Consider the following 54,507-nt stretch of genomic DNA (forward strand, 5'->3'; position numbering starts at 1 on the left):
CGACCTATGGTCGATTGAAATTGGTCCCAAAATGGGAACCAGCTCAATACGTCTCCTTTGAAAATTTGTAAATTGAGTTCGGGCAATTTGCTTCGCTTTGCTGGAATATTTATTTCACCGCCTTTATTCTCTTTATTAAATTGTGCAATGCGTGCATTGATTTCTGCTAAGATCTCCTCTCCCTCTAACTGGGACGTGGTCAAATTGGATATTTCATCGGCATTAGGATCTTGTGATATGTTAAAATACTGATATAAGTCAGAGCTAAATCTATTAATAATGGATTGTAACTTTGAAGCAACAACATTACTTTCTTCTAATTCGACACTGGTCCATGGACGTTGCTCACACAGAGCTTGGGCATTTTTTGTCAACCTTTCAACATTGTTGGCAAATTTGGTTAATCTTATAAGTAAAATTTCTTCCATTTTAGAGACTATTCTGAAAATTTTACTAATACATGTTGTTATTACTTAACAAGAATTGTGAGTATTTAAATAAGGGTACTCATAAAACAGTTTCATGGTTAACGTTAACAACATTCATAAATGAACCATTATATTTTAATTTTGATCATAATTGTAAGTAATTTTGATGAGGTATTATCATGAGTTCATTGTTCATAGTAAGTCATGACAAAATTTACTCTAGGTATAGGAATTAGTAAGCGTTTGTTATCAATAGCATAAAGTTTAAAATTTAACTAGCCTTTCAATGTTATTTCATGATACTCATACCTGCAACATAACTGTGCTATGTAAGTATAGCAGTATTTAAACGTTAAAGAAAGAAAATGAACTTTACAACATCACTCTTCTATCAAATGTATGTAAGTATTGTAAGTACTTATTTAAGTATTATTTACTTCTCTCTTTTTTTTATAAATGCATACTCATCACTATTAAGTCATTTACATTAGTCGTCACATACCTGGAATTATGTAAAGATGAAATTCCTCGTTTTTAAAGTTAGCTTTCTTGTTGCTAAGAAATACAACGACCAATCTTGCTGATTCCTAAGAAACAACAAAGAAATTCCCTAATGTACAATTGAATATATTTCACAATCTCTTACCAGAACCGCTATTCACTTATTTCTGGATACTCTTGCCTTCCACCATAATTTTCCTTAAGAATTAATTAAATCCGTTTACTAATAAAGAAGCTTGCTTATATTTTAATTTTCCGTTCCTTGAACTTGACGACATGACGACTTACGACAATAGATATATAATTACGATGGATGGATGGATGGAGCTAAAGCTCGCTGTGAGCGTCGTCTCACTCTTTCCTTGAACGTCTTACTCTCACCGAAATGCTAGTATGAGATGTCAGATTTCTTATAGCCGTAACAAATAATCGACCGCCATCGAACCAATCGATCAAATGAACGAGTCCATTCTCTATGTAAAGGTTGTACGCACGACACAATTTCAACAAAATCGTATGCGATTTATTGTGAATGTCGTAAGTCCTCTCCAGACTACGCTCCCGAGTGTGGAGGAGACTTTAGACCATTACGTTTGTTCCGTGTCTTTTGCAATTGTTTTGAACATGATCATTAGCTTTTAAACGATTACCATGTAGTATAAAATATTAAGTTATATATTTATTCATCACATGAACACATTCGAGAACATTTTATAACAGATAGGAGTGACCAAGACTTCATTTGATCACCAACACTTCCTTACCTATTTCCGTTCACCATTTCGCTTCCTTTTAATTTAATTAACTTTATTTAGTCATAAGTAACACTTAAAATCATAACAGAGAAATTTTATTTTAGTTATATTGTTTTTTATGAAGTTGATTTTCAAATACAAGTACTATATCTCATTAAAAGATCACAACTGTATCGATCTGACACCTGTGATTCCACTTACCGCCAACAGATGGTGCCACCATCCTATTAAATCATGAAAAATTTCTATAATATTTATTTTTATTATTTGCACAGACAAGAGTTAATAATAGTTAACAGCTTATATAAAAACAGCCGTATGAATCACGTCTCCCTGACTCCGAACCTGACACCTTTGTTCAAACACAGTTTTAAGTAAATTATGGTATTTAGTATGATCAAACTATATTTTTGAGTTTAATTTTACAACCAGCAATCCTGACAACACCTTCCCCAAAGTGCTGCCAAGATCCCAGCATCCTCACACCAATTTGTGCCCATCGCTGGGGAAAGTACGATAGCCACAAAATGTATATCTTGCCTAGATTCATCTGATGTAACTCAACTATCTTAACATCACTAATAAGGAATCTATTTACTTCTATTATTATGCCGATATGTGTCAGTTCAGTAGCAAAAGGACATGACTCATACCTGATAATTTTACTTCCACGGCTGCAATCTCCATGTGCGCTCCTCTTTGTACTTTGTGATGACCATATTAGTAGAACAGCTGGGCCTGTATTGTAAAAGGTACACATTGACTCCTCAATAGTCACTAAGTACATCACGATTTTATATTTATAGATGTCTCAGAATTTATTATTATACCAAAGCACATGTATTAACAGTTTATGTATGTACATGACTCAATCAGGCACCTTAGTAGTGCGTGACCCATTCATGTATTTGATTATTGTAATATACACAGTAACTTGTTTGTTACAATGTCCCATTTATTGTGCTGGACTCCACACATCGTCTGTTCATAGCTCGTCAGCCATGAGGAGTAGCGCTAGCTCCTAACAGAAACTATTATCATTAACCTCTCCTCAGAGCAGGTTACCACCATTGAATTAACTTTCTTATAGTCGGCGGACTTCTATGCCCCTTACCCGACAAAACCTCGCAAGGCATCTCTGATCTAACGCTGTCAAGACCGACCGAATCTTTATGTCTTCGACCCCGACAGCGCTAGCAACAGCATCTCTGGTCGAGCGTTCTTATGGCCGGCATGCTTTTCCTCCGACCGCAACAGCGCCCGACCCAGAGGAAATCAGTAAAATATTGACTTGAGTCTGTCCACAACCAGACTCCTTTATTTGATATAAGCAAGATTATCATGACAGCCTTCCCGCAGACAAGGCGTCTTATGCTAGTACATGGCTTTATCATTCGATTTTATTGAAACTATAATGTACTTGTATATCAACGTCAAATCTTTCATAGGGAATCATATTTGTTTTATTTCCCTTGTGACTTATATTATTATCTTTTTTACTAATTATACTTAGCTCTCAATTTGCAGTGTAGCGTCTTGTACTTTACTATATATTTATTGACACACTCAAAGAAATACTTTTTCATAACAGCAAGTAGTTGTACACCAGTCGCAACAGGAAAAAGCGTCCTTTATCATAGATAATATAACAGAAGGAAGTCTTACCATAGACAGTGTGAAACGGAAGGAAGGTTTTTTATAGTAGGTGATTCGCGATATGTCGCGACAGGCCCATGGACTAAAATAAAACAATGGCAAACAAATAAAATACATTTAATTAAATATTAATGTGAAATTTGAACAATTAGAAGATTACGTACTTTTGTAGCTAAATATTGAGCATCGGGAGCGGTGTTTAAGAATGTTTCCACATGGTTTGCCGTGAGAACCTTTGATTTTTTGGTTTTGTGCCCATTAGAAAGTCTTTTCAAAAAACATGTAAGTTTTACATAGGGTTTTATATTCACGTCGTCTTTCACCTGCAACATACTCTTAAGCATATAGTACACACTCCATAATGTAGGCGGCTTCAATTTCTTGGACAATTCGTCGAAATATTTTAAGAAAACACCTTCCGAGAAAGTATCGACTAGTTTTTCGGCGCTCTAACTCATGAAATTTTTGTATACAGTAAGATATTTTTGTTTGGATTTCTGCGGCAATAACTGCTCAATAACATTTTTCGCTTTCCTTTCCATTAGATGTGGAGGGGCTTTAAGTCTTTATTCATTCTGCCAAATTATAACTACATTTTGTAGTTTATTTCTATAATAACTAATTGTAAGATTGTAATGATTTAGTAATATATAAAACACGGATTATTAAAAAAATGGGCCAAATTAAGTGGAATAACAATATTATCCGATTATGTTTTATTGTGTACTATGGCAGTGATTTGATTGTCTTAGTCTTAAAAAAAATAATTTGTGCACTAGAGCATAAAAGTAGCATTTTGTGCAGCCTACATCTAGCACAAAGGAGAACTTTACGAGCATGAGAAGTGAAAATACAATTTTTGGTTGAGCCAGAATTTGGATAGGTAGGTAGTGAAACTCTCCGGCAGTAAAGTAAAATACATCGCGCTTGGGCTCATATGATTTGTATTGGATTGTTTGGTTCGGTAAAGTACAGACGTCAATTTCTGGCAGAAATATTGTTTTCCTTGCTAACCAAGTATCAAATTTTCACCTCAGTAGTGAGAACATATTCAAGGTTAAAATGTATTTCGAATTTGTATTAGACGCACTTCGCTTACTCCAGGGAGTGACGAAAGTAGGCTTGTACGAGCTGCTGAGGTGAAAAATAATGTTAACATTTAATTATTATAAAAGCTGTAACGCTGATTGTTTCTCTTAACTATCTATCGACTATAAGTGTTAGAAAGAGAGGCAAACTGCGCTTACAGATTACAAGCTTATTGGCCCTCGTGCACCCCGCTCTTGGTATTTTTGGATAGAAAAAAACCTATGAAAAATACTACTGATCATGTACTCATCCAATGTTACTCTGAATAGCAAAATGCTTATAAAAACCTTGGATATACAGAAGATACGGCAGTGTTGCCTTGGGTCTTAGCATAGGTTATATCTATCTTTGGTCTTAGTCTGTCCAGAAAAAAAAACTTGACGTCGACGTACTTTGTTTGACAGCTTTTGACAGTGTTGCCAACTTGGCATAATTGGTGCCAGATATGGCATAATTTCACACTCTCTGGCATCGAAAATTTCCATTTAGCATCTGGCATCTTTTTTAGCATAATTTAGTGAATCAAGTGATTATGTCCCTAAGCCAAGTTTGAAACCTACTTGGCAGTGATAGACAATCCATGGCACAACCGTCAAAGGAAATTTTATACATACGAGGAATTATAATAAGTAACAGACTACCGCACAAAGAATATAATACCTCACCGCGACCTTTTTTTCATACGCGTTACCAATTCAATTGTCAATCAGATTATGCGAAAAATTGTCTTGTCTACACCCACTAATCTTTTTGTTTTATCTATGGTATAGTCAATGTCAATGTTATGTCATATGTCATAATGGCCGGTTTTTTGTTACCTATAATATTTTTGCATCTTTTTTAGCACATTTCAAAATTATTTAGCATAATTTAGACATAAGTCTGGCATTTTTTCAAATTCCCAGTTGGCAACACTGGTTTTGATTTGATTTGAATTTTTTATGAATGCGACTGAAGGACTTGTATCCATGGTCATGAAATAAATTAAAAAAAAAAAATTTGATTTGAATTGAACTTGTGTTGGTTGTGCTTGTGCCACAAAATTGTGTTCATGTTTTGCTGTTGCGTTTTATCCTAATATTTAAGATGTTAAGTATACAAATCCTGATATTTTGTGTTACTGCAACATTATCCTACAATGACGAGACATGTACTAAATACAATTCTTGTTCAGAAGACCACAATAAATATTCTAAAGGTAAGAAGTTACTTTTATAGCCGGTTGTTGGACTCGTTTCTCGACATAAATTAATAACTTCACCAGTATAATTTATTTTCAGACACTAATCAATGTACTTCAAATATTTTGAAAGAAATTCGAGCTGCTAATGCAGACTATGCGCCCTGCGAACGGCAAAACTGTAGCTGCCACAAGTCTGTGGTTGACCAAGACTTAGCACCATTTAAAGATGGAATTACGAAGGAAATGTTTTCGCTCGCTCAGTCGAAGGCCACCAAATATCAGGTATTACTTGAAGAATCCTTCAATCATAACTAAAATAGTTATCATCAATTTAAATTATCGTCGTCTGTTTGTCCATTGCTACAGATTAGTTGATATTAACTTTTAATTGCACAAAGGTTATATATACCTACAATACAATACAAATACGAGGGTTGCTACTTATGTATCCGGAATGGGCCACTTACTGGAACAATATTAAAAATATATATACAACATAATAGTACATTACGATACAAGTGCAAAAAATAGAAAATTCGCAACGAGTGGCGATAAATTAAAACATGACCGAAGGGAGTGTTTTACGTAGTGATGTACCGACTATGGGTTTGGCCGACTAGCCAACTAATAATAGCTCGGATGGCCGATTAGTCGGCTGACTAGTCGGATAGTGAGCCACAAGCAATCTTTAAATCCTTGCGTTGAGCTATTTGTCAAATGAACTGAAAGATGTACCCAGCTAGTTCAAAGACCTAATAATTGGTTGTGTGGAGTCCGAATTCAACTTTTTCAGTGATCTTTACTCAATTAGCAGTACACCATGTTGTTTTCCGTACGTAGTTAGTAGCTAATCAAGAGCGGACATAGGCTCGACTTCAATACAACTTCTTTCTCTATAGCCCTTTGAGCATAGACTTTTCTTTATTACGATTGTAATTGTAACCAACTACAAAATATTATACGGACTGCGAAGTCATACCTATCTACATGAATTTAATATGATAATATGAACAATAATAGTTGTAGTATGATATACCCTAAACAGGTAGGTATTAATTTGAGTAAAATAGGTATAAAGTAAAACATGTGCTATCGCTGTTGCTGCTGCAGCTGTTTATTACGTGCATATCCTGTTTTTCTGTAACAAGTAATAGGCCAACTAGTCTGCCTTTTTTGCTGACTAATCGCCGACTACAAATATGGCCGGATAATTGGCTTTCCCGACTAGTCGGTACATCCCTAGTTTTATGTCGACACGAGTTGCGAATTACCTATTTGCACATATTCGTTTTACAGTACATATGGCCCTTTAAATTTTCGACACAGCTACGTAATGTGCTAATTATCGCACTAGTGCGGTATTGTAGCACCATATGTACTGTAAAAAAATTAACTCTTTGGAAGTATAGTTTGTTTCATATATCTATCAATTGGTTTTACATTGTAGCGCCATTCTAAAAATTGCTTCTTTCATCTTCAACGGTGGTTTTTTACTTGTGAAAATTTTTCTGCGATGATTTTTTACGATTTTCGGCATTGATTAACTCAAAAACCGTTTAGTGAGTTTAATTGTGGTTGTAGTATGCTTACGGACGATTTAAAAATTAAAACCGGCCAAGTGCGAGTCGGACACGCGCACGAAGGGTTCCGTACCATTACGGAAAAAACAGCAAAAAAAACACGTTTGTTGGGAGCGTGTATGGGAGCCCCATTTAAATTTTATATTATTCTGTTTTTAGTATTTGTTGTTATAGCGGCAACAGAAATACATCATCTGTGAAAATTTCAACTGTCTAGCTATCACGGTTCATGAGATACAGCCTGGTGACAGACGGACAGCGGAGTCTTAGTAATAGGGTCCCGTTTTTACCCTTTGGGTACGGAACCCTAAAAAACGCTCCAAATCGGTTGTTATCTATTCCACAAAATATAGATGCTGTGCGCGAACTCATAATGCAAGACTCATAGTACATATCGCGAGATAGAGGCGTCTCTGGGGTCTCTGGGCAAAGGTATGACAAGCATTTGTAATTTTGTATATAAGCTATTACATGAACATTTATTTGGCTGAGCGTATTTTGCAAAATGCCTCCTTTTCCATTAAACATTACGACGTAACTATTAGTATTTATTCAAAAACTGTTAACGTTCTTAAATAATCATTTCCTAAACTAGCGGCTGAAATAGTTAAAGTTTTCATTTTCTCTTTTTAAATCTAAAATAAATGAGTTTTCTTGGGAGTATTTTTCAAAATTTGCAGTGAGAAGTGTCGTTTCGGTTGCCAATTTTGCAGTAAACAAGAATCATTTGGTACGTGAATGATTACAATTCAATTCACCATATCTTGTACGAGGGGCTGAAATGATTGAAAAACAAAGATTCATTTAAAAAGATTGATAAAATACCTTCCGAGTTTTCTTCATTTTTTCGGTGAAAACAGGGTCGCATAATATTTTTTTATCGCAAATTGTACTTATATTTTGCCCTCAAAATAATATTATAGCAAACTTTAACTTTATGTCAACCCATAAAAAAAACATAACTATAGGACTTATTTTGCCGTAAATTTAAATATTTTTAAAAGACGTATAAATCACGCTGCACCGACGCTGCGCGCTCAGTCTCCGCCGGGCGCGCTTAGGGGACGGACCTGTGCTCGATCGTCAGGCGTTTATTGCGTTCGTAACCAGCGAGCTAGTTCCGAGAAGTGGTGTATACTGCGATTAGAAAATCTTGATCCTTAGGTGATCAATGTAATCATAGGTACATTTTTTCGCCTAGGTGATCGGGTCTGTTCAGGGTGCCTAGCCAAGATGCCAACCGTTTAGGTACCTATAGTTTACATTAAAACCAAATCTGTAGCTGGCCTCTGAATGGGTAGTAAAAACGGGTTCCGTATGTCTTTCCCTTTCCAGATGACCAAGATGCCAACCGTTTAGGTATCTATTATATAATTTACATTAAAACCAAATCTGTAGCTGGCCTCTAAAATGGGTCGTAGAAACGCGTTCCTTGTGTCTTTCGCTTTCTAGATGACCAGGGTGCCTAGCCAAGATGCCAACCGATTAGGTACCTATAGTTTACATTAAAACCAAATCTGTAGCTGGCCTCTGAATGGGTAGTAGAAACGGGTTCCGTATGTCTTTCCCTTTCCAGATGACCAAGGTGCCTAGCCAAGATGCCATCCGTTTAGGTACCTAGAATATAATTTACATTAAAACCAAATCTGTAGCTGGCCTCTAAAATGGGTCGTAGAAACGCGTTTCTTGTGTCTTTCGCTTTCTAGATGACCAGGGTGCCTAGCCAAGATGCCAACCGTTTAGGTACCTATAGTTTACATTAAAACCAAATCTGTAGCTGGCCTCTAAATGGGTAGTAGAAACGGGTTTCGTATGTCTTTCCCTTTCCAGATGACCAAGATGCCAACCGTTTTGGTATCTATAATATAATTTACATTAAAACCAAATCTGTAGCTGGCCTCTAAAATGGGTAGTAGAAACGCGTTCCTTATGTCATTCGCTTTCCAGATGACCAGGGTGCCTAGCCAAAATGCCAACCGTTTAGGTAACTATAGTTTACATTAAAACCAAATCTGTAGCTGGCCTCTGAATGGGTAGTAGAAACGGGTTCCGTATGTCTTTCCCTTTCCAGGTGGCCAGGGTGTCCACAGCCAAGATGCCAACCGTTTACGCTCCGTAGCGAACGAAACGCAACCGTCTCTGTCGCACTAATATGGAAGAGTGATAGAGAGAGATTACCCTATCGTTCGCTGCGGAACGAACGACTGGCATCTTGGCTAGGCACCCAGGTTTAGGTACCTATAGTTTACATTAAAACCAAATCTATAGCTGGCCACTGTAATGGGTAATAGAAACGCGTTCCGTATGTGTTTCGCTTTGCAGATGACCAGGGTGCCTAGCAAAGATGCCAACCGATTACGCTCCGTAGCGAACAAAACGCAACCGTCTCTGTACTAATATGGAAGAGTGATAGAGAGAGATTAAGCTATTGTTCGCTACGGAAGGAATGACTGGCATCTTGGCTAGGTACTCTGGTCATCTGGAAAGCAAAACACATACGGAACGCATTTCTATTACCCATTTCAGTGGCCAGCTACGGATTTGGTTTTAATTGGTTTTAACGTAAACTGTAGGTACTAAACCCGAGTGCCTAGCCAAAATTCCAGTCGTTCGTTCCGAAGCGAACAATAGCTTAATCTCTCTCTATCACTCTTCCATATTAGTGCGACAGAGACAATTACGTTTCGTTTGCTACTGAGCGTAAACGGTTGGCATCTTGGCTAGGCACCCTGGTCATTTGGAAAGCGAAAGACATACGGAACGCGTTTCTATTACCCATTTCAGAGGCCAGCTGCAGATTTGGTTTTAATGTAAACTATAAGTACCTAAACGGTTGGCATCTTGGCTAGGCACCCTGGTCATCTCTGGGTACAAGTATGTATATTTTCTTAACATAATAAACTGACATTGCTACTACCATGCATATAAAATAAAATAAAAGAGTGGCTATAACAATAAAATTAATGTTACTTGCTATTGAAATCGACAACGATCAAGATTATTCTTCTCTGCGGTCAAAACGCGTTATAGTTGCCGGCGCTCGCGTACCGCGCGTCAACGCCATCTATTGAGTGTTACTTCGTGAAATCGATGAACGCTCCAGGGAATAAGGCCTCTTAAGAAAAGAAAACATCGATAACAAGCCATTTTTGCGTACATACGTTTTGTATAGCAAAATCAGAATTGAAAAAGTGCTATGTAAAGTGGTTTCAACGTTTAAAAAAGCACATCGTTTATCTTGGCGAACAAATATAAGAACAACAAAAACGTATATAACTAGTTTTTTTTTTTTTTTTGCTTTTCCGAATACATAAGTAGCATCCCTCGTACTATTTATTGCACATCTCTATAAAAGAAAACAGAAACACAAGCAGAGGTAAACAACAGGCGCTCTTCTCGCTAAAAAGTTATCTCTTCCATACAACCTTTATATACTACTAAATGAATTAAGTTTATATGTAATTTATTTCATTGTAATTAAGTTGATTTTTGGCATAGTAAAATGTTGGAAAGTTTGAACTAGTCTGTGTCTTATACACTGAAATAGATGTCATATAGACATATATGTATTAAAGAAAAAGTGACAAAGCCCTCCAGTGTTGAAGGCCGGATTCGAACCGGCGTCTAGCAATCCGGGCTAATGCCTTGGCCTCCCTGCCAGGGCGGAACCCGTCCCAATTTCTGGACTATATGCCATCTTACTAAGACTAGGCGTCCTGGGCGAGCAGTAAGCGCTTGCACCTCCTATACGAATTCCGTACGGAATTACGATATAGCGATATCTTTTGGGAACAAATCAAATTATTTTATGAAATGTTTTGATTTGTGTTTTTAAGTAAGTAGTCACACTACTATATATAAACTATAAACTGTAATAGATGTCATATATTAAAGAAAAAGTGACGAAGCCCTCCAGTGGTGAAGGCCGGATTCGAACCGGCGTCTTTAGCGTGCGTCGGCGTCTTTAATAAAATAAAGTAAATTTCTGAAAATTTGTACGGACCACGTCCGTACAAACCTACCTTTTCTCTGCAGCTGACTGTACCCTGTAAGTTTGTTTTTTGTAGTTTTTATTTCACCGTTCTGTCGCAATGCATGATTTATGTTATGTATCCATGCCAAATTGCAGCTTTCTAGCACTAACGGTCACGGAGCAAAGCCTCGGACAGACAGACAGACAGACATGGCGAAACTATAAGGGTTACTAGGTGACTACGAAACCCTAAAAAAGACGGAAAACTGTCAAAGGGTGTGTTGCTGTTGCACGACAATGCAATGCGCCGGTTCACAAAAGCCATGTTGTGACTGCATGCTGCTCTTAACAGGTGCGGCTTGGAATCGCTGGTTCACCCACCCTAGCACCCTACATTCCGGATCGGGCCCCCAGCTATTATAATTTGTTCCCAAATTAAAAAAAAAACTAGGAGGAAAAAAATTGTGACTATGAAGAAGTGAAGGAGGCAATTTTTTTCTTTGATGGTCTACACAAATTAATTAGTCGATCTGAGAAATGCATTAAACTCGAGAGTAAATATATAGATAATTTTTAAGAAAAAAAAACCGACTTCAATGGGGGATGCCGCTGAAAGTTTACTTATTGTTGATGGTGCACTCTTAGATTCCAGACAATGAAATGAAAAAGAGCATATTTTGCCTAATTATCCTAATCCATCGTTTGCCTAATTGCCTAAATTATTATAATAATGTAGAAAAGGCGGTAAAACCACCCACTTTTCTAGTAGCATTTCGTTTTTGTAAAGGTCGCAGTTCTAACCTAACCTAACCTACTTTTCTGATAGCATTTCGTTTCTGTAAGGGTCACAGTTCTAACCTAACCTAACCCACTTTTCTAGTAGCATTTCCGGGTCCGGATCCGAGTCCGGGTCCGTGTCCGGGTCCAAGTTTGGGTCAGAGTTCGGTCCGGGTCCGGATCCGAGTTGGGATCCATGTCCAGACCCGGGTCCGGGTCCAAGTCCGGGTCCAAGTTTGGGTCTGAGTCCATAAGGAAGAGAACAAATCGCCAAACGTGAACTATGTGTCATTGAAGAGTTCCATTCTGGTCATCATCATCATCATCAAATGTCACTTTTTTAATTGTAAATGCTGGATTTGTTGATGAAGATACAAAAATCACAATATGTATGCCTTTCACATTTGAGGAGTTCCCTCGATTCCTCATGGATCCCATCATCAGAACTCGAGCTTGACAAAAATGTTTCTTGAAAACCTATCTTGCTTAACATACATAACGAAGAGGACAAATCGCCAAACGTGAACTATGCGTCATTGAAGAGTTCCGTTCTGATCATCATGAGCAGTTCCACTTCATCAAATGTCACTTTTTTAAATGTAAGTGCTTGATTTGTTGATGAAAATACTAAAATCACTATATGTATGCCTTTAACATTTGAGGAGTTCCCTCGCTTCCTCATGGATCCCATCATCAGAACTGCGTTTTGGCAGAAACGGGACCAATCTGTATGTATATACTTACAATCAAAAAAAGAATTTTCAAAATCGGTCCAGAAATGAGTTATGGAGTAACAAACATTTAAAAAAAAACAACCGAATTGATAACCTCCTCCTTTTGAAATCTTGAAGTCGGTTAAAAAAGAAAAATACTTCTAGTTTTATTTAATTTGCAAATACTTCATTCCGCGAATATTTGTACCTCTCCTCGTATACACGGTGTTTCCTATAACAGGAGCAATAAATTAAACTGGTTCGCCTCAAACTGACCAACATTTGTTCAGCAACTTTTTAAAATTATGAAATTTTTAGATTATACCTCTGTGTGTTTGACGTTGCTTGTCACCCTTTAAACATAACAAATTTTGCAATACAGTCAGTCTTAGTGTAATGAAAATCAAAACACAAGTTATTTTTAAAAGTTGCTGAACAAATGTTGGTCAGTTTGAGGAGTACAGCTTAATTTAATGCTCCTGTCCTGTTACAGAATTTCTCTTAGTAGTAGGCGTATTTTGCTGGACCTAATGTTCTTGCACAAACTTCTAAACGACAAGATTGATTGCATGCATATGGTTAGTCAGATAGGGCTGAAAGTGCCGTCTCGTTTGCCACGTTACCCTTGTGCCTTACTCAATGTGCGTCGTAGTCGAACTAACCTATTAGCTCATTCCCCTTTGCCTCGCCTGGCTCGCCTATACAACAAGCATGCTAATAATGTTCCTTCTTTGGATGTGTTTCACGATAGTGAAGTCTTATTTAAAAACAAATTATTGTCTGTTGACAACCTCAGCTAGCTCGGCTAACTTACCTTAGTTATTGTTAATATCAACTATTAGGTGTCTTGTTAATTGGTATTATAAATTTATTCTAGATTTTTGTAATGTATACTAAGTCTTTTTCTAGGTGTTACTGTTGACTTAATGTTTAAATTAATATAATAATGCATGCTGTGATTGCCTGTAAGTGGGGGATCAATAAAAAATGTGCCCTTTTTGTAAGTTAATACTAGTATGTAAATTGTATCTTCTGTTGGTGATCCTAATAAACAAATAAACAAATAAATAAACAGAAAGCACCCGATATATATAATTTCTGATTTGTTTCAGATAATTGAAGGTAAACTATATCGGCAAAAAGATTGCCATTTCCCAGCCAGATGTTCAGGTGTAGAACATTACTTGAACGCTTTGGCACCAAAGTTGCCAAATATGGAGCTAGCCATAAATACTCGAGATTGGCCTCAAGTTAACCATGTTTGGGGTCATGTGAAGGCACCTGTATTTTCATTTAGCAAGGTATAAGAAACGGTCTTGTAATAGTAGATTGTTAACCAAGGGATGAAAAGCACTCATTTCTGCTGAGGTGTTTTGGCGCTCGAACGCAGTGAGAGCGCCAATAGTCCGAGGCAGAAATGATGCCTTTCACCCGAGTTAAACACTCTACTTTTCATTTCGAATACGAGAAAAGTAAAATGCATGTATTTTGTTAAAAACATGGCTAAGTATACATTTTTATAGTATTTCTTGAGGGTACTTTCAATTAACAATTCAGGCAAAAGTATCGTTATTTATGGAATGGAGAGTCAAACATCAAAATGGAAATTTTATAACAAATCCATTTAAACTCAAATTTCAATTGCGTATCGTAACAAAATTAAAAAAATCGTACTTCGAACGTGAAATGCTCTAGTGCAGACACGTATCATTTTCTGCGCACCTTTTAGAACAACAATGACTCTCTTTCAGAGCATGAGAAATGAAAAAATTGTTTACTTGTTTGTAATATGTAGGTAATGATGGCAATGCATAGCCAAGTTTGCCCTATTGCTTCTTTTTCCTTAATAGGCATGATGACAGATTTTGAAAAACTGTCCTATAATGTTAGGAATCATAAATTATTTACTATGAATAACACATTTCTGCATTTAATAAAGGTTTAGTAGGTAAAAACTACATTTTAGTTTTTAGATTTTAAATTCGCTCCAAAACGCTTGTAAGTGTCATGGCGTCCCTAGTGACGTCAAGTTCATATAAACTAAACGCACGTTGTAGGCGTTCCTTAGAAGCTTATTAAATAATTTGTTTATTTCGTATTATCAAATATGAATACCAAAGTGTATAAATGTTGTGCGGTTCATCAATAACATCTCCTAATGAGTTATTTGTGCATGTTCCACACAATAAAACAACACGTAACAAGTAGCTTAAACTTGCAAGGCGAGACAACGGCCGTATTGCCTAATCTCTCTATACCTTACAGTATCTATCTTGTTTGAGGCGTAACTATAATATAAAAGTTGCATAAGAGTAGGTTTTTGAGGTTAGGTTTCAATAGATAATGACAAATTCTAATATTAACCTGCTACACATAAAAAGCGGTTTTACAGGATTTGGTTTCAGTTTATTACTTAAATTAGTATGATTTTTATATAATTATAAATATTGTTTATTGTACTTGAATCATACGATCTTACCCGATGTCCGAAACTTTGCCGAACTCACCTTACAAGGAACTTTGGACATTTCTAAATTCTATACAAAAGTCTTCGTTTGATTGTAAAAACTCCAAGCATCATCACATCGATTCTAGGCAAATTAGCACTGTTTGCCCTAATAAATCCTTGTTCCATGATTCAAGTTATTATTATTAGTTAATATTCGGTTTAATCTACTTAAATTAAATCCGTGAATCATAAATAAAATACCGGGAGAACCATAGGAGAACCAGTACTTTCAGTACTTTGGATATTTGTTGACATGAACGTGACGTCATTCGCTCTGATTGTTGATCACCGAATCATGGCGAACTTGCGTATTTTGTAATTTTATTTTAACAAAACATTTACCAATCTCGCCAAACATAAAAAAAATAATGCGTTTTTCGTATTCTACGACTAAAGTTTCGTTAAATAAATATAATATAATATTTTAGTGACTTTTCATTACTGTCATCATGCCTATTGCCCAAATGAGTTTACCCTTCTCTGGCTTTTCTTGGCAATGTTTCTTAGAAGATACAGAATTTTACACCCTCTTTTTGTATTTTTTTGCTCTATCAGGCGTAAGCGAGGCTTGAACTCAACTTGATTTATTTAATTTACCAAGAAAAGGGTTAACTTCCTGCAAAGGTCGGATATAGTGCTTGTTTTAATACTAGAAAACACTAAAGACACTACAACAAACACTAAAGAAAAATTGTAACACTAAAAATGATTGCTTTATTTGACACAGATTGTATTTATACACGGTGGCTAAATTATAAGTAGGAGGTTTTGGGATTATACTGAGCAACTTTTACTACGGTACCAACCCCGAAATTGCGAAAAAACATTTGGCTCTTTCATACATTTTGGCTGGTCTATTTTCTAGGGGAGGGTAAATATTTTTTCCCCTCACTAGCTCGGAAAGTTGTCTTTTATCCTTCAATACAAGCGGGGAAAAACGCGTTTTATCCACTAGTGGGGAAAGTAATTTGACCTTGGATGGAGCGTGTTTAAGTAGCTTGACAGATAACAAAACGTAAATCGTTTATGATAATGATTCGTTCGATATTAATTATCATTATATAAATAGTTTGAGAATCTAATAAAAAATACCAAATTTAGCTTTATTTAATGATTTTAAGTCATAATCCTTAAAATCCATAAGAAACGTTTGTTTTTTTATAATGATGTTAAATATAATTCTGAACGCACAAGTTGAGTCGATGCAATTTCAAAACGCATCGTTGACATTTCATACGTCAGAAATGTCAACATTGTCAACAATTTTTTTACCAAAAAACTTTTCTCACCGACTCGCGTAAAAATACACAACTTCAAGAGTTTTCTGTTATAATATCGTAAAGAAATGAGTGATTCCAGTGATGAAGATGATCATTTTCCTCGCTATAGTGAGGTGAAAAGTTTTGTGTTATACACGGGCGCAAATGTATTTTACTTCTCGTGTGTTGAAACACTCGCTACGCTCAGGATTCTATTTTAGAACCACTCGCTTCGCTCGTGGTTCACCTATAGAATCCTTTCGCTTGCTTGTGTTTCAATTCTACACTCGCGGGTAAAATACAACTTTGCACCCTTGTATAACAAATAACTATTCTCGGGATTTCGTGGTTGGTTCCATACTTAGTCAGTATAATCCCAAAACCTTCCTGGCAACGGGAATGCACTTATTTTTTAGCCACCCTGTAAATAGACCAATAGGTCCCTATGGCTCATTACTGGGTGTTTAAGATTAGATTAAAAATCAAAGGTTTTGATTTTAAAGATAGGCAGCTGTCCCACTGCCAACAAGAAAGCGATCAGCTATCATCTAGTTTCTTGCTTAAGAGTCTTACAAACCCGTCGCCATAAAGCCGCTCCCATTCCATCAAAACTAATATACTCTCATTTTTAGGGTTCCGTATCCAAAGGGTAAAAACGGGACCCTATTACTAAGACTCCGCTGTCTGTCTGTCTGTCCGTCTGTCACCAGGCTGTATCTCATGAACCGGGATAGCTACAGTTGAAATTTTCACAGATGTATTTCTGTTGCCGTTATAACAACTAATACTAAAAACAGAATAATATATATATTTAAGTGGGGCTCCCATACAACAAACGTGATTTTTTTGCCGTTTTTTGCGAAATGGTACGGAACCCTTCGTGCGCGAGTCCGACTCGCGCTTGACCGGTTTAAAAAAAAATACCGGAATTTCAACCTGTCAAAATAAACAACGTAGCCATTCAAAAAGTGGAAAAGAAAAAATATCTAGGGTTAATACTGGATAAAAACTTAAATTGGAAGCCACATACTGATAAAGTTAAATCCAAATTGACGTCATTAACCGGGGCCTTGCGCAGCTTTGTAAAAAATATTCCAACTCAAGTACGGTACACCATATATAACTCGCTCATAAAACCGCACATAGACTATTTAATCGAAGTGTGGGGGACTGCTGCTAAAACTCATCTCGAAGGACTCCAAATTGCCCAGAATAAACTCTTAAAAGTGCTATTTCAATATCATTATCTAACTCCAACAAAAACCTTATATAGCGAAAAGAAACTCCTGAATATAAATCAAACCTATGTGTACAACAACTGCCTATTAGTTAGGAAAATACTTAAAAACGATATACGTACTCAATTAAACTTCACTAGGAAACACCATGTGCAAAAAATGAAATTACGTAATGCCAATGACTTAAGACGATAGTCGCTAATGTGTCCTTGAGCGTCTCAGCGTCTCTGTACCCGCACCCCGTTCACTGCGATCGTACTTGAATTTACCACAACGAGGTTCAAAGAATAAGCTACAGCCCAGAGGCGCGCGGTTGGCGCTATGCTCGTATTTGTGTATCTTTTGCAGATATTTTGTCGTTTGAGTATGAGTAGATCATGCGTTTAGTGGAGGTCGTAAATGATAATAAAAATATATTCCCTTATGCACTATACTTTACAAGCCTCAATTAGTTAATTTGTGTTTTATCTGTTTCTTACAAATAAATACGTAAGTCAATTCGACAGATTAACATTTATAGCTAGAGCTTGGTATGTACGAAATTGAGGCATACAGTGTGTTTATTATATAGTCATTTTTTTATCCGTAATAAATAAATATAAATAATGCCATTTAATAGTTAACTTATAAAATTAAGTACCTACTACCTACATAATATAACATTTTGGGAATTGTTACCTACCTATTAGTGTTAAACTAGTATTATTTTTCGAATTTCGAAGTTTTCTCAAACATTACGTGGGAATATCATCATTACCTAGTCGGCTCATAAGTTCTGTCATATACATAGTATCAAATAAAATCAAAAGTTTAAGTTTATTCCGTATAATTTGTACAGCGTTTGAAAGCTTATAAACTAGAGAATCTAAATGTATAACATGTATTCAAAATGACCGCCATAATTATCTACACAGGCTTGAAGTCTTCGTGGCCAGTCGTCAATGGATTCACGCACCACTTTCATGTCGATATTGGCCACTGCCGTAGCAAGAGATTTTTTCAGCGAGTCTAGATTTGCATGAGGTTTTGAGCACACCTTTTCCTCTAAATACTGCCATATTTTATAGTCTAAAGGATTAAGATCTGGGCTAGAGGAGGGCCAATCTTCATGCCGTATAAAGTCGATTTTATTGGAGGCGAGCCAGGCTTGTGTAGACTTTGCCTTATGGGCTGGAGCAGAGTCCTGCTGGAAAACCCAATGCTGGTTTAGAAACATCGTATGGGATAGTGGTTTCACAATATTAGTCAACACCGTGTCTTGGTACACTTTGGCACTAGTTTTTACTCCTTTCTCACAAAAATGCATACTAGTGACGCCCGCATAAGAAACTCCCAGCCAAACCATCACAGATGAAGGGTGATGACCTCTTTGAGTACGGGGAATGCTATTAGACGCTTCTTTACTATTGCGAGCGTACACTATCATTTTGTTTATTACAGTTTTCTTCTATGTCAAAAATTTTCTCGTCCGTTTAGATCTTTAGATCTTTTAAGCCTTAAAGCTTTAAGCCGACCATTGAGAAGATGGCCAGTTTTTCGTTTATAAGCACGAAGTCTCAGGTCTTGATTAAGCACTCTTTTCACCGTGTTTTTGCTCAAACGCATCTGGAGGGCCATAACTTTTTGTTTCCTAGCGGGATTTCTGGCAATGCGTGCCCTAATTGCTTGTACAACCGCTGGAGTCCTAGCTGTACGCGGACGACCGCTTCTTTTCTTGTCATTTAAACTAGAGACCTCACTGTATCTTTCTATGGTACGATACACAAATCTTAGAGAGAATTTTAAATTTTCAAGTAGCTTAAAAATTTTAGTCGGCGAGTGACCACAACGATATAGTGCAATTATTGCGGTACGGCTATCTTTAAGCGTCCACTCCATGTTGAAGAAAACAGAAAATTGCAAAATTATACTACTCAAATATTTAATAAAGATTCGAAATTCAAATGCAGAACGGTTTTTGTTTTAGGAGTTCCAAATTTAAATTTTAAAGGCCAGTGACAGAACTTATGAGCCGACTAGGTATATTACAAGCGCGCCACAACCAAATCAGCGCGCTGCAGTTTTTTATTTTTTGGCCACAATAACCGATTTTGGTTAACGGCTATGTATGATGAACCCCTGTGGACGTCAGCTGCGGCTCCGTTGGTGGGTTGAGGAATGGCAGCCAGCGAAACACGCAAAAAAAAAATTGTCATCGCCTCCCGCTTGATACTTTGTCAGATGATAGTTTAGATGCTAATGTGAATAAAAAAAAATCTTTTCAGTCATCGCATCCCATTTCATTATACTTTGTCAGATGGAAGTTTAGAATTTAGATGACATTGTTAATTAAAAAAATCGTCGCCCGGTTGTATCGCGGTGGAAAACCGTCAGCTGTTAAAACATTATTGTTAGTTTAAAAATAATATTAATTGATTTAGCCGTTAAAAAGAAGAAATAACCAAAGTTAGCCGCAAAATGGCCCATTGTATTATTTTTATTACGGTGTCATTTCAAGAAAAAAATTAAATTTTATAATTGTTGAACAATAAATAAAGATTCCTATATATTTTTTTCATATTTTTTTTTGTTTACCCATTTAGAAGAAATACGCTCTAGACCGTAACAATAAGTAAGTATATAGTTTCTGAATTAAAGAGGTATTATTTACCATTATAATAATTTACCATCACCACGAAATGCAAGGTCTATTCGTATCTGAACAAGAAAACATTTGTAAAATATGAACTATCTATTGCGTTATAGCATAGGTACTCGTATTATCGTTGCGGTGGTAAGTAGTACGTTTGATTTTTTCCTTTCACCTTAATTTATAGTTTCGCCAAAAAAACTACGACAGGCCGTTTTGGTCTTTTTACTAAACGGCTTAATCAATTGTAAGGGTCATTATTTATAAATAGTTTATTTTTGGATTATGCCTACTTTCATTTATGATTCGCTTATAAAAGAATATCAATTGACTCTTACTTGTCACTGTTCGGTCTCATCATCAACCACCACCAATCAATGGGAGATTACCCAATCTCCCAACACAATTGAAAAAAAATTAACTTAAAAATAAATAAATATATATCTATATACAACGTAAATTGATAGCCTATAATAATCAATTAATTATTGTTTTGTTAGGAATCGAACTTTATTAAAAATGTAAAAATGGCAATATGTTAGAAAACTTTTATTTTTATATTTCAAATGAAGCTTTCTCAAACATAAGTGGAAATATTGTGATTATTTTCGTAATAATAGGCTGCGAAACACCGTGTTAAGCGCGCTAAAGCGCGTCGGAATCAAAACAACTTTCTGCAGTTATTTAATCTTTGGCCACAATAACTCCAATTTTATTGCACTTGGGCTCAGCACAAGCATACAGAGTACAAGGAAGGCGCGTGCCGGCCACGCTTTTTTCGAGCTACATACGCACGAAATGTTGATTAATATTCGATTTCTTTAAAAAAATATTATTTTCTAACATTATGAAACGTTGCATTTGTAGTGCCTGTTAAAACATTTATTTTAGTTTAAAAATAACTTTAATCAAATAAACCGTTTAGGAGATATAAGCAAAGTTAGTCGCACAACGGCCTGTCGTAATGTTCCTTTTATGGAGAAACTATAAGTCACAGGGAAAAGTCAAACGTTAGGAATGTTGTACATAAAATGTAGATTAATATATATTTTTTTCATAACTTTTTGTTGAACCGTTAAGCAGATATATACTCTAGAAAGTAAGAGTTTACGGCTAACAATAGCGACTAGCGCCTTAATATTACGTCCATCGCGAACCAACTACGGGCGTAAAAGTATCTTATACGAAGGTGCTCAATTGTTTAATAAACTTCCTAGAGTTATTAAAGAAACAAAATCAATGTCCCACTTTAAATCCCTGCTTAAAATTCACGCTTGAAAAAAAATCTAGTTAATACTCTTAAAAAGTTAAAACATAGTTATATGTAAAAGTACCTAATACTTACTTTATATACTTTCATAAATTGAACTTATCTCTGCAAATAGCAACCATAAAATATACCATTCTATAAACACAATTAAGATAGCTACATTAACGTAATAATAAGTATATATTTAAAATATACCCATAGACCTAAGTAACGCAACTTACCTATGTTATACTGTAACTACGCTCAGCGTATGCATGCCGCATCTAGTTTAAACCGTTCCGTACGCTGCCCGCTTCGCGGGCGGTCAGTTATAATAAATATTATTGTAAAACTGCCTGTATTATTTGTTAAATTAAGTATTTAAGTTTTTTGTGCGCTCTAAACAAAATCTAATAATCTGTTCTGTATTTATCTCGTCAAGTGAATTGTACAATTCTTATGAGAATAAATGATCTTAAATCTAAATACATACTTAAATCACATGAAACTTGGCATGAACATTTACGTTTATTATTTACTAGCTGTTGCCTGCGACTTCGTACGCGTGGATTTATATGTTGGTGGTTATATATTTTACATGAGCATAGAACATTATGCAGCAAAAGATATCAGTAGGGACGGTTAATCATTTGTTAATAATTATACAACGCATGAAATTTGTCTTTCACAAAATACGAAGTTTTAAGCCCCTAACTGAAAATAATTGTTCTCGATATAATCCCTCTCAACACTTTTCAAGTCCACTATTTAAAAAAAATGTTCGCTCTCGATGCAAACTTTATCAATCAGTTTTCGTCTATTTTAATATAATGCCCTTTTACCAAGTTTTATGTTCCTAGCTTAAACGAAAACTTGAATCACATATAAACTTACATCCCCTTCTTAAACCTCTTTGAATTTGGGTTGAATTATTAAGAACGTTGAAATAACTTTTTTAATACAGTTGCTCAAAAGTGCTACTTTTCGTGGCTGTTTAGCGTGCGGAAAGTTGGTTTTCGCGAACTAGTGCTTTTTACTTTTCCCTTTTTTTTTTAACTTGTTCCAATTCATGACTACTTATTGATGAGTGTTAATATTAGCTTCCTTTAAACGTCGTAATCAACATAAAAACCTACTGTTAATGTAAGAATACGAAAAATATGCATATTTCATATTTTATTACTTACCTCTTCATCATTATAAGTATTATAACACGTTTATTTTTTAATGTTGAAAAACCGTTCTTAATAAGTTGTCTAAATGGAACGGAACGCCTGTCAAAGAAGAGGCGTATTTTCTTACTGCAAGAAAGGCAAAGGCAACATTCGATATTGTTTTTATAAATATACGATACACAAATAATCGTAAATAACGCTATTTAGGTAATAATAGTACAATGTTATAATATTTACAATTGTTTCTGTCTTATAGAACATGCATTTGAAAAAAAAATTCATTGAAGTGGGTTCAATAATAATAACAAAATCTATTCTAGTCGAATAAAAGCTAGAAAAACACCTCTAAAATGTCAATGATGTCAGTGTCACAGAATTAATAATATAAGTTTCTAATCCCATTCCTTACTTGTTGCTTTTCTTATTTTTTCGCAACTGTATTAAAAAACGTCGTTCGATACACGTGCGGATATGTCATTCTTAACTCGTCCCGAGTCTTGCCACTCGCCTACGGCCCGTGGCAAGATATCTCGGTACTCGTGGAGTAATGCCATACTTTCCGCACTAGCATCGAAATGTACTATTTTTCTAATATTATACAATGCCTTTCTAAGAAGTTTCAAAGCATTTGTAATGGATTCAAACTTTCAACCCCTTTTTAACCCCTTTAGAGGATGAATATTTAAAAACGCTTAAATTACTTTTCTTATATTCTAATAATATGCCTTTATACAAAGACTGAAGTCCTGTACTCAAAAAAAAGGTTTGATCTCCATACAAAGTTTCAACCTCTTTTTTACCACCTTGGGGGATGAAGTTTGAAAAATGCTGAAATGAGTTTTCTTCCCTTTTAATTAAATATTTTTCTACGAAGTTTCAAAATTTCAAATTAAGGACCCCTACAAATTTTCAACCCCTTTTTAACCACTTTACGGGATGAATTTTTAAAACGCTGAAATTACTTTTCTTGTATTCTAATAATATGCCTTTATACAAAGATTCAAGTCCCGCACGCAAAGAAATGTTTGATCTCCATACAAATTTTCAACCCCGTTTTCACCACCTTGGGGGATGAATTTTCAAAAACGCTGAAGTCGGTTTTCTACTCTTTTAATGAAATATCTTTTTACAAAGTTTCTAATTCCTAGCTTAAAATAAAATTGGAACCCTATACAAAGATTCAACCCCTTTTTAACCCCTTTAAGAGGAATTTTTTTAAAATCGTTGAAATTACTTTTCTTCTATTCTGATAATATGCCTTTATACAAAAATTGAAGTCCCACACTCAATAAAATGTTTGATCTCCATACAAACTTTCAACCCCCTTTTCACCACCCTGGGGGACGAATTTTAATAAACGCTGAAATTAGTTTTTTTGTTTTTTAATATACAGTGTAAACTCTATAACGAATCTCAAGGGACCGAGCATTTTTTATTGTTATAGAGAGTTATCGTTATATGGAGTGAAGAAAAAAACAACCAAATTCACAAAAAAAAGTATGTACCTATTTGATAAAATTGGTAATTAGATTATTCTTATTACATACTTATAGTCTGTTAACTTTGCCTGATGTTTTTTACTATGCCAGATCGCTAGTACTTATTTTGTTACGCCTAGTACCTGGTGTGTTTAGTTTGGGTCCATCATTTCCAGAAAAAAACACGTAACGTAATGATGCACGTTTTTAAGGCAATTAACAATAATAAAAGAAAGACGGCTGTTTCTGACCTCAGAAGTTTCGGAACCTCAAAAGTTTTGTCGGCATCTTTTGTTAAATGATACGAAAACATGAACAATAAATATTTACTGTGTCAAAAAATGAACACATTTCTTCGTAATAGAGAATGGTTGCGCTATAGAGAGTTTATCAATGTATGGGTTTTAAATTAAACCAACCAAATTGTGCTCACTTCTGCGTTATAGGGAGTTTATCGTTATAGAGAGTAACGTTATACAGAGTTGACACTGTAATACATTTTTGTAAAGTTTCATTGCAAGTTCCTAGCTTAGAATAAAAACTGATACTTAAAACAAATTTCATCCCATTTTTAACACCCTTAGGGGTTTATTTTCCAAAAACGTCGAAATCACTTTTTTTGTAATCGGCTATTATGCCTTTCTAAGAAGTTTCAAAGCATTTTAATGAATTCAAACTTTCAACCCCTTATTAACCCTGTTAGGGGATGCATTTTTAAAAACGCTGAAATTACTTTTCTCGTATTCTAATAATATGCCTTTATACAAAGATTCAAGTCCCGCACTCAAAAAAATGTTTGATCTCCATACAAACTTTCAACCCCCTTTTCACCACCTTGGGGATGAATTTTTAAAAACGCTGAAATTAGTTTTCTTGTTTTTTAATATAATACCTTTTTGCAAAGTTTTAAGTTCCTAGCTTATAATAAAAGTCGAACCCCAAGACAAACTTTCATCCCCTTTTTAACCTACTTAGGGGTTGAATTTCCAAAAACGTCGAAATTATTTTTTTGTTAGCGGCTATTATGCCTTTCTAAGAAGTTTCAAACAATTTGTAATGGATTCAAACTTTCAACCCCTTTTTAACGATACGATACGATAAAATGTATTTCAATATGGATAAATGATTTTTTTTTATTTGCATTAATTATTTTTATGATTTTGACCCATGTTATCAGTGGATATGCGTTAAAATTGTTAAATAACAGACAAAACCCTCAACGCCCTCTATACAAGAGTAGGCCAAAGGTAGTGGCGCCATCTGATCGAGAATCAAATTTTCGTGATTTTCGAGGCACGTTTTTTCCTTTGACTGTATCCATCTATTACGGACGAATCTATCTTTGCTTATAATATCGTTTAAAAATATGAGCTGACCTTGATTGTATGGCGGCAGGCGGCGACTCTGAAGAATCGTACACGTAAATGTAGTCAATAGGATAAGATGCATATATTAATCATAGCCTGCTGGTTGTTAAATAAAAGTGCTAGCAAATTTTTATTTTGTTTATAAATGCTGTCGAAGTAATAAAACACTTATTAATAGTTGATACTCCGCTGATCGTCTAGCAGTCTAGCTGGCGAACGTGATGTAGATGATGAAAAGTAACAATTTTCAGACTAAGGATTATTATGACATAATGTATCCAGCTTGGAGTTTTTGGGAGGGTGGTCCAGCAATAGCATTATATCCTAATGGAATTGGCCGGTGGGACAAACACAGATTATCCATCTCTGCTGCTGCTGAAAGGTAAAGGTAACCAACATATAAGTACATACTGACCGGAATATCTATTTTCAGTTATTGTTGTCTCAATACACAGTACATACCTAATTTTGTACGCGTTGTCGCGTTTAATGCGTGTCACATAATTTCGTGAGAGTTTCAGGTATTTTTATCCTTGTTCTATACTTACTGTAAACTGTGTACTGTCACCATCAGATATACCGGAGCGGACAGCAGGCTAAGAAAAATCTGAATCTGCCACTACCTATGCATATAAGGAATTAAAGTTTTTATTCTAAATTTTCGCATTAGATCCCGAATTGGCTATCTCAGTTAAATATTGCCTGTTTATGCTATGAATATTTTGCAACATTTATGTATGTCATAGTTACAAAATAATAAGGGTTTCAAAATAGTTGAAGGTTGCTGAACTTTGTTCTTAATTTTCATTTATTTAGCTATTAATTTTACAGGTGGCCCTGGAGTATGAAAGAACAGAAAGGTTTCTTCAGAGGTTCTAGGACAAGTGAAGAGCGAGATGCACTTATTCTCCTGTCTAGGCTCATGCCCAATTTAGTTGATGCCCAGTACACAAAGAATCAGGCATGGAAATCCAAAGCGGTATGTAATTATTCGCGCTTATGCTTACAAATATCGATTTTATTCCATTTGTTAAAATAGAAAATAAACTTTTTAGTCCAAAACTTCCTACAATTGCCCGTTTGCGGTATAACCAGTTTTATAATTCTTTTTAATTTGCTTGTTTAACAACTCGGTAGATTATTACAGGACACGCTGGACGCGGAGCCAGCTGCAGAAGTATCTTTTGAAGAGCATTGCAAGTACAAGTATCTATTTAACTACAGAGGCGTCGCAGCGAGTTTCCGTTTCAAACATCTGTTTCTCTGCAAATCGTTAGTATTTCACGTGGGAAACGAATGGCAGGAATTCTACTATCCACCTTTAAAGCCATGGGTGCACTATGTACCATTAAGCCCAAAAGCCACCCAGTCAGAAATCGCCAAATATATAGAATTTTTCCAAGAAAATGATTCGTTGGCGCAGGAGATAGCAGAAAGAGGATATCAATTTATTTGGGAAAAATTGACTGCTAAGGATGTGAAATGCTACTGGAGGCACTTGCTGAAAAAATATGTCAAATTACTGAAGTACGACATTGTAAGGGATGCAGATCTGATCAAAATATCATAGGTACTGATAAAGCAAATACCTGATTCATCTTCTACTCTACCCTAAGAGAAGGCCTGCGCCTAGTGATGGGGCTAATATAGGCTGGTGAAAAAATTAAACAACTAGTTATTGGCAGATACAGAATTTTATTGAAATAGTTCAGGAGACTAGGATAACACAGAACTTCAAACATTGAGCTTGTACTACTAGTATTAAATCGAGATTAAATTTAAATGTGAGTAAATTGATTAGATATGATAGCCTACTAACATGTGAAAATCGCCATCTACACCATCTACTTAACTGCCAAACGCGAAGTTGGACCTTACTAGAAAGCACGTAAGTCGCTTTTGCCATGATCTATTCGACGTGCAGTCTGGCCACAAAACGCTTAACTAAGTAAATAGTTACGCAAACTAACATCTGTGGCGGCTTCTCGTCTCTCTTTCACGAATTGCTCGCTAGCCAACGCAATCACAATTCTGAACACACGCCTTTATATTTATATTAAAATGAACAAGTATGTCTAAAATACGTATAATTAAAAAAACTAATAGGCAGTTGTAATAGTGAATAACACAGGTCTCCGATAATTACAACTCGTAATACTATAGACAAAAATATGTTTCATGTGTGATGAAAAATGCTGGCAATATAATGGTAATATAGAGTAAAGTTCATGCTATGCCACTTCGGCTGTGTGCACGATTGTGGCGACCGTGGGACCTATATTGTCGTGTCTGTTTATTTGTCTGAAGAATCTTCATCCACCTGGGGTGAGAAACATTATCTGTAACAGGCATTCAAGAAATTTTCAATCTAGAGCCACCGTAACACTTGTTGCTACTTTCTGACTTCTTACACAAAAAATGGATGTGTTTTACATAAGTATCCCATAAAAAAAAGTTAGTTTTACGCTTTTGGATTCGCAATATTGTTTGGTTGATGAGATCCCTAAACAAGTTTTCATCTCAATAGCATTTTTTTTTTGTAAGCGTTCAAATAATAAGAACATATGTATAGATTACAAATAGGGGAAGTTTAACTAAAGTCGCGATCTGGGAAGATAGCTGGAGCGACCATGGTCCATATGTAGATCCCCACACAGAGCCATGAGGAGGAGATCTTGATCCACATCGAGGCCACGTTCTCTTTCATGAGCTGCGAGCTCGGGCTAAAAAATAAACAATCCATAAAAATATCGTTTTAAAACTGGATACTCTTAAAATGAAAATGATTTCAGATAGGTTCTGTCTGTCCCTGCTTTGTTTAATATAGTGAAATGTAAACGAAAATGAACGATCTAATTAAAATAAAGGGTGACCACCCAGATATAGAGGCCGTTTGTAAATATGTAAATTGCTACGTAACAAAAATTGAATTAAGTATTCAGTTTTTACTCTTATTTACTGTAAATATGCTAAAAAATACAACCCAACAGGACCTTGTTTAGCACATTTCAGTATCTTGGAGCGGAATCGATTTAAAAGTAATTTTCTAGATTTAATTGCTTTTTCCTTAGAAATCCGCTTCCAGATTCGCTTCATCGGTGGAATGCTGTTAGCTGGCTCTCGACTGGGAGAGAGCAAAGTGTTTTGTCTCCCGGTACTTGCGTCGGATCCAGCGGCACGTAAGAAGAAATTTCGACCGCTGGGAATGCTGTCTTTGTAAAGTTTAGCTGCACCCTTAATACACCGGTCGATCTGCCCTTGGTTGTATTTGGGGCTGCGTCTTTTCGTCCTGCTTCGAATCCCAAATGCATTCTTTACTCGCCGATATGTAGACAGGGTCAAGCCAAGTTCTCGTGAAGCGACGCGGTCAAATTTGCTACGATTTTGTCTCACCTTCTTTAACACTTTCTTTTGCAACCTGGGCGTGTTAATAGTTGGTTTTTGACCAGGAAGTGGCTTGAATCCCACTTGATGTTTGTCTACGTACCGTAATAAACGGCTAAAAAAGTGGATTTATCTGAGTTTGAAGTTGAGCGACACACATATAAAGCGTTAAATGAATATGTTGATCTCACAAACCATTTGCTAGCAACCCCGTAAGAGTATTTGAATAGAGAAGAGTATACTCACTTAAACCAGTTGGTGAGCGTCATCATGGAGTAAAGGGTGGCCAGCGCGAACACGACGTGGAAGAAGGTCCAGTTGTATGCCACGCCGTCGCCCTCGTTGTCGAACACCTTGGCCTCGCCGGCCTCGCCGCCGTCCGCGCCCGCGCTCTCTATGGAATCATACCCTGCGCTCAGTGAGCGAACACACCCGCTGGTTAGATTCTTAAACTCATATTTTTAATTAGCTGGAGTAAACTGACGTTAACATTACATTATAAAACAAATGCATATTATTATAGTGGTTGACTGGTAGAGAATGCCTTATGGCATTAAGTCCGCCATTTGTACTTATAATTTTATGTGCAATAAAGTTTAAATAAATAAATTATGCCTACGAATCTACGTAATTTATACTTGAAGTAATAAAAAGATAAAATAATGCCCCAGCCAATTTAAAATAAAACGTTTTTGAAGAAGATAACAAATCTACTAAACAACATTTAGAAATAGATCAGGTACACAAATCTCGATCTGCGGGCCTATTATGGTTGCAATAATGACAAGATAAAGCGTATGTCTCTTAGCGCCACTTACACCACTCACTAACCCGGGGGCCCCGGGGTTAACCGGTTAAACCTGGAGTTACCATGGTTACCAGTACAACTTGACACTGGGTTAACGGTTTAACCCCGGGTTAGTGCATGGGATGGTGCAAGTGGCGCTTAGGGTGGTATTCCGCTTGTCCAATGTGCATTGCGTCTCACTCTCTCATTAAGCAAAATGTGAGACGCAAATACACATTGGACCAAGATATTAAACATGGAATAGCACCCTTACTTAGACTGGGGTTCAGTTTAGTTAGATTAAATACTATTTATTATGTTAGGTTCTGTTGTAGACTAGTTGATAATAAAACCCTGACTCCATATACGTAATTTAAAAAAAAACGCAAATGAGCACACGCACTATCTACGGGTTAGCTGAGTTAGCTCACTTACCTTATGGGGCCAAAATGCAACATTAAAACTAGTTTGCAAGGTTTCAATGTACAGCTCAGTTTAAGGTTTAATATGGTTATATACCCCACCCCAGCCACTCCTAATCATCTCGGTTGACGAACCGGGGTGAATAGCAATGGCTGGGGAGAAAATGGACAAAACTTAAAATGTGATTTACTTGGCAATTCCTTAATAACTAACCAAACACAAATTGTATCATACAAAATCTACTAGGTATTATTACGAATGATACAATTTTTGCAGGTATTTTTTTAAGAAATTGATTTCGACGATTATGGGCCTCATAACAAGTCGTTTATTACGGTCGGACGTTGAGCACCTCGCGCCCGCTTGCCTTATATGCCATTGCCACACGAGCTACACCGACGGTTATACCGTATGTCAATCCAATTATTACCACAACGATTTGCAGAACAACAGACTTCCCATCCTGTCCAAGTACTTTAACCTGGGAATGATTATGTAGGTATTCTGGCAACTGAGACTGTACATTGTAACACCTGCTAATCACCCTCCCTCCACTATGCCTACAAACAGTGATGATACAATACCGAGTACCTAAGTATGAGTAGGGAGATGATCGAGTTACAATTATATTAATTACTTTTGCTCGCGACTTAGTCTGCGTGGAATTACTAATTTGGGTAGCTTGTTTTTTATCCCCCCCCCCCACACCCTTTTTACACCCTTAAGCGATGATTTAGGTGATAAAAACTATTCTATATCCTTTCCCACAACTCAAAGTATCTACATAACAAATTTCATCTAAATTAGTTCAGCGGTTATTGACTTCCACCCCCATAAAGATGATTTCTAGGATAAAAACTATCTTAGATCCATCCCCAGGACTCGAAATATACCAAATTGCAACTAAATCGGTTCAGCGGTTTTAAGCATGAAAAGGTAACAGACAGACAGATACACTTTCGCATTTATAACATTAGTAGGTATTCATGTATGTATTTTTTATTAGTTATTGAGTATAAATACGTAGATTTCCGTCCGTCTTCCAAAACCATATGCGTTACCCATGGTAATAAGCGTAAACACCAACAACCAACATTGTAATGCAAATGATATCTTATTGTTTTTTCAATGAATGAGAGGATTGGGGCCAGCGTCTATCTTATCACGAGCTACCGTGGGAATGTTACCTTCGTTAGCAATGAGCCCTCCTTGCCCTGCGGCCGCCGCCGGCAGCGCCAAATGTCGCAAGGAATGGATAATTGTGTTAATATTCACTTTTAACTACGTATATATTTCAACACTGACAGAATCACAACTAAAACACACCTGCACTATTACTTAAGTTATATACACCGTGATCCTGAGGTTGCCCATAAATTAAATTAATGAGTATTAATGAAGTGGTTAGGTAGCTCCTGTTTGTACAGGACTCGGAGTACAATACTATACGAAGTAAACTTTATTTCAAACGCATTTCGCCAGTTTCATGAAATGGTATGTAAAGTACCCCTCCCATGTAAATTATACAAAGGGGATATATATAATGTTGTGATATTTGCATGAGTAGGTATAATAGGAGTTGGAACTTTACATACAGACATAAATAATCTCTCAAACTAAGTAGTCGAAGCATTTAGGTAGGTACCACAGAAAAGGGGGTGGTCTGTGGATAGATACTCATACATTTTGGGTTTATAGGTACATAGGTAGAATAGATAGGTTAGGTAGGTATGTCCAGATAATGTATCAGGCTCATTATCGCGGTGTTTAAATACTTACTGTTTGTTATTGTAAATGTAAAGCTTAAACATCAAAACAACGCATTAACTAAACTGTCAGCGTTTAAATATAAGGGTATAGTTGTTTACAGTAGTAATTAAACAAAGCTGAATATAGTGATATTGGTTAAATGTAATATTTATACAAGAGAGCAGTGAAAAGATAATCACCTGTGCCTTCCTTGGCAAGAATGTGGTCCGACATGGTGATCTTAGAGGAGTTGGAGGCGGTGCGCACGCACGAGTACAGCACGCTGCACACCCAGATCACCATCCCGATGATGGCCTGCTTGTCGAACGACGCCGCCTGCCCCCCATACCACAATCATTTACTATTTACATCATTCACGTTCACATTCATAGGTAATCATAGGTAAGGTCAGGGCCCACACAACTAGTCAAATACAATCATTTAATACACGAAAATGCAACCAAACAAGGTGTACTTGCAGTTTAGGCTGATTTTTTAAATATGTTATGTTGATAGTTTAAAACGAAAAAACATTTTTTCACCACACCAACTGGTAAAGGCTCTCTTGATTGTTCAAAAACTGATAAGAAAGTTGCATTTTATTCTCATGTGAGGCAAAGTAATCAAATGCAAATTTTGAGTTGTTTTCTTATGTTTTCTGGAAAAATTGAATTTTAAATGATGATTTTGAATGATAAATATTTAATAACATTCATGTTGAATCGATTTGCTTTAATTTTGTTTGATATTTTACAGTTAGTATTTTCCTTGTGCCTTGAAACCCTCGCAACGCTCAAGATTCCATTTTCGAACCACCTACTACGCTCGTGGTTCAATATTAGCACGAGGGGTTGTACAACAACAGCCCCCTTGTAAAACAAATACCGTCAACCGGGGTGAATAGGGACAGAACTTAAAATGAGATTTACGTGACAATTTATTAATATCCACCCACTCGAATGGTCATTCCATTGAAAGTAACGGTAGATTTTGTATGATAAAATTTGTGTGTGCAGATATTAAAATATTGTCACAAAATCTAATTTTACAGTTTGTCCCTATTCACCCCGGTTGACGGTAACCATTTTGTGCTCTTCGCCTAGGTTACGTCTCGTCTAATGTCGCTGTTTTCTCATTATAACACTTTAAACTAAACTCGCGTTTTGTACACATAATTAATGTGAAATTTAAACGCATTAGACCCGTTATGACATTAATTACGTTTTCACATTGTCTAGTCCGATATCGGATAGGAGTAATTTGTATAAAATATGTGTTTTATGTACTTATTAAAGAGTTCTGTATGGCAAAAAAATACAGCACAGCTGCACAGATTAATAAATAGTTACTACGTAACAGATACATCATTCCCATACAAAAGCGAAAATACCTACGCTATAATAGCCTACAAAATCTTAATAATAATACCTGCTGTTCAGGACGAGAAGAAATGTACCATAAGTACGCGAACAAAGAGTCGAGACTGCCTTGCTCTTCGTGCGAGGCACGTGCCAACGCGTCATCGTAAGAATGCGCTAGGGTTGTACTGTTACTTATGTTATTATTGTAATAAAACGAACGTTGCGAATCAACCATATTTTTTATTAGTCAATCAAATATTTAAAAACAACACTTATAATACCTGTGTACTAATAATACTTATGTTCAAAGAAATAAATGGTGACAAAATTCATAAAGATAGATTTAAAATACTACTCACCTTTCTTCGTCTCTCGGAAATGAAAAAAACGACAAATTTTCTTTTGTTTTTTGACTTTTACACCCATCCTCTGCACAATAATTACGTGGTTTCGGCATTTCGAAGCGTAAGCGCGGGAAACGAGCGGTGCGAGCGCTCAGGCGGGCGTTCGGCGGCCCTCTGACGGTTGTATCGTCGACGATACGCCGAGCGGTAGGCATATAGCGCGTGGCCTTGAGCGAGTGAAGGAGGCCTGACAGTTGTCTTCCTCATAGGGGCCATCCGGCATCCGATATCGGATTGGCACTTCCGATAATTTCAGCCATGTCGGACCCCCCGTCAGCTGATGTCGGACCGATAATTATTATTTGTGTGCGTATACGAGTATGTGTAGGCATAATGTTTGCTGTAGGTAGCGTGCCGCTGAAGCAGGCGCGGGGCGGGGCGCGCCGGCGTTTAGAGTAGGTGCATGCCGTGGCCCGACATTGTGGATGTAGGAGCCTACACCCGATATCGGATTGGACAATGGGAAAACGCTGTAAGGGTAGCATTTGTGCGGCGGTATAAGTTATAGACTATCTGATCAAGCTCTTTAGCTCTGGTTAGCCAAGTGTGCAATGAGCCAAATGCCAAATTATACCAACCCACATATACTCTAGTATGTATGCCTATTGCTGGAAATAAATCATAATCATATAAGTATCTCGACAGGATATGAAATGGAGAAAAGGCATGATTAAACAGAATAGTCACAATGAGAATTCAAGGTTACTAGTTTGTCCCACATCCATAAAAATCCGATCTTGAATGAACACAATACGAAATATTTTGCTATGGCCAATGATGACACCCGGGCGGGATTAAATAATTATTTGTCTGCTTAATTAGTGTTACACTTTTCTTTCTATCATTTACTGATTACTATAAACAAAATAATATTTCATTATTTTAACGTTATTTAAATCCAAGCTGGAGGAAAATCGTGCACATTCATAAATGTATCAAGTGAGTGAGTAAAACATGACAAAGAGGAAGTGAAAAGTAAACTGGTAGCCGTAACACGAGTTGATATTTGACATAGACTGCGTGAACTCGATTGCATTCCCTCTCTATCGCACCAATATATCAGTGCATGCGGCGGCTGCGATCAAGTTTACGCTGTCTCTAACTTCAATGTCAAACGCTAACTCGTGGTAGCCGTGCTTGTCTTTCCTACTTGTAGTGCACTGCCTTATGGGAATATAGTTCAGATCCGGAAACCGCTTTCAAACTTTTAATATGCTGTTGAGCATGGTACTGGGTCTCCAAAACTGCCGGGAGACAGCGGCGCCGGCAATCTACTTCAGCGGAATGACGTCATCAAAATGACTCCCGCCTCGTTGCGAATATTGCATATTGCACCCCAACTATGCATTGGACATACACGTGTGGGGTATTATATGAAAGCCAATTAAATGTTCTATATTTTATTTATAACTGTGTACCAAAATATAACAGTTTAAGAGCAATTTACAAAGAAATCGAAATTATGTAAAGAAATATTCGATTATTTGGGTTTTACAACCAAACCAAAAGTCGGACCGCACGGAAAGTGCCTTAGATTTGGCTTAGTAATAAGCATATCCAAGACTCGAGTGCTAAAACAACCAGCCCGTAATTGCGAAGCGGACACTTCCAACCTAACTATAGAAGGGAAACCCCTGACAGAAGTGTCCCTCTTTCAAGTATCTTGGGAGCCAGATCAGAAAGGATAACAGACTATCCTCCGAGATCCCATCTAGGATTGCTAAGGCTGCGTCCACTTTCGGTCGGTTAACGCATCGTGTTTGGGGATCGTATGATCTAAAGCTGCAGACGAAGTTGTCGGTGTACAAAGCCATGGTTCTTCCGATTCTTTTGTATGCTTCGGAAACATGGTGTTTGTACAAAGGCGACATTCGCTTGCTGGACACGTTCCACTTACGCTGTCTACGTTCCATTCTGCGAATAAAATGGCAAGATCGTGTCCCCAACACAGAGGTACTTCGTCGTTGTAAAATGCCTGGCATGGAGGCGCTCTTGATGAAGGGTCAGCTGAGGTGGTGTGGGCATGTTTGGCGTATGAGTGATTGTAGACTACCTAAAGCCGTTTTCTACTCCCAGCTATCAGCTGGTAAACGGAAGCAAGGTGGGCAGCACCTACGTTACAAGGACATGCTTAAGCGTCACCTAACTGCCTGCGGTATACCACCTGACAAATGGGAGGAGTATGCTTCTCAGCGGCCAGAATGGCGTTCTCGTGTTAAGATGAGCGTAAAGAACTTTGAAGACGCTCGTCTCATTGAACTTGATACGAAACGTCAGATACGTAAGTCCCGGCCGAAACCCTCCTATAATTACACTTACAATGATTCTGGTCAGCTTTACTGCCCCACCTGCGATAGAGTTTTTAAAAATAAGTTCGGCTTTGCCAGCCATGTCAGAGCCCACGCTCGTAATTAGCTAGGGTCGCCGTTGCCGATTACGGCGTGGAGCTATATATCAAAATCAGTTCAGTAGTTCCATGTAAACAATACATCACACGTAGACAGCAAATTCTGCCTATTTCTATTGTCTGGGACAGAACACCGACTTCTGTAACACAGGTTTTTTTACCTAGCTCAGAAGACAGGGACTTCAACACCTATTTTCTACTTGCTTCTGTCAATATTTTTTTTTTATTTTTTTTCTTCAAATTCAATTTATAAATTATGATTCCACTCCAAAATGTCGTTTTCATGTATTTTATCTACACACATATCATAAACCCTCTATGATGCCTTCAAAATCCGTAAATAATGGCCAACATTAAGATATAGTTTGTCAAAGGACTGTCTCATTTTAAACATAGACAGAGAGAATCACACTATCATTGTCTTACACTGTTACTAGCACCCAAAAGAAAGGGATAAGTATAATTTTCGTGGTTGTTACTGACTGACAAATTGGATTGACCAACTATAAACTGTTTTGTTACAGCAAATTTTTTATCTGTGAAAATGTTATTATTGCTAAATAATAACATCGATTTCGATAATATTATTTTATTCAAATTTCGAACATCTCTGAAAAACAATAAACCGACCAAACATGATATTGAGCTAACGATCCATAATAATATTAATAATCTTACGACGACGGACTCTTATCAGGTAGCAAACCACTTCAATGCATTTTTTGCATCGGTCGGCGCCCCCGCCGGGGGAGCCCCCCCGCGCGGATTACCTGTTCTTGACCCGGTGGCCAATTCATTCTTTCTAAGACCAGCTGAACCGAGAGAGGTAAACAAAATAATAAAATCTTTAAAAAACAAATATAGTTACGGCAACGACGAGTTACCGCCTGCACTAATTAGGAAATGTGCTAATGAGCTAACAATACCATACTACATTCTTATTAACCAATCTTTTTCGGAAGGAACCTACCCAGATATTTTAAAGACGTCAATTATCAAACCCATCTTTAAAAAGGGTGACAAAACGGAGACAAATAACTACCGCCCTATTTCACTCCTACCAACATCAGCAAAAATATTTGACATGGCAATGTGTGATCGATTCCAAAATGGCTTCAGAAAAAATAGATCCACCATCTTAGCTACTTACAAATACATGCAGGAAATATCAAACATACTAAACAATAAAAAATACGCAATAGGTATTCTACTCGATATGTCTAAAGCCTACGATAGGGTACAATATCACATACTCTTGGACAAATTATATGGAATAGGTGTCAGAGGCGAGGCACACAAATGGTTTTCATCGTATCTGCAAAACCGCGTACAATACGTTGAAATTCAATATTCATAAAATTTAATCCGACTCACTGCCAATGATAAGCTCAATACCACAAGGTGGCGCCCTCTCGTGTCTATTATTCTTGATATACATCAATGACCTGCCTAAAATCCTAAATGAAACGTGTGTAATGTTTGCAGATGACATCTCTATTATTACTTCTTGTAATGATAATGAAAACCTATGCACTGACCTAAATAACATACTCACAAAACTGACACAGTTGCTAAAACAACACAATCTAGAAATAAACTTTACAAAAACAAAGATAATGCAATTTAGGCCCCGGGCCCCGACAAAAAGACCCCTTGAAAATAGAATATTCATTTATGGGAACCCAAATCGAGTGTGTCGATACTTTCACGCTCCTCGGACTAGACATCGACTCGCATCTGAATTGGAAGGCACATGTGACAAAAATTAAAAACAAACTGTCAAAATTCATATACGCCTTAAGAGAATTAAAGAAATGCACCGAGCTAAGAACAGCTCTCAATGCTTATTACGCATATGCCTTCTCGTGGTTAAAATACGGTATTATACATTGGGGTGATGCTACAAATATTGAAGATGTATTCATCCTTCAAAAAAATGCGTACGTATTCTAGGCAACATCAAAAGCCCAGAGAGTTGTAAGCCGCTCTTTGTAAACCACAAACTACTGACCTTAATATCAATCTATATTCTCGAAATATGCCAATTCGTTCGGAAATATCCCCACTTATTCACAAAAGTCGATGAACAACCACGACGATATCCCGGGAGATACAAAAATAATTTGGCAATTACAACATTAATTTAAAATTGTACCAAGCATGCCCAAACATGATGGCTATTAAGATCTATAACAAGCAGTCAGATAAAATAAAGAACGAAATATCTGAAAAAAAATTCATAGATAAACTCAAACAATTTCTAATAAATAAAAACTACTATAGCCTTCAAGAATTTATTGATGATATCGAAGAAACATAACAAATAAAAATCGTCGGTCTGCCTCTATTCACACTATTCACAGCAATGTAATGCGCATAATAAATTACAGTAATACATTATATTATTATTTTAGCTAAGTATGTAGTAATGTAACATTTAAAACTTTCGCGGTTTGAACACATATTAAATCACATTTAGAGACGGGTCTATCGCGAATTTATTTTGTTACCTTTATTTACCGACGTTTCGACACAGGTTTCACTGGTCGTGGTCGCGGCTAACTGACGTCCCAGCAACCAGTGAAACCTGTGTCGAAACGTCGGTAAATAAAGGTAACAAAATAAATTCGCGATAGACCCGTCTCTAAATGTGATTTAATATATGTAGTAATGTTATGAATATGACACTGATGAAACTAGGATTTTACATTGCAATTTGACATTTTTTTCTACCATTAGCCTACTTATTATTATACGACATCAATAAATTAAAATAATAACTATTAATAATAAACAGACAAATCAATTCAATTAATCATTTACCAATATAATTATTTTTGACGATTTATTCTTAGATTTAGTTTTAAGATTTGCGGTCATTTATTTTATTTTATTTTATTTTGATTTAAATTGATTACTAATAAGTAAATGTAATTAGCCTAGAATAGCCTAGAATAATATTACTATTGTGTGCCCTTACAGGGTGTCATGATCTGACTATATATTATGTAACACCTATTATGTACATGACGATACAATAAATAAATGATAAATTTGATTTGACCTCTATTCTAATATCGGTCGAGATGACGTTTTATTCGAAATGAAATGTCTTCTTCTTCTTTTAAAATTATGGCTTCAGCCCAGTGGGACTATTTCGCCAGTATCAAGGTATTAAGAGGTTTAAAAACGACAAAAATTGTACGGTTGTACAAGAAAGACAGTGTACGGTGATTTGTTAGCTCTTGTAAATCGATAGCTAGACTTTACAAGAAGCACGTGGACTACCGGCCGTTGACTCCAAGATGGTGGTTAAACGCGCTTCAAAATTAATTCTCCATTCACTGCACACTACCACATTAGTTTACTGTATAATAAGCTATCGATATTACACTTTAAACAATATTAATAAGCAAAAAACAAAGTAATTAATCACGATGCTAACTATCAAGATGGCGCTCGAACCGAGAAACCCCCGAAATGAAATGTCAATTGCATACAAATTTGACAAATTTCGCTTGTTAGTTGGTATCGAACGATATGGCAATCGACCCCCACTCTAGTTTGTCTCTGAATAAAAAAAAACTACGGATGCGTGACATGCGTGAAAAGTTTTCTTTGCCGCCATTTGACGTGCAGTTTATCTTTTAATTAGTTTGTAAGTAAAAAATAATTTGTTTTGTGGTTTTTAAAGTAACTAGCAAAAGTTTCGTGTAAAATGTGCGATAAAGATATTTCGGAGACGCCACCTCATATCCGCGAATTCCGCCAGAGAGCAACTATGCCCCAATGTCGGCTGTAATATGAGGTTAGTGAATATATCATAGAAAGTTTATAATATGTGTGTAGATAAAGCGGTGTATGTAACTGTACATAAATAGGCATTAAAACACTCGTGTGATTCTATTATTCTACGTTCGTTTCATAAACCCACACTCGAGTTTTAATGCCTTTCATTATGTAGCAGTCACATAAACTACCTACTATTATGTAATGTTCTTTCATTTAATACCCGATAATTAGGACTATTTCTTTGCATAATATGAGCGTATTAAGGCGCTTTAGTTTTTTAACCGACTTCAAGATTTCAAAAGGAGCAGGTTCTCAATTCGGTTGTTTTTTTTTAGTTTTTTCTTTTTTTTTTAAATGTTTGTTACTCCATAACGCCGTCATTTCTGGACCGATTTTGAAACTTCTTTTTTTGATTGTAAGTATATACATACAGATTGGTCCCGTTTTGGTCAAAACGCAGTTCTGATGATGAGATCCATGAGGAATCGAGGGAACTCCTCAAATGTTAAAGGCATACATATAGTGATTTTAGTATTTTCATCAACAAACCAAACACTTACATTTAAAAAAGTGACATTTGATGAAGTGGTACTGCTGATGATGATCAGAACGGAACTCTTCAATGACGCATAGTTCACGTTTGGCGATTTGTCCTCTTCGTTATGTTTGTTAAGCAAGTTAGGTTTTCATGAAACATTTTTGTCAAGCTCGAGTTCTGATGATGGGATCCATGAGGAATCGAGGGAACTTCTCAAATGTGAAAGGCATACATATAGTGATTTTTGTCAACAAATCCAGCATTTCCATTTAAAAAAGTGACATTTGATGAAGTGGAACTGCTGACGATGATGAGAATGGAACTCTTTAATGACGCATAGTTTACGTTTGGCGATTGGTCCTCTTCTTTATATTTGTTAAGCAACTTAAGTTATCAAGACACATTTTAGTCAAGCTCGAGTTCTGATGATGGGATCCATGAGGAACCGAGGGAACTCCTTAAATGTGAAAGGCATACATATAGTGGTTTCTGTATTGTCATCAACAAATCCAGCATTTACATTTATAAAAGGGACGTTTGATGAAGTGGAACTGCTGATGATGATCAGAATGGAACTCTTCAATGACACAGTTCACGTTTGGCGATTTGTTCTCTTCGTTATGAACCCAGACCCAAACTTGGATCTGGATCCGGACCCGGGTCTGGACATGGACCCCAACTCGGACCCGGACCCGGACCGAACTCGGACCCGGCCTTGAACCCAGACCCCGACTCGGACCCTGACCCAGACTGAACTCTGACCCAAACATGGTCCCAGACTGCCGGACACGGACCCGGACCCGGAAATGCTACTAGAAAAGTGGGTTAGGTGGGTGGGTGGGTTTTAACTGCGATTCTCACAGAACAGAACTGCTATCAGAAAAGTAGGTTAGGTTAGAACTGTGACCCTTACAGACACGAAATGCTATCAGAAAAGTGGGTTAGGTTAGGTTAGAACTGCGACCTTTACAGAAACGTAATGCTACTAGAAAAGTGGGTGGTTTTACCTCCTTTTCTACATAATTAGGCAAAAGATGCTGTCTTTTTCATTTCATTGTATGGAATCTAAGATAGCACCATCAACAATAAGTAAACTTTCAGCGGCATCCCCCATTGAAGTCGGTTTTTTTTTTCTTAAAAATTATATGGTACAACTTCCACAGTTTTTATCGGAAATTAAAAATTTAAGCTGTGATGTTTTTTTTTATATTATACGCAACGTTGTTATAACGTTTTGAGTTATAAAATATATATACATGAACTTTTTTCATAAAGTGTTTTTTCTTCGTTTGTAGCTCGTAACATTGTTTTTATAAATAATGTATTAACGAATCATAATATATTTAATAACCTTTCGTCTGATGTAGCACACGTGTATATATGACTCATGGTATAGTTATAATTTAGATTTTGCAAATTTCGGTAGTGGTCACAGGTATGATGCCATTATTTGTCACTCAGGGACTATGGAGATTGTCTCCCAGCAGTTTTATGTTCCTTTTTATATTGCTAATAACATACTAGAAGTAAAACTATGAAAACGGATTATATCGCGTATATTGAATTTATAATACACGTCGTGTAATATACGTCGGGATGTATTATAAATTCAATATACGCGATATAATCCGTTTTCATAGTTTTATTTCATGAGTAACTATCGCGGTAACCGAAGACAATATTAACATACTAGAAGCTTATGCGGATTATCCAGAAAATGACCAATTTCGATTTTTTTAACTTTAATACATTTTGATGCATAATTTTCACATTTTTGGTCTGATTTAGATTTTTTTGATATCAGTGTATGGCTTGAGACATCAGCTTTAATGTTGTAGAACATTGCTTTAACGTCTGACTTTTGGTTTGGTTGTAAAACCCAAATAATCGATTTTTTTCATCATTTGTTTTCTTTTTAAATTGCTCTTAAACTATTGTATATTTTGGTACATAGTGGAAAATAAAATATTTAGTTGGCTTTCGTTTACTACCCCACACGTGTATGTGCAATGCATAATTTGGTTGCAATATGCAATATTCGCAACGTGGCGGAAGTAATTTTGATGACGTCATTCCGCTGAAGTAGATGGCCGGCGCTGCTGTCTCCCGGCAGTTTTGGAGACCCAGTACCATGCCCAACAACATACTAAAATTTGGTAGCGGTTTCCGGATCTGAACTATGTCTTCGACCGTTTCCCATAAGGCATAGTACTATTGAATGCGAGCGTTTGTGCGAATGGGGAGAAGGATTGCTTTATCAAGACATTGTTTGTGAACGGTAAACTTGGAGGATTGACTGGGAAACAAATTAAGGCGCAAAGGTGAATTATACAAAGCCTACTACTTTGTTAGTATAGGTACGTACCCAGTAAGCATCTTCTTTACGATCCTGGTAATGCATAATTGAATGTAACAATTGGTCTTAATAATCATACAATATTAAACATACATAATATTATATATAACAGAGATTAGTCTACATATTAAGAAAGAACTTTTATATTCGTGGCACCATTTTTTTTCTAGGGATTTCCCAATGACATGAATAAATCGAAGAAGTATGTTTACTTATGATATAAGTACATATAATACAATATATTATGTAAGTTGCGCAATTTTTTTAGAGTTCCGTACCCAAAGAGTAAAAACGGGACCCTATTACTCCGCTGTCTGTCTGTCACCAGGCTGTATCTCATGAACCGTGCTAGACAGGTGAAATTTTCACAGATGATGTATTTCTGTTGCCGCTACAAGAAATAGGTACTAAAAACAGAACAAAATAAATATTTAAGTGAGGCCCTCATACACCAAACGTGATTTTTTTGCCGTTTTTTGCGTAATGGTACGGAACCCTTCGTGCGCGAGTCCAACTCGCCCTAGGCCGGTTTTTGGTTTATAGTTATGCAAATCGTGAAAATTTGCATGCAACGAATCTCGGTGTCCTATCGATAGAGTTGAAATAAGTTAGTCGTGGAGGCAATTCATTTCAAATGTTATAATAGGTTTTTATTAGTAAAGACTAACCTACTTTCATGGGAAACTCGATATAAGTACATTTTTTTTAATGGAGTTTGATATTGAGTATATTATATATGTAATATGTATTAGTCAGAGCTTGGTCTTGATGATAACGTCTGTAGCCGTCAAATGACGGGCGCGGCGTCTGGGCTACGGCTTTGCGTCTCCGTGACATGACGTCATTGACGCTTACGAGTAAGAGGGGGCTAACGCAATATTGTAGTTATGATATTGAATTTTTAACCAAGTGCAAATGCCATTAAAAAATTAACACGATTTGCAAGGGCAGACTCAGACCTTTTGGTAGTGTATAAAAGTTGGCTCGATAGAAAAAAAATATACCGAAAAGTGTCTAATTTTCATTTATTCTGTATACCGGCTACGTAAGATAGATACTGCATACCACACAAATATAATTTTAGTATGTATAAAATAGCTAGTGATGTAGCCAGAGTAATTGAGGTCAAAGGTAAAAATCCGCGCGATGGATCCTTTTCTCCCGTCGCAAGCTTAGCGAGGCGTGCCATGTCTTATGGTCCCCTCTTATTTCCTGGCTTTACGCCCCCTCTTAACGGGTTAAGAATTAACTAGGATTACGTACATTGTTAGGGTCGATGAGACTGTTGCAGGGTGTCGGCGAGTTGGACAAGGCCGACCAGGTGAGGTACATGACGTAGAGCGACACCACCGAGGACTGCAACAGGCCCGAGTGCGGGTTGTGCTCCTGCACCGCCGGCAGGATGGAGATCGCGCTCGCGATCACCACCAGGATCAGGTTGATCGAGATGAAGAACTTGGACAGGCCGCAGCTGGCCTCCTGCGCCTATCAAAACTTATTTTACATATCACAATCTGTAATATCTAACTAAAACACCATTGGACTTTAGAACATCGTCTTTTAGTGTGCAGCTGTGTATAAACTGATTGCTGGGTGCATTGGAAGGTACATTTTTTGAATAAATAGTAGGTAGAGCAAGACTTAGATTTTCATTAAATATCACCGTGCACGCAGGTAATAGGTACGTAGGTATGAGTGTTGAAATTATTGTGACCGACCTGCGTGAAGTTGAGGAACAAGAGCACGATGCCGGTGAGAGCGAGCGTGAAGCACGTGAGCATGGCGAGCAGCAGCGCCGCGTACCACCCGCGCGACTCCGACTCCTCGTAATTCGCTAAGGGAAGGTGATCATCAGAATGGGGAGGCGCAACAACCCGATGCGGCGACAATATGCGAGCCAAACAACCAAGTTATATTATAACCAGCCGTTACCTCAAACTTGTTACCGCTACTAATTAGCGATTTTTTTTATCTGTTACCTACCAACTGAGACTAAGTTCCCTGTTATTAGAGGTGGGAGGGGTATGTTAGCAAAAAATCCCACCACAAGACAAAAATGAGAGCCCTAAATAAACCTTCAAGAGCGGATATCTCAAAAACTATACAAAATATCGAAAAACTTGACTTAATAAAACTTGTAACAAATTCAATCTCTTTTCATTTTGTATAAGTGGCTAAGTCGCTCAGACGCATAGTTTCCGAGATATAATCGAAAAACCGAAAAATGGAACCTTCAAACCCCCCCTCTCCCCCCAGCACCAGGGTTACGGCGATATGTTCACCTCCTAACTAGTCCAAACAAAGCTACGAAGTCAAAAATTGTGTTCCAAGCATTTCCCTCTATAACATTTTTTGGGCATTCATTTCCTGGCCTAACTTTCAACTGAGAGGAATTAAGAATCTCATGGTACAAGTGACACAGTGGTATCATGGTATGTAGGTACTTACAAACCCATTTCTCCGCCCACGAATGCGCAAAATCAATAATCAACACCAGTTGTATAATGATGTAGCAGAAACCGCCGATCATGCCGAACACCATCCACGTGGACGCGAACGAGCCCTCGGGGATGAAGAACGCGCCGATTACACCTCCGATCACCACCAGGAACTTGATGCCCCAAAAACTAGAACATTATTAATTACCTATGTACTTAAAATATAATCAATAAATCGTGTTTCGAATTTGACTAATGTAGATGGCGCTGTGCGGCTCCCTCCAAGCGGTCACTCTGGTTGTCAAAAGTTGACGTTTAACAATAGGGGGTATTACTGCAATGTTCTGCCGCCAGAGTGCAGCACGACCACCTGTCGTAAACCATAGAGTAGCTTATACATACTGTGCCTTAAACTGTTTTTGACAAGTTTTCACACACAATAAAATATGACATTGATGCATCAAGGCGGTTTATTTACAAAGGGCCTACCGGGAAACGAAATTTAGTTATCTGCCTCTTTATATTTTAATGTAATAGTAAATGTTTTATGTAATGTAAATGTGTACGGCTCACCCGGTATTGTATTGTCCTAGTCCTAGCTCTAAGTATATTGATTTGCATGGTAGGTTTTAATTAATTGTACTGTTTAACATTAGTATTTAAGTTTTTTGTTACTAACACTTCTATGGGCCATGCCTGAAAATAAATGATTATTTATTTTATTTATTTATCGCTCGAATATGCAAGAGTGATAGAGAGGTTAGAAAACGAAATTTAGATTTTCTCGTTTTGCTGTAGACCTTCGGATTTTGGTAGTGGCGCCCCCTACGCAGTAATATTCCCTATTCAGTGACCAGGAAACATGGCGCCGTACAGCGTCATCATCTTCAGCTGTCAAAATCTTAAGTACCATTTTGTTTTAATACTTAACATATTTCCTATAATCAATAACTCTTTGGTAATAGCGTTCAGTGGAAAGTGAACCATACCAGCCGAGATATTTTGGCGCTCGAACGAAGTGAGAGCGCCAATAGTTCGAGGGTGAGATGGTTACTTTTACCAGAGTTAAACACTCTACTTTTCATTTCGACTATGAGGAAAGTCAAACACAAGAAATGTAGGTTTATTATTGGTAAGTACCTATACATATATTTCTTTAGAACAAATTATAGGTAAACCACATAACAAAAATGAAATTAAATTAGTTTAAGATTATGGTACAATTTGAACAATTCGAAAAATTATAAGTTTTGCCAGGCATATTTGTATTAGAATTACTTTCCACCCGGCTATCAGCCTATGAAATGTGAACTTTCCAAACAGGAGAGATGAAAAGTTATTTTACTTACCCATTTTGTATGCCGGTGCGAGGATCCTTAGACGACTTCACACCTATCATTATCAATGCCATCAGAACGAAGAACATGCACAGCGCAAAAGAAATTCTGAAATGATAATAGATCAATGTTACATAAATGAATGAAGAGTAAGTTTCTGGTTAAGGTTAAGGTGTTATAACCAGAAACTATACATTGTAGCCTATACCAGGCATAACGCCAGAAGAAACAGTGCTATGGAGGATCTAGTCACATTTTTAGAGCTCCGTAGCCATAATCGCAAAATGTTTCGTCCGTCCGTCCGGTCCATCTGTCTGTCACAGCCATTTTATTCAAAAAACCGGACAAGTGCGAGTCGGACTCGCCCACCGAGGGTTCCGTACTTTTTAGTATTTGTTGTTAAAGCGGCAATAGAAATAGATCATCTGTGAAAATTTCAACTGTCTAGCTATCACGGTTCATGAGATACAGCCTGGTGACAGACAGACGGACAGTGGAGTCTTAGAAATAGGGTCCCGTTTTTACCCTTTAGGTACGGAACCCTAAAAACTAATAAGCCATATTTGTTTTAATGAAATTTCAAATTTGGGATTTGTAAGCCGCTACTTAGTTTATGTCGGCTGTAGACACTCGTCAAGAGCCTCTCGCCGAGTCTCGGCACCGCTCCGATCCAATCGGAGAAGCGCGAGACAAGACAAGGAAGAGCCAGACGAGTAGGGAGCAGCATGTACACACTCGAGAGCCTCTCGCCGAGAGTCTCGGCACCGCTCCGATCCTATCGGAGAAGCGCGAGACGAGTAGGGAGCAGCATGTACACACTGGAGAGCCTCTCGCCGAGACGTTTCGCTACCGTCACATGGACGTAAGGTGAAAAATTGATTCACTATTCATTATTTTTTATTAATTTATTATACAATAGTTGTAGTAACAAAACGGCCAAGCCACATAATTTGACTAAGGTGTAGAGTTTGTGAAGTTAGGGCTTGTAGAGTTAGAAGCTTGGCTCTACAAGAGATCTGATAAGTGATAACTTTTTGACAGTGCGAGCCACAGAAATAAATATACTATATTAAATCTGTGGTGTGAGCCTTTTGTTTCGTCTTGGCAACATTTTACATGAAAATGTTTTTGGTGGGATTTCACTTCTTTTTGTAAGTTGCTTATGACAATTTTCCATCCCCTAATTTAAAGGGTTGAAAATCTGCTTTTTACTGATTCTTCATACAAACCTCAACCCCCTTTTCCCCCTAACGCTCTTTTCCACCCCCTTACGGGGTGATTTTGGGGTTGAATATCCTTCCCCATAACAAAAACTATCTACATACCAAATTTCAACTAAATCAGTTCAGCGGTTGTTAATTCTCCATACAAAATTACACCCCCCTTTTCACCACCTTAGGGGCTAAAAATTTCAAGTTTTTGGATTTTTCTGTTGTTTGTGTACTATCTTACATACCAAATTTCAGCTTCCTAGGATTTCAGGAAGTACGCTAAAGGTTTTGATGATCATCAGCGAGTGAGTCAGTGACGAAATCGGGGTTTTTTAGATATGAATAAAATCTAAAGTATAAGAGCTAAAGAGTAAAATAAGTATATATAAGAGCTATGTAATTGATTGTTTTTATGCTTAATAAGTCCACTAATGACATCATATCCGGAGAATTTCGTTTATCTGGTATAATCCAAACCCAAGTTATGAGGGTTCAAAAATACGACGAAGCGATTCGAGAAAAGGTTGGTAGTGCCCTTTGCGCTTCGCTTTGCTCGTCTTGGCAGGGGCACTACCATGTCCCCAGATAAATTCATTATATACGCGATATAATCCGTTTCCACAGTTTTATTTTATGAGTAACTATAGCGGTAACCGAAGTCAATATTATCATTTTTTTTTTTTTTTATGTTACCTCAGAAATCCGTCATGTGTGAACAATGTGTAAAATTATATTTTCTCAAATCCAGTTCTGATGATGACATCCACGAGGAATTGAGGGAATACCTCAAATCTCGATGAATTCAGATTCATAACTAGAACGCTAAATTTTTTTGTGACATGACTGTTTGGCCAGACAGGAACGAGTCCTGCAGAATTGCAGAATGCTGCGTCACTCGTAACTAAAACTTAAAACTATAAATGCAAAAATGAATTTATCCTTCAAAAAAAAAGTTAATCCGAGTAAGGATAAAATAAAATAGCTGACTCCCTGCATTTAATAGTGGCCAGCAAGTGTTTAAAGTAGCCAGAGATTTTATATTACCCTTTCTGAAGACGGTATTTCCAGTACATATTTGGTGTTTAGGAGCCGGTGGCCGCATTTTGGTTTATTCCTCATGCCTTCCAAGACAGCACCCAGTGTGGTTGTTGTACTTTCACTGGAACGTTTTGCTAGAAACTGTAGGCATCTTGCTCTTAGATGTTAGAGCCAGACACGCTTAGATGCCAACCACACAGCATCAAAAATTAAGCCTGTATAAATGCACCTTAACAAAAAGTGCAATATAATATAATGCAATGGGTAATACATACCTATAAACTGCAAGGTAGCCAACTGCATTATTACAGTCTACTTTCAAATTTGCCGGTACGACTCCTGTTGAATTAGCACAAAAAGGCACCTGAAAAAAAATTACAAAGGTATTTGAAAAGTGAAAGATAGGTACTGCAGCATTGCACAACTTTGTCAAATTTAAAGTCACTACTACACTATTATAAAGTGCAAAAGTCTACTATCTCATAATCAGTAATTTAAACCATAAATAACATATTATTTTTCAACATATTTATCTAGCCAATTCATAATGTACATTCAGTCATATGACAAACAACATTACTTTAAAATAACATTTAATCGGTAAGCTGCATAAAAGATGAGTTTACTTTTTGTAGTTCTGTTTTGAGTCCAGGAGCCAGAGTGATGCATGCAGCCACCATGACCAGCAGCAACATCAGGGTGTACATGAGCCGCGTGGAGGTGGAGTTGGCGCACGACGGGCACGCCGAGCAGCACAGCGAGCAAGCGGCGCTGCCGCAGCAGCACGCCAGCTAAAACATCACACATTCCATCTTATCAATCTTAACATACCCAATGTATCTCAATATATATTAACTAATCACGGCAATCCTGGCTATTGTGAGTGTGTGCTCTGATATGGCTTGCAAATCTGGACTTACTTTTGAATCGCTCAATCGGATGTGGGGCAGTAAAGTTCACCAGAACTATAGTAAGTATAACTAGGGGTTTGGCCCAAACTGAGAACTTACGTTTTGCAAAAAACTATATAAAGTGGATTCATCTATTTCATTTTCAATGCAATTCAAGATGGCTGCCAGTTTTTACATTTATGTGGTTGTTATAAATAACAAATACAAATACAAATAATTTATTGAAAAAAGTATTGTACAGAGGTTCATCTTAAAGACTAAGAGTTGTTAGTAGAGGAAAGTGGTTTACGAATGCCTGAACTAGGAGTTCCTGTGTTTCAGGCAGCGAAGGACAAAATTAATCAATTTTTAATTATTCACTTAATTTCGCGATAGATGACTAATGACCCAGATAATGCACGATTGGAAATGCAGACAATTACGAATTATGCACGCGAATAATTAATTATTTTAATAAACACGTCCGATCTCATTGACGCCTATTGCTGTATCGAAATGACAATGACAATGCCATATATCAATGATAGTATAACAATAAACTCTTGTTGCCTAGCTGATGGGACAGAATTTCATCAGGAGATACTAAATTCACCCTAATACTGGTTTTTACTATTCTACAACCCAATTTAAGTCAATTATAGGGACAAGATTGTTAATTAAATATTTATCTATCTATTATTATGGAATTTATGGATATTATTATTTTGTCAACAAATACAGGGAGGAACATAAAATGAAGGACAATAGAGCCTAATTTCTGGTTAGGAGTTACATAGCCTAAATCAGCCCTAATGTAGTTTTAGGGTAGGGTTCTAACCCTACCCTCTTGTGCAGAACCAAAGCCAAACGTAGAGACCCATTTGATGATTTAATAAAATGTAAGGGGTGCATCTGCAGATGCGGCACTAAATAAGGTGTAATGAGCAGCGAGAAAATTCTCATACCAGAAATCAAACTTCAAGAGGGATTGACAATTGTATTTCATCAACGATTCCAGTTATTGATGTTATCGAATCTTTTCACATATTACTGATCACCACCTTTTTACATTATTCTGTAACATTTAACCTCTTTGCATCTCCATATTAAAATAAATCACGTCAACATTACATACGTCATTTATGTTCATTCAGGTGCCGTGTTACTAAAATGGTTAATCCTAAAAGAAAAACGGTAAACAAATCGATAAAGAAATATTCTTGTCTAAATTACAATGCAGATTCTTCCACCATATTATGTTGCTCTAATTGTGGAGTTCACTTAAAACAACTAAAGAAGCATAAAATAAATGTATTTCCTGTTTTATCCATTATTTTGCTAATCCAAAAGTCTAATTTCATTACTTAAAACTTGAATGATGTCATGCTAAGTGACAAATATTTATCGATACTCGATAAAACACAGTGGTCAATCTCTTGACATTTGATTTCTGCTATGAGAATTCCGCTTGGTAATGAGTCATTATTATAATTATAATGCCTATTGAGTGTTTATGGAATCTAAATTATACTAGGATATTGGGTGAAACTAATCTACTAAATTCTCTTTTATTATTATTATTACGAGCCTATTGTGTCCCACTGCTGGGCAAAGGCCTCCCCCCTCTTCTTCCACTCCTCCCGGTTTTGAGCTACATCTGGCCAGTCGCTCAAAAAGGAGTCCAAGTTATCCCGCCATCGCCGACGAGGTCTGCCCGATCCCCGGTTTGACTCATGGGGCACCCACTCTGTGGTTATTTTGGCCCACAAGTCATTCGGCATGCGGCAGACATGACCAGCCCAGTCCCACTTTAACTTGTCCGCTTTCCGAGCTACATCTATTATTTGGGTTTTACAGTCTCTTTTATTGGGTAAATAAAACTGTCGTCTGATTTTCAATATTGTTATTAAAAAAATTAGATGTCTGAATAAAGGAGGAACAATCTCCATAAGTACACTTTTTGTTCATTATACAAACATCAATAACGTTGTACCATTGATATAAAAGTATGGTTGTACCATTATCGTTACAGGCTGATGCTACAATAATATACCTAAAAAAAATTGCATTTCTTATGTTCAAGCTTATCATGCTAGGCACGGCAATAAATAAATTGTAAACAAGCACAGTACTTACCTGCGCCGCCGAACAAAGGCCCAAGACGGCTCCCATTTTGCAATTTTTTTATGATTATGCCAATCTCGACTTTAACTAGATAGCATTGAAAACGGCAAAATAATGCAGCAATAACTTTAAACTATAACTAGAATTACTAGAAGTAAAGTAAGTAATCAGTATTGATTCACGTATGACGTACTTTCCCTTTTGACAGATCATATCATGGGTGACATGGGTCAGTAGTAGGTTGGTAGTAGGCAACCCCAAAGAGCATATAATCACTACGGCAACCCACGATATACAGTCAAATAATGCGCGACGAAATCCTCGGCGTCAATTAATAATGGCACTAATAAACGAGCGTACTGCACCGCAGCCTTGGTACGGACCAAGGCCTAACGGTAAATTTCTTTATCTGCGTCAAGGGCCTGCCACTCTTTGATAGAAAGAAAAAGATAGTCTTAACTCTTATTGCGATTCCTATAAGAGGAAAGAGAAAGTAGTGCCATGCTTTGTCTTTATCACCGACCGGGTGGCATCATAGGTAGCAGGCGTTGCCTAAATACCGAAATCTATAAGAGTGAAAGAGAAAAAATCCTATGCTGCCCAAATTTTATATGAATATTCTTTCTCTTACCCCCGGTCGCTCGGTGGCGCGTCTATAACTTCTTGTATATACTATGTCTATGATCTGCGTTCGCTAGAATCATAGAACTAGAGGCCCTCCACACTCGTGCGCGAATCGCGGGAGCGGGATAGTCTGGAGCGGCTTAGCATTACATAGATGAGCTATACGCGTGCGCCCGTGATACGCAATGCGACAATATGATTGGTCGAGTAGGTTTGTAGCCCACCATAAACCATACTAAATTTACGGTGGGGAATAAAAAAAATGTGTGACAAGGACAAACAATAACAGCTCTTTCTCTGCTATACTCCTACTGAAAGATACATAAGACTATCCTGTTCGGTAATTTCCCCCCATCCCTCACGACCGATCCAGTTATACTGTGGTTATACTAGATTCATGGCTTAGAATACGCAAGATCGCCCTGGCCGCAGACGTTCGGAATTTTTATTCGGTTTCCATGTGTCCCAGAGTCTAACTAGCGCCACCGGAGAGATTAGGAACTATTATTTAAAGCTGAAAGCGGTCACTTTTGCAACAATTCTGCCATAAGAGATTGGCATCCTTTCTATACCATCCATATATTGGCATTTTTATCTGTCACCTCTATAGTTATAGTTGGTCAAACCAAATTGGCAGTAAATAAGAACAAAAAAACTATACTCGTCCTTTTCTTTTGGGTACTAGTGTAAGACAAAGATAGTATGATTCTCTTTCTCTATGTTTAAAATGAGACAGTCCTTTGACAAACTATATGTTCGCCTTTCGCCTGGTACATGTATGTATATTTAAACAAGTATACACAAAGAGAGAGAGAGAGAGATAAGAGACACCGTGCTGGTCGAGCGAAAGTTAACTTTAGTGAGTTAATAATAGAGTATAAGATTAAATTATCTATGGTAGCGTTAAACGTTTAACGCAACTGTCAGTTGGAAGTCGCATTCACTGGAGTGTCGAACGGTCGACTCCCGACCGATTTCAAAAATCCGCGAGTGCCAAGCTGTCGACTCCCGACCGATTTAAAAAGTTCGCAAGTGCTATGGCGTCGGGAGTCGACGGATTGGTCACAATTGGTCATTGCATATTTTGGCGGGAAATTCAACGTTTGCGCGCGCAGCTAAGCTGCGTAAACTTTATCAATAGCTTATGGAAAACAAGAAACATTTCTAGCAATAAAAACAAGTGTCTCTAATATAAATATTCGTAGAAACACATTGATTTATAAAGCGTCTGGACACAGGGCAATCATCAAATATTTGGTGCTCAATAAAACATGATTTTAAGTGTTTATCTATTTAAAGAAGTCTATGCGGATTTAATATAATATGCCTGGGTAAGTAATAAACAGTTTAAATAGTTTTACCGTCCATTTGTTATGTTTTTACATATTACTTTGGTATTTTACTTCTAAGAATCGGGCCATGAACGAGTTTGGTTCTGAGGATTTGGGCGTTTATTTAGGTATATATAATACTAATAACCTAAAGTAAAACTAAAATCGCTGGGTTAACTATTTGGCAACGATAGTCTAAAATATTTTAACTGAAAACTCAATAATATTTCATTTAAAAGTGCCATACTCCACATACCGACACTCAAGATTCAAGGTCGCGAGTGTGGCCATTTTGTTCAGTTTTAAAAGAAGATAGAAAAGTATGGATAATACCTCTGTTTAGTGTTTATTTTTTTTATCTCGTTTGATTTGGTTAAAGTTTTTTTTTTACGCTAAAGGGATTTGGCTTGTACTAACATGCATTTATGTTTATTTGCTTTGCTTTGATTCTAATGAAGTGCACGCACGCGAGGAGGAAGAAGCAGAAGTAGAGGTGTGCGTACTCGTGGTGGTAGAGGGGGCAGCACATGCTGCATATTGCTGCATATTGTTCAAAGCCAATAACCAAATACCTCATAGAGAATTCCGATGCCACTTGATCAGAGAACTAATAGATTGCCACACCCCACGTCTTCCGATCCATGCACCACCTGCCAGCTCTGCCAGTACAAAGGTGTACAGCGTGCGACAACACCACCTGGCTGAATACCCGTTCATACCGCATAGTAAAGGACGCCACCGACTAGTGTGTGTA

General features: G+C 37.0%; 2 protein-coding genes across 8 annotated transcripts; one reads left to right on the forward strand and one right to left on the reverse strand.

The window, feature by feature from the left end:
* Positions 1-5,467: 5,467 nt before the first annotated feature.
* Positions 5,468-27,391, forward strand: LOC134754893 (O-glucosyltransferase rumi homolog). The gene is made up of 6 exons (XM_063691357.1): positions 5,468-5,627; positions 5,710-5,894; positions 13,768-13,956; positions 25,811-25,941; positions 26,391-26,538; positions 26,707-27,391. Exons 1-6 carry the CDS (start codon positions 5,516-5,518, stop codon positions 27,127-27,129), a joined length of 1,188 nt encoding a protein of 395 aa, XP_063547427.1. The 5' UTR covers positions 5,468-5,515; the 3' UTR covers positions 27,130-27,391.
* An 11-nt stretch (positions 27,392-27,402) lies between these two features.
* LOC134754874 (probable serine incorporator) lies at positions 27,403-52,007 on the reverse strand. 7 transcript variants are annotated; one of them, XM_063691326.1, is made up of 12 exons: positions 51,811-52,007; positions 49,411-49,575; positions 49,060-49,148; positions 46,548-46,643; positions 45,209-45,387; positions 44,479-44,594; positions 44,024-44,245; positions 42,770-42,793; positions 32,103-32,238; positions 31,341-31,367; positions 29,190-29,337; positions 27,403-28,282 (listed from the first exon to the last, which is right to left on the reverse strand). In XM_063691326.1, exons 1-12 carry the CDS (start codon positions 51,844-51,846, stop codon positions 28,150-28,152), a joined length of 1,371 nt encoding a protein of 456 aa, XP_063547396.1. In that variant the 5' UTR covers positions 51,847-52,007; the 3' UTR covers positions 27,403-28,149. The 7 variants fall into 7 exon arrangements, with proteins under 7 accessions (XP_063547396.1, XP_063547395.1, XP_063547399.1 ...); XM_063691325.1 differs by having other exon boundaries at positions 29,190-29,352; XM_063691329.1 differs by lacking the exon at positions 42,770-42,793.
* Positions 52,008-54,507: the final 2,500 nt, after the last annotated feature.

This window comes from Cydia strobilella, chromosome Z (genome assembly GCF_947568885.1).
Source record: "Cydia strobilella chromosome Z, ilCydStro3.1, whole genome shotgun sequence".
NCBI classification, from domain to species: domain Eukaryota; kingdom Metazoa; phylum Arthropoda; class Insecta; order Lepidoptera; family Tortricidae; genus Cydia; species Cydia strobilella.

Coding starts and splice junctions, on each gene's coding strand:
- LOC134754893 (XM_063691357.1), top strand. CDS start 5,516: ATGTTAAGTATACAAATCCTGATATTTTGTGTTACTGCAACATTATCC. Junction 5,628..5,709: donor CCACAATAAATATTCTAAAG/GTAAGAAGTTAC, acceptor ATTTATTTTCAG/ACACTAATCAATGTACTTCA. Junction 13,957..25,810: donor CTGTATTTTCATTTAGCAAG/GTATAAGAAACG, acceptor AACAATTTTCAG/ACTAAGGATTATTATGACAT.
- LOC134754874 (XM_063691325.1), bottom strand. CDS start 51,846: ATGGGAGCCGTCTTGGGCCTTTGTTCGGCGGCGCAG. Junction 31,368..32,102: donor TCTTGCCAAGGAAGGCACAG/GTGATTATCTTT, acceptor CGGCGGCCGCAG/GGCAAGGAGGGCTCATTGCT. Junction 28,283..29,189: donor ACGCTCACCAACTGGTTTAA/GTGAGTATACTC, acceptor TTTATTTTTTAG/CCCGAGCTCGCAGCTCATGA.